Consider the following 72,089-nt stretch of genomic DNA (forward strand, 5'->3'; position numbering starts at 1 on the left):
CATAAGATGCCATGAATATAAACACATAAAGACATGAATAGTTGTTATCAGAGAGATCTGACTGCTTTAATAAATAGTATTATAACAAGGAAGTTAATATGACAAGACTACATTTCTGCAACAACTGGCTACAAAGACTGGGCAGCACTACACTCCAACATAGTAATTCAGACAGATTGGTCTACAGTTAATATAAGTAGCTAGTTATAGAAGCCCTTTCCATTTTGAACTGCACTATACTTGAAAATGAAAAACCTTATAGGACAAAAATGTATTTTTCACAAGATACATTAAACATGGAGCTTTTTTTCAAGCTTTCACTTTTGACAGATAAACTATTAAAACCGTCACTACACATCAAGATCTGCACAAATAAATGTCACACACACATCATACTTCCCAGCATATAACTTGCTTCTGCTAAAATCCTCTTCATAAAAAAAGTTTAAGAGACATTCATTTAGATTTTAATGCATGATATGTTAATGATTCAGTTACAGCACAAAAATCAATAATAAGATGACTTCTTTTATAAAAAAAAACCTTGTGTAATACTGTATGAGATAAATTTAGTAGTGTTATACTATTCCCTTGTGAAACAATTTATTCCATTTTTTATGTAGTGTGAAGTCAAGCAAAATTACACACCTTTTATTGGCCAACTAAAAAGATTAAAATATGCAAGCTTTCAAGGCAACTCAGGCCCCGAATATAACTTGCTTAATCCAAAACAGCATCCATCCTATGAGGTGGAGCTGATTTTGCGAGCATCAGGAATATGTAAAGACAGAGTCCAGGAAAGGTCACTAGGTCATTACATTACATTTGTGCACAAATTCATACTCACACTTGGACAATTTAGAATGGTCACTTAACCATGCAAGTACAACTTCTGGATATGAGAGGTAAATCAGATTACCCTGAGTAAATCCATACAAAGAATGTGTGAACTCAAGTAAAGTATGCCTGGTCTTATTCACTGTAAATAGTGTGAGTTCAGCAGCCCTGGAGAATCTTGGAGTACAGCTGCTATTTCTCCAGTTTGACAGGCAACAGTTTCAAATAACTTGGGCAAGTATTAGGTATGTACCCTGGGTACCTCCCATAAGAGATGTGCTAGCCCCAGGTCACTTTCGCAGATTATATCTCTTGTCTGATCTGTTAACATTTGGGAATTCTTCACACAGAGCTGGAGTGGCTTAGTCTGTCTGGTTCACCATCTTACCTTGGTCATCTCAGTTAAACACATATTTAAATGTATAAAAATAATGACTACAATGGATACTACCTGTTACTTTGAAATAAAATCCTCATCAAGTACAAAGGAGCACATTAGGAGTAAACATTGAGCTAATAAGAGAAATAGTTTCATACATGACCAACTTATTTCTATATAGGGAGCTTGGGCCTATTCTGATAGCCTAGAGCAGAAATTAGGAAAATAGTGGTTTAAAATTAATATTCATGAACGGAAACACTTATGCACATCACTCCTCTTATTCACTCACTTATAGGGTCAATTCAGAATCAAACATAACCTAAACTCCAAACTGTTTTGGCATGCAGGAGGAAACCAGAAAGCCAAAAGAAAAACTCCATGCTACCAATGGAGGAAATTACAGGCTCTGCACTGGCAATAATATGAACCCCTGACTCAGAAACTGTGAGGCAGTAGCACTAAACATGGCACCACCCAAGTTGTAAATACATAGAATGAGTTATCTAGCAGTGGAATTGAAAGCAAAGCCTTCAGATCTTCAAATATTGACACAACATTATTTCAGAAATATTTGGTGAACAGATGTGATGAGCAGGATTGGGAAATGAAATGTCTCCTTCCATGAAAGTATTTCCATAAAGGTCTTAGTAATTTGATTGTATTATCAATTGTATGAATTTTAATCATTTAAAAATTATTATTCTGTCCTTATCCAAAATTTTTGTGGAGGTATTGTGAAAGACAGCATGATTATTTAGAAATGGTAAAAACATGATCAATAACGTTCAAAGGATGTGTAATGATTACAAAGCTTACGAAATGCAGTAACAATTCAATACTATTTCAGACTGCTTTAGCAGAAAAGGTAGTTTTGGGAACTTCATGTTATATAAACACTACCATTCAACAGTTTGCGGTCACCCAGAAATGTTATTTTTGATAGAAATTGATCTTTTTTATGAAGATCCCATTAAATTGATTTCAAAATATAACGCATAACCAGTGTTTACAACGGCTTGAAATGCCTGATTTTTAATTTATTATTTACATATGGTCACAAAGCCCCATTTTCAGCAGCAATCCCTTAAGCATCCTGTTATTCTTTTAACTTGTGTTGCATGGTTCTGGGTTTACACATTGCCAAAATGAAATATGTCAGTCTGTTTTTTTTTCTGAATGAAGCCTTTTCCATGACACAAGTTTCCAAGAAACCGACGATTTCAGGGTGTCTATTACTGTCTTGTATGTATATATATATATATATATATATATATATATATATATATATATACACACACACATAACGGGTGGTCAAAAGTACGTCTACAATTGTTGTTCATATGGAAAAAGACAAGTTGGTTATGACTGCTACATTCAAGCACACTTTAATAAAAATAATAATTAGAAGACAATACAAATAAATAATACAATAGTTAATAATTAATACATAAATAATAATACAAGAATAAGCTCTGTGTTTCGCGTACTCATAACTGTAAACCTACTTTTTCCCATACATATACTACAAATCAAAATGATTTATAAATGCAAAGTTTAGATCTTTCAGCAGGTGCGTAATAGAAGACACAAACAGTCATTTGTTCTGCCCAATTATTTCTCAAGAAAAGGAATTAATGGAATAGCTTACGATGTCTTTGAAGACAAATAGCGCCATCATCTGGAGCCCAGAATGAAGTAGGTTTGTCTATTTTGGATAAACCGTTCTGTTGTTATTGTATTTCTCATTGTTCATACGTAAAAATAATATTCTTACTTAAAAGACATAAGGAGTTTGGCGAAAATAATCCCAAAGTAATCAAGAAATTGTTATTATTCCCTGACACTCCAGAGTTACTGAAGCGCACATCACCAACAGTGGAAAGGCGGGGCTCAAAGTGGCAAGAGAGGTGTGGTTACATGCTAAAATTAAACCAATTGGAATAATCAAGGCGGTACCTTAAAATGACAACAAGCTCTTATTTGGTTATATGAGTTTGAAGTAAGTCAAGTTGTCCAATCAAAAGAAAGGAGGTGGTTCTAAATAGGAACATCAAAATTGGACGCGTACAAATGAGGAAGAAGACACAAAGCAGCGTGAGAAGCAGTGTTATTGTAATGCATGCACTTTTTAAGGGGTGACATGCCAGCATGGTGATCACCGAGTCTTGCGGATGGTTCGCTCTTTGTGTTCACATATTACTGCGCTTTCATCATGTAGCTGGGGGAGCAGATCATGTAAATTTCAAGACAGGTAAATAAACGTTTCAGCCCCTGCTGAGTGGGCTTGTTGTTCTACGCGCTGTGACAATTTGTAGTGAAGTCCTATTGCTTAAATAAAGTTGTACAGCATGTTTAATTCGCAAAGATGAATGGGAAGAACGTGGTCATTGTAGTGAAATTCTGCAGATACTGTGAAGATGGAACTGACTTTTTAAAAATAATTTTACTGGCTTAAACAGTTAACTTCTGTCTAGAAGCAAAGGTGGGTCCTGTAATTGTGTGGCTTTTACAGCTTTTACCTTGGTGGTTGTAGTTGTTTGCATTATTTTAAGAAACAAAATAAGAAAAAGAATGTCGAATACGATCAACTTTTGAGGTTTTTGGTGCATTTCAGCATTTTCCCAAAACGTTTTTTTAAACGGCATATGCACTGTGTTTAATAATTGTTATCAATTGATTATTATAATTTTTTTTCCCTTCTTCAGACCGACTGAATGTGCTCCTTATCCTTGCCGATGATCTTCGACCTTCATTAGCGTGTTATGGAGACACTGTTGTAAAATCTCCCAACATTGATCAATTAGCTTCCAAGAGTATTATCTTTCAGAATGCTTTTGCACAAGTAAGCATTGTTAATTTGGTAATTTTAAACATAATTTTTGTTTGTTATTATTTTAGTAAAAATAAAACCAAAAACCAGCATAAATTTCATCCTGAAAGAGCAACATTCTGTCATATGCTAAAAGAATAAATAATGTACCTTTTGACAACTGATACACAATAAATGGTGTCTAGTAACACATTTTATTTTTTTTAGGCACTTGATAATTAGAATTTTGGTTTAATAAATTGTGGAAACATTCTTATCTCTATGGTTTACTTAAACAATTAGGTAAAGGCATGACCACACTAAAATTATTCTTACAAACAAGTTAGTGACAATCATTTTATTATCGCCCATATTTGATACCCTGAATGATGAATCATGTTAATGTTAACACAATGAAAGGCTTAATTTTACCTGTATTAAAATGTAATAATAGTTGTAGACACACTTGGAAAGATAGTGAAATAAATTGTTGTATTTTGTGCACAGCAAGCTAACACATTTCTCTCTGACACAAATTAGTTTAATGTTGTTAGGTTATTCAGTGGTGTCAATTTTCCTTATTTTACTATATGTTAATTTTGTATATGTTTTATATAAATATCAAATGTCTGATTTCCCATTTTTAAGCAAGCAGTGTGTGCTCCAAGCAGAACGTCATTTTTAACAAGCCGCAGGCCAGATACAACAAGACTGTATGATTTTAATTCTTACTGGAGAGTGCATGCTGGAAACTACACAACTCTTCCCCAGTACTTTAAATCAAATGGTTATATCACAATGTCTGTGGGAAAAGTGTTTCATCCAGGTGAGTTTGTAAGTTTTATAGTAGATCTGATCTATTATGATGGAATTTACTAAAGAAACTTTTTTTAAGCTAATATTTATTGTCAGACCGTCGTCTTTTATTGAGTAGTTGTAAAGAATAAAGATATGAAATGTAAAACAAGCAGGTAAAATACCTTTAACTTAAATGGCTGTTTAGGTGTAGCCAGTATTTTTGTGATATTTTGGTTGATTGCATCATGGATGAAAAGGATATCTTGTACATACATATAAGGTGATATACAAGCATTAATAAATTTATTGGCTTTTTAATTCTTTAATTTCATTTCACTGTGTGACACTACAAAATAAGATTTGAGAATGTTATATTACACTTCCATTTAAACTTGCATAACGTTTCTTAACTGTTGTTTGGATGTAAAAAAGTATGTACAGGGGGTCCTCGGGTTACGTTACAGTTCCGTTCCTACAACAGTGATGCAACCCGAATTTTGGTGCAAGTCGAAACACACCCTAGCCTAAGTCACTTACCTATCCTAACACATTTGCAAAATCATAATCTAGAACATAAAAACACAACTAAGCCACAGAAAAAGGAAAAGGACATATACTGTACTGTACACTGTAAAAAATGTTTGTAAAAACAAATGCTTACCTTTATTCCTTCTCACGTGTCAATTTTTAAAATTTTTATGGGAGTGAGCGTTGTAAACTCGAAACGTCGTATGTCGAGACATTGTAACCCGAGGATCCCCTGGAGTTTATCATTTTTCCTCTAATAAAATGACAAAGCCCTTTATTATGTACAGAATTGAAAGCTACATTTTTACTTGTTTGGCAGGAATTGCTTCAAATCGCTCAGATGATTATCCATATAGCTGGTCGGTTCATCCATATCATCCTTCATCCCTTGCATTTGAAAGGCAAAAGGTACTGCTAATGAATGTAGTATTTTCTTTGTATGTAGTAAAAGACAGTCGGTATTTTATTACTCCAAATGTAGGACTCCGTTTTTTTTTTTTTTTTTATCTTCTAACAAGCAGGTGCATTTTACACTAAATATTTTACCATATTATAAATTGTTTTTGGAGACTTTTGTCAATGTTAAACCAACTAAAATCTTGTTTTAGCTTTGAAAACTTTTACAATTCTTTCTTATTTTTTAACACATATAGTTTTGATAGGCATGCCTTTCTAAGTTAATTTTATTTGTTTGATTAGGTCTGTAGAGGTCCAGATGGACAGCTTCATGAAAATCTGTTGTGTCCAGTAAATGTTTCAGAAATGCCTGAGAAAACTTTGCCAGATATACAGAATACAGAGGAGGCTGTTCAACTTCTGAAATCTGTGCACAACAAAAAAGACCCCTTCTTCTTATCTGTGGGTTATTACAAACCACATATCCCATTCAGATATCCAGAGGTAATTGAATGACACTAAAGTTGTGAAATTCCGTCATAGTTAATAGATGCAGCCTTGGGTTCTGGTGTACAGTCCTGTCTATTTTTTCATCGGGATAGGGGTTGAAAGATTTAATTTTTTATTTGTTTTTGTTTCTTTCATAATGCACACTGCACCTGTTGTATTCATTGTTTATTGACATGCCTGTACTATCTATTGCAAGTGTTTTTCATGGGTCAGTTAGTAAGGTAGTTAGAGGAACAAGGCTACACATAGAACACTGTGATTCCTTGATAAATAAAAAGAATGTACGGTACTTTGGTTAGAGACAATACTTACACTGGGCGCTAGGAAGACAATTTATGGTATACAGTGTTTATTTATTTAATATAAAAGCTGTTTGTTAAAATACAGGTTTACAAAATACATAAGCAACTCCTTATTTTCTTTATCCACTTTAATTATATTTAGTATGGTGTTACCCAATTTTGAACAGAACTCCAGACTACCTTTACACTTGCCTAACATGAGGAAGTGTGGAAGTACATGTGAAGTCATTACTGTCGTGTGTTTAGGATGTACTGGAAGATGAATGCCTGAATATCATGAAAAAACCCAGCACAAACAAGGGCAGAACGGGCCAATCAAATTAAGCTAGAGTATATTAACCTGAAAAGTGGGTTTGTAATATTTGGAGAATGATGGCAAACTTTATCAGAACATCCTTCGTTTCTAGGGAAGGATGGCCTGTCTCCCATATTAATCTGGGATTCATCAGGGTCTTTATGTCTAAATGTCTTTTATTCCGAGAAACACAAATGGAAAATGGGAATTCTTATTATTTCTTAATTTGTCTTTTCTATTGACCTTTTATGATAAGGAAACTTTCAGTAAGCTTCAATATGAAAATGATAAATGTGGAAAAAAGCTTTGAGCAATGCCCAAATTGTTAAGATGGAGAGAGGAAGAGAAAGTAGTTTGTGTGGTTATTTTTGTAGGTATATTTATTTACTGTTCAGTTTACTCCTATAAAACATATGTTCTTTGAGAAGCCCATCTGTGCACTTAAACAATGACTATGCAGTTCAAGTGGAGATACACTATATGTATACAGTATATCTTCAAATTTTGTTTATCATTCAGGTTAATTACTACTAATATTGTTAGTTATCCGGCACTGATTTTCATAATAATCATTCATGATTAAATTTTTTATCTTAATGACAGGAATATTTAAAGCTGTATCCCATAGAAAACATGTCTCTGGCACCTGATCCAGCAATTCCAAGTGGGTTACCTTCTGTAGCATACAATCCCTGGACAGACATTCGTGAAAGGGAAGATGTTCAAGCTCTTAATATTAGCTTCCCTTATGGTCCAATCCCAAAACATTTTCAGGTAATTTTATGTATGCATGTATGTATTTGTTTCTCATTAAACATTATTTGATCAGTAATGTCAATGTAAGATATCTCTGCAGTAAGTTTAATTGCTAAATAATTTGTTGTTTAGTTAATTATTAAATGTCAAAGCATCCTTTTGATTTGTTCTCGGTAAGTTTCTTTTTCCATTTAGTGCTCATAATGTATACAGTACATCATCTCTTTAATTTGTATTTATTTGTTGCTGTCACAAGACTAATGTTTGTTACAGAAGTTACTGCATATGACAAATTAAATTCTACTGTCTCTGCTTTGGAACAGAGGCATGTTTTGGAGGTTCATGGTGTGATTAAGTGTTGCATTACTGTCTATCTTTAAAGTGAAAGTTAAAATGTAATTAATGCAGTTAAACTTTTTTTTTTTTTTCCTAAAAATATTTTACATAGATTGAGAATAGGTAGTGCCCAAGATCTGCAAAATCAGATTGGAAAACTAGAGTTTTTTTTTTTTATTATTATTGTCCACAGCTGAAGATCCGTCAAAATTATTTTGCTGCTGTTTCCTTCCTTGATGCTCAGGTTGGCCAGTTATTGGGCACTCTAGATGATTTAGGACTCTCGGACAGTACAATTGTGGTTTTTACCTCTGATCATGGTTAGTGAATTATTTACAGTTTCTTTGTCTTTCAGTTGTGTATTTACCTTGAAGCAATTTTTTTATCATTCCATTGCATGCTTGTCCTGTTATGCAGCTGCAATTTTTGGAGAGTGGGTAGCTAAGGAAATTCAGTAGTTCACGTTTTGGAGAACTGCTGAATAAAACAAATTTAACACAAAAGTGACAATATATCAAAATACTAGTAAACTAATTGTATACTATTGTATATAAAAGCTACAGTGCATCCAGAAAGCATTCAGAGCGCATCACTTTTCCACATTTTGTTATGTTACAGCCTTATTCCAAAGTGGATTAAATTCATTTTTTTCCTCAGAATTCTACACACAACACCCCATAATGACAACGTGAAAAAAGTTTACTTGAGGTTTTTGCAAATTTATTAAAAATAAAAAAATTGAGAAAGCACATGTACATAAGTATTCACAGCCTTTGCCGTGAAGCTCAAAATTGAGCTCAGGTGCATCCTGTTTCCCCTGATCATCCTTGAGATGTTTCTGCAGCTTAATTGGATTCCACCGGTGGTAAATTCAGTTGACTGGACATGATTTGGAAAGGCACACACCTGTCTATATAAGGTCCCACAGTTGACAGTTCATGTCCGAGCACAAACCAAGCATGAAGTCAAAGGAATTGTCTGTAGACCTCCGAGACAGGATTGTCTCGAGGCACATATCTGGGGAAGGTTACAGAAAAATTTCTGCTGCTTTGAAGGTCCCAATGAGCACAGTAGCCTCCATCATCCGTAAGTGGAAGAAGTTCGAAACCACCAGGACTCTTCCTAGAGCTGGCCGGCCATCTAAACTAAGCGATCTGGGGAGAAGGGCCTTAGTCAGGGAGGTGAAGAAGAACCTGATGGTCAATCTGTCAGAGCTCGTAAAATGGCTGTGCACCGACGCTTCCCATCCAACCTGATGGAGCTTGAGAGGTGCTGCAAAGAGGAATGGGTGAAACTGGCCAAGGATAGGTGTGCCAAGCTTGTGGCATCATATTCAACAAGACTTGAGGCTATAATTGCTGCCAAAGGTGCGTTGACAAACTATTGAGCAAAGGCTGTGAATACTTACAGTATGTACATGTGATTTCTCAGTGTTTTTATTTTTAATAAATTTGCAAAAACCTTAAGTAAACTTTTTTCACGTTGTCATTATGGGGTGTTGTGTGCAGAATTTTGAGGAAAAAAATTAATTTAATCCATTTTGGAATAAGGCTGCAACATAACAAAAGGTGGAAAAAGTGATGCGCTGTGAATACTTTCTGGATGCACTGTACGTCGCATTTATAATCTTTAAACTAACAGCTTTACACAAATATACATTAGGGCTGGGAATCGACAAAAAAAAATTAATTACATAAATGTATGTAATTAATTGCGTCTAAAATTAAAGCATGTAATTATAAAATTAATAAATCATGAAGTAAATGCATGCTGAATCAAATATTGAATGTAGAATCAACACAAAGGAATTGAATTGAAAAAATGATGACATAGTTTAAACTTAAACAATGATCTTAACCCTGAACTTTTAACAAAATACTACTTGAGCAAGTACAACCTGAATTTTAATGCCTTCCTAAAAGGCAAGTTGAAAAGAAGAAGACAAAAAGAAAACAAGGCTGTTAACTTTCAATGCACTGCTGAGGACTGATTTAATTGAAAGAATACGCATCTCTTACATGGGCATGTATTAAAATTTGTGTGTTAGCTCCATAAATACTGTCTTCAATTGTTCATCAACAAGTTGATAGTTCTACTATATACAAGTGGTACACTGTGGAAATAACATTGTAGTGCCCCTGGGTTGTGACTGGAGAGTGACATGCTCTACAGATGTACAAGACCTGTCTGTGGAGGGAGACACTTCCTGGAGAAGCTGACATAAAAGCAGCTCTGTGTTCGCTGTTTTGCAGACAGTTTTATTTAGCATGTGTATAGAAGTAATGCTTTTGTGGTTGGTAGAATCGTGTTGTGTCTTGAGATTTTTTGGGTTACAAAAAGTGTGCCACCAAAGAAAAACAGTTGGAAAACACTGCTTTACCTACACCTTTGTGCCTGGCATGCTAAAAAAGATCGCAGTACTGTAGTTTCTATCACACTTAAGAACTGACACCTTGCATTACTTGGATGGTTATGTTGTCTTCTTTGCATAAATTAGTGAAGATACTTCAAATCTGAACATTGGTAGGGATAATCATTACACTTCTGTTTTGTAGAATTTTGTGATTGTTAGGGCAGTAAGCACTGTAAGCTGACTGGCAGACTGGTGTGTTAAATACAGAGATACTAAAGACTTTTTTGGTTTTAGTGCCACTCAAAGATAACTTATTTTGTACTTATGTGATATGACTTTGATTCAATCTTCTTACAGAAACATGAAATAAAAAAAAAATAAGCATAGTTTTTACCTTAGCAACTTTTCTCCAGCATTGCACCAGGATGACCATAAACTCCTCCTCCCCACCCCATTTCTTCATGCTCCCTTTCCTCCCACTTACCTGCACCTATGTCAGTATGAATAAGCAAGAAAATAAACACCAGTGCGCTTCATATTGGCATGTGTATCATAGTGAGCTGTGTAATAAGAAATGTTAAACCTTAAAAATTAAAGATAGTATATAAATATGGTACTGGATGTGTATGTAATTCTTTAGGTACACATTTAACTTATTGGTATTATTGATTCGTAATGTTAAAAAAATATGCATGAAATTGCCAGCCTGACCAAAGCACAACCTGAGGCAATGTCATCTGCAAACATCATAGTCCTTGGGGATTCCTACTAATCTCATCTGTCAACCTGTCCATCACCATTGGAAATAAGAAAGCACTCAGCCGATCCCTGATGTAATCCCACCTCCATGTTGAATGCATCTGTCACTCCTACTGCAGATCTCACCACTGTCACACTTCCCTCGTACATATCCTGTACAACTCTTAAATACTTCTCTGCCACTCCCGATTTCCTAATACAATACCACAACTCCTTTCGAGGCACATTGTCATATGCTTTCTTCATGTCCACAAAGACGCAATGCAACTCCTTCTGGCCTTCTCTGTATTTCTCCATCAACACAAATAGAGCAAACATCACATATGTGGTGCTTTTTCCTGGCATGAAACCATAGTACTTCTCACTAATCATCACCTCCCTTCTTAACCTAGCTTCCATTACTCTTTCCCATAACTTCATGCTATGGCTCATCAGTTTTATTCCCCTGTAGTTACTACAGCTCTGCACATCCCCCTTATTCTTAAATATTGGCTCCAGTACACTTCTTCTCCACTCCTTGGCATCCTCTTACTTTCTAAGATTCCATTAAACAATCTGGTTAAAAACTCCACTGCCATCTCTCCTAAACACCTCCATGCTGTCAAAGGTATGTCTTCTGGACCAACAGCCTGTCCATTCTTCATACTCTTTATAGCCGTACTTACTTCCTTCTTGCTAATCTGTTGCACTTCCTGATTCACTATCGCCACATCATCCAACCTTCTCTGTCTCTCTCTCTCTCATTCTCTTCATTCATCAACCTCTCAAAGTGCTCTTTCGATCTCCTCAGCACACCTTCCTTGCTTGTGAGTATGTTTCCATCTTTATCCTTTATCACCCTAACCTGCTGCACATCTTTCCCAGTTCAGTCTCTATGTCTAGCCATATAGTACAGATCCTTTTCTCCCTCCTTAGTGTCCAACCTCATACAACTCATCATATTCTTCTTCTTTATCCTTCGCCACTACTCCCTTCACTTTAAGCCTTATCTCCTTGTACTCTTGTCTACTTTCTGAATCTCTCTGACCATCCTACTGCTTCACCAACCTCTTCCTATGTATACTGTCCTGTACTTCCCCATTCCACCACCAGGTTTCCTTTTCCTCCTTCCTCTTTCCAGATATCGTGCCAAGCACCCTTCTTGCTGTTCCCCTTACTACTTCTGCTGTAGTTGTCCAGCTGTCTGGTAATTCTTCACTTCCACTCAGTGCCTGTCTTACCTCCTCCCTGTACTCAACATTGCAGTCTTCCTTTTTCAACTTCCACAATTTGATCCTTGACTCTGCCCTTGATCTCCAATGTCATCCTACAGACCACCATCTGGTGCTGCCTAACTACATTTTCTCCTGCCAGCACTTTGCAATCTTCAGTCTCCTTCAGATTGACTACCTGTGTGCAACTTCTTCCACTCTTGTATGTTACCCTATGTTCCTTCCTTTTCTTAAAATACGTTTTCCCCACTGCCATGCCCATCCTGACCTTCTTCATTTCTCTCCTTGACATCATACTTATCCATCACCTCCTCATCTCCTCTGTTCCCTTCACCACTGTCTATCACTTCATTCAACTCGCTCCAGAAATCTTCTTTCTCATCCATCGCACACCCAACTTGTGGGTCATATACAGTCATCATCACACCTTCCATTTCCAGCTTCATAATCATCACTCTGTCTGACACTCCTTTCACCCCAAAACACCCTTGACATACTGTACCTTCAGAACAACCCCTACCCCTTTTCTTCTCCCATTCACACCATGATAGAACAATTTGAATCCACCACCGATCCACCTGGCCTTACACCCCTTCCATTTAGTCTCTTGCTCGCACAATATATGAAATGTAAAGCATGCAACTTAGCAAAAAATTGAAGTTCAAGTTCAAGCAGGATATTAGTAATGTCTGCACTAGGCAGGACGGTCCACATCAGTTAGTTAAAATTTGAGGTAAAGTGGATGGCAAAAGAAACAAGGATGTAAAGTTGTGTATATTGGAAAAGCAATGGGTTATAAGGGAAATCATACCTCAAGATGCTTGTTTTAATGAAACCTGAGGGGTTGGCATTTACTTAAGTATTGACAATTTAAGTTATGCAACAAGGATTATTTAACTACCTATTAAACATTTAACTATTATAGAATAAGTTTATTTTGGGAGCTAAAATTATTACAATATATTTGGATATACAATTTTTCAGTTTCAAAGTTACTGTTTAGTTTATGCTGTTGACAGTAACACATTACAAAAAAAAACATAAAAAATGTAGACGTGTAAGTATAACATTTAATGAACATGTTAAGCAGTAATACTTACTTTCATCAGGTTTGTTGAACATTTAGTCATAGGTCATGGTTAAGGTGCAGACTTACTTTTGTTGGTACAAGTTGGATAAGTTTCTTTAAAACACCCACTCAGGCCTCTTGAGTATAGCTTTGAAAATTTTGCGTGTAGTTCTTAAGCATCATTTTTATTGTACATAAAGTGTATTTTCTTTGTATATTTTAGATTTTTACAAGTTGTATTTTATTTTGTATGCATTGATGTACAGACCTCATTCAGACTTGTTTGTTAAGATTCAGGTTAGTATTTCTTTACCTCAAGATGGTGCTATATTACTACAAAATATTTTTGGTGAAAAATTTTCACAGGATTGTAAGGAAAATCTTTTTGTAAATTTACAGTACACACCATGAACTGATTTTTTTTTATGAGAATTCCAGTCTGGATTCTGTTCTCAAATACAGTGAAAAAAATAATGGATTTTTTTATAAAGCGTGAATGTTTATTGAATGAATAATTGACAAAATGGTATCATTATAGAACCAAATGAAACTCCGAATAATATAGCTTGGTAAAATATGATCTTCCTCCTTTTCAGGCTTTTATATTTAGCATAATTTGATACAAAATTTTGTCTGGTGCTCATGTATATCTTGATATACTGTATAAGACTTTGATTAAACAAATAACTAAAGACACATTTATTGCCTATGCAAAATCAGTTTCAGTTTAAGTTTATACAAGAAAAGAACAGTGAGGTTTTGATTTTGCAAAGTGCATTGGTGAAAACTTTTATTTTACCCTAAAAGACTATTTTTGCCTCTTGGCTGAAAATGAAATTTTTGGGAGAAGATGAAAATTATTAATTTTAATTATTGTCGCCAGCTAAAATACAAGTAAATTTAATAGAATATTATGAGTTAACCAGATTCCACTGTTAATATATAATTAAGCAGCCAAGACAACGAAATGATCTATCATATTTCTTCTACGTATTTCATTTTCCATTTTTATTTTTCAAAAATAACTATTGTACTGCTAAATGACAGTTGTCTACCAATGGTGATGCAAAGAATAAAATTGTACTGTTGTCCATCCATCCATCCATCCATCCATTCTCTTCCGCTTATCCGAGGTCGGGTCACGGGGGCAGCAGCTTGAGCAGAGATACCCAGACTTCCCTCTCCCCGGCCACTACTTCTAGCTCTTCCGGGGAAATCTCGAGGGGTTCCTAGGCCAGCCGAGAGACATAGTCCCTCCAGCGTGTCCTGGGTCTTCCCATGGACCTCCTCCCGGTTAGACGTGCCCGGAACACCTCACCAGGGAGGCGTCCAGGAGGCATCCTGATCAGATGCCCGAGCCACCTCATCTGACTCCTCTCGATGCGGAGGAGCAGCAGCTCTACTCTGAGCCCCTCCCGGATGACTGAGCTTCTCACCCTATCTTTAAGGGAAAGCCCAGACACCCTATGGAGGAAACTCATTTCAGCCGCTTGTATTCGCGATCTCGTTCTTTCGGTCACTACCCATAGCTCATGACCATAGGTGAGGGTAGGAACATAGATTGACTGGTAAATTGAGAGGTTTGCCTTGCGGCTCAGCTCCTTTTTCACCACGACAGACCGATGCAGAGCCCGCATTACTGCGGATGCCGCACCGATCCGCCTGTCGATCTCACGCTCCATTCTTCCCTCACTCGTGAACAAGATCCCGAGATACTTGAACTCCTCCACTTGGGGCAGGATCTCGCTACCAACCCTGAGAGGGCACTCCACTCTTTACCGGCTGAGGACCATGGTCTCGGATTTGGAGGTGCTGATTCCCATCCCAGCCGCTTCACACTCTGCTGCGAACCGATTCAGAGAGAGCTGAAGATCACGGCCTGATGAAGCAAACAGGACAACATCATCTGCAAAAAGCAGTGACCCAATCCTGAGTCCACCAAACCAGACCCCCTTAACACCCTGGCTGTGCCTAGAAATTCTGTCCATAAAAGTTATGAACAGAATTGGTGACAAAGGGCAGCCCTGGCGGAGTCCATCTCTCACTGGAAACGGGTTCGACTTACTGCTGGCAATGCAGACCAAGCTCTGGCACCGATCGTACAGAGACCGAACAGCCCTTATCAGGGGGTCCGGTACCCCATACTCTCAGAGTACCCCCCACAGGATTCCCCGAGGGATACAGTCGAATGCCTTTTCCAAGTCCACAAAACACATGTAGACTGTTTGGGCAAACTCCCATGCATCCTCCAGGACCCTGTTAAGGGTGTAGAGCTGGTCCACTGTTCTGCGACCAGGACGAAAACCACACTGTTCCTCCTGAATCCGAGGCTCGACTATCCGACGGACCCTCCTCTCCAGAACCCCCAAATAGACTTTTCCAGGGAGGCTGAGAAGTGTGATCCCTCTGTAGTTGGAACACACCCTCCGGTCCCCCTTTTTAAAGAGGGGGACCACCACCCCGGTCTGCCAATCCAGAGGCACTGTCCCTGATGTCCATGCGATGTTGCAGAGACGTGTCAACCAAGACAGCCCTACAACATCCAGAGCCTTGAGGAACTCCGGGCGTATCTCATCCACCCTCGGGACCCTGCCACCAAGGTGTTTTTTGACTACCTCGGTGACCTCAGTCCCAGAGATGGGGGAGCTCACCTCTGAGTCCCCAGGCTCTGCTTCCTCATTGGAAGGCATGTTAGTAGGATTGAGGAGGTCTTCGAAGTACTCCCCCCACCGACCCACAATGTCCCGAGTCGAGGTCAGCAGTGCACCATCCCCACCATATACAGTGTTGACACTGTACTGCTTCCCCCTCCTGAGATGCCGGACGGTGGACCAGAATCTCCTCGAAGCCGTCCGAAAGTCGTTCTCCATGGCCTCCCCAAACTCCTTCCATGCCCAAGTTTTTGCCTCAGCAACCACCAAAGCCGCATTCCGCTTGGCCTGCCGGTACCTATCAGCTGCCTCCAGAGTCCCACAGGGCAAAAGGGTCCTATAGGACTCTTTCTTCAGCTTGACAGCATCCCTCACCACCGGTGTCCACCAACGGGTTCGGGGATTGCCGCCACGACAGGCACCGACCACCTTACGGCCACAGCTCCGGGTCAGCCGCCTCAACAATAGAGGCACGGAACATGGCCCATTCAAACTCAATATCCCCCACCTCCCTCGGGATGTGGCCGAAGTTCTGCCGGAGGTGGGAGTTGAAGCAACTTCTGACAGGGGGCTCTGCCAGACGTTCCCAGCAGACCCTCACAACACGTTTGGGCCTACCAGGCCTGACTGGCATCCTCCCTCACCATCGAAGCCAACTCACCACCAGGTGGTGATCAGTTGACAGCTCCGCCCCCCTCTTCACCCGAGTGTCCAAGACATGTGGCCGCAAGTCCGATGACACGACCACAAAGTCGATCATCAAACTGAGGCCTAGGGTGTCCTGGTGCCAAGTGCACATATGAACACCCCTATGCTTGAACATGGCGTTTTGTTATGGACAATCCGTGACGAGCACAGAAGTCCAATAACAAAACACCACTCGGGTTCAGATCGGGGGGGCCATTCCTCCCAATCACGCCCTTCCAGGTCTCCCTGTCATTGCCCACGTTAGCATTGAAGTCTCCCAGTAGTACGAGGGAGTCCCCAGAAGGTATGACCTCTAGCACCCCCTCCAGGGACTCCAAAAAGGGTGGGTACTCTGAACTACTGTTCGTTGCATACGCATAAACAACAGTTAGGATCCGTCCCCCCACCCGAAGGCAGAGGGAGGCTACCCTCTCGTCCACCGGGGTAAACCCCAATGAACAGGCTCCAAGTCGGGGGGCAATAAGTATACCCACAACCGCTCGGCGCCTCTCAACGGGGGCAACTCCAGAGTGGTAGAGAGTCCAGCCCCTCTCAAGGAGATTGGTTCCAGAGTCCAAGCTGTGCATCGAGGTGAGTCCGACTATATCTAGCCGGAACCTCGCGCACTAGCTCAGGATCCTTCCCCTTCAGAGAGGTGACATTCCACGTCCCAAGAGCCAGCTTCTGTAGCCGAGGATTGGACCGCCAAGGTCCCCACCTTCAGCCACCACCCAACTCACACTGCACCCGACCTCCTTGGCCCCTCCTATAGGTGGTGAGCCCATGGGAAGGGGGACCCACGTTGCCTCTTCGGGCTGTGCCCGGCCACCAGGCGCTCGCCATCGAGCCCCACCTCCAGGCCTGGCTCCAGAGGGGGGCCCCGGTGACCCGCGTCCAGGCAAAGGAAAACACCGTCCAAAGTTTTGATTCATTGTAGAAGGTTTGTTTAACCGCTCTTTGTCTTATCCCTCACCTAGGACCAGTTTGTCTTGGGTGGCCCTACCAGGAGCATAAAGCCCCGGACAACAGAGCTCCTAGGATCATTGGGACACGCAAACCCCTCTACCACGATAAGGTGGCGGTTAAAGGAGGGGGTTGTACTGTTGTGTTACATTAAATATCAATCACTGTATGAATTATTATCAAAACATTTAACTGACAATATGTTGTACAGACATGAAACTCGGATTTGTACATCATTGTAGGTTGTTCCAGTGCCTACTAACTCCATACATCACCTACTTATATGAAGTTGAAGTGAACAAGCTGCAAGCTGAACTTTTTAGTTTGTTCTATTGTACTTTAAAGTAGACCAGCCAACCCGCGGCATAATTATGTATTGATGGGTGATCACTTCCTGAAAGACACAGTTGTCCAAATGGGGTGGGTTTGAGGATACGACTGTAATTGAATGAAAAGATGGAACTCTGGAGAGAGCAACATACATTTGTCCGTGACTGAAAACTGGTTTCGGCAGATACAGGCATATCGTTTTGAAAGTGTTTCCCTGTGCCTTATTAATTGTCATTGCAAAGGCCAATCTAACAGGAAATTGTCTGTGTGTAAAAGTAAAAGGCAAATTTGAAAGTGATGGGGTCAGGGAAATCCGGGGAATATGGACAGTTTGTGAGGTAGGAGCTGCGATTGTTTTACACTCCAGTACATTGCGCTGAATGCTGAGAACAGTCAGTCTAGTGCCTTTACAGAGACTTCTTGCTGGCATGAGGTTTCTGAGAAGCATGACGACTGTACCAATTTAAAGTTTGACTTTATGCGGAGGCATGCCAGTGGGAGTAATGGCTGCCCGGCGGGTCATGGGAATAACGCCGCCGGATCGCCAGTCGGCATCGTTTATGGTCGGAACTACGAAGGTATGTGATCTTCTTCAAACCTCTGACTTTCGTTCTTAATTAATGAAAACATTCTTGGAAAATGCTTTCACTCTCGCACGAATTGTTAGCTCTGTAGTGCGTGTGCCATGGTCGGCTGCTTAGTGAATTGTTGGTGGGCGGGGCTCGGTCTTGCATGCGTCTTGCTTACCATGGACTTAGTGAATTATATATATATAGATATTTTACTGAGATTCAAATAACTGAATTAAGCATTTCTGTAATGGTGACACCTTTCAGGCTACTACATTGTAGACATTAGAGAATGTATACTAGTACTAGAGCAGCATTGTTTTAAACTTTCATTCTTGAATGTGACTCACTGTAGAAACTGTATTTTATATTGTGACTAAATACATGAGAGAGACATTACAGACACGACCCTTTTGAGAAATATTATGTTAACCTCCTTAGCGTTGCACCAAAACGTCACTCTGCTGTAAAAACAGTGTTAAAAGCGTTAGTCCCAGGTTTCACTTTTGCAACTATATAGACGCATCTTGTGTAAGTGTTAGACCTGAGCATTACTTGGACTGTAAAAGTCTAACAGTGTTTAGTCCAGAGTATTATTCATGCAACGGCAGTGTTGTATAAAGTACTTGAAAACTAAACTTGAGTAAAAGTGCAAGTATCTTACCAGAAAATGACTTTGGTAAAAGTTAGTCTCCTGTTAATATATTACTTGAGTAAAAGTCTTAAAGTATTTTTCTGATAGTAAATGTACTTAAGTATTGAAAGTAAAAGTAAATGTTGTTAATAAAAAGGCAAGTGAATTTTGAAGAATTAAGTTTATTCTTTTAAGCATGTACAATATCTTAAAATGGAGCCTGTTTTACACTAGCGGGAAAACTAGGTCTTTACAACCTCTTTCCATTCATTAATCCAAACCTCCTTTCTTCCCTTCCTCCCTTAATCTATCCCTCCTTCCTTTCTTCTCTACATCCCTGAAACATTTGCTCTTCATTTTCAAAAATGGAGTCTCCCTATCCTGCCCTCCCTACAGTAACAACAATGGATCATAACTCGAAAGTGAAAAATTTGCTGTTCATTTTCAAAAGAAGTTGGCTTTCAAAACTTTGAGAACTCTGTCTCACTCTTCTAGAGCCGAAGACAAATCCTGCAATGCTAAATAACCTTTCACGGGCTGCTGAGGAAGGTAGAGGTGTATTCAGCTTCAGAGATGGCTTGCACACAGCTGGGAAGGATTTCAGCAAGTCTGTGTGATCTGCTGAACAGGCCAAGTATCTGTCCAGTTGTTTGTTGTTGTCTTGCACTTGAGGCAACCATGGGGCAGAGAAGAGGTCATCTTCGTCAGACGAACTGGACCTGGTGAGATCACCTAGATGGAGGCAGGCGTCTTCCATGTGCTGTTTGATGTAGTCAATTCCTGAAATACAATCAGGGTGAAAATTATAAACAACTAGGGGGCTCTGCCCCCTGCTTGCTTTGCTTGCCAACCCCCGGGCGGGCCCTACACACTAGTCATTTCCCAGATCTGCCACTTGTGATGAATCGTGCTGTGCTTTTCAACTCTGTCTTTGATATCTCTGTCTTTCGAAACTATTATCATTGACAATTCATCACATGTTGGTTTATTATATATGCGAGCGTGATCTTTTGGATTCATATAGAAATCCAAGAAAATTTCTTTGCCCGTGTTTTTCAGATACATTTTGTGTAACGTAAGATACTTTTGGACGTATTTGTATCTATTATAGGCTGTAGAATTTCTAATACGTCAGATTGTTTAACTTTTTCAATTCTATGTTGCATCACTTCTCTGTGATCATAATTATAAACCTGACCGAATTATAGTTTCTTTGAAATTAAATTTGTAGTAGCTTTAATTGTTGCAGGGCCGCAGATTCTCATAGTGTATGGTCCTGAATTGTGTAAAGCTGTGTCTCTCTCTCTCGCACGTGTGTCTCTCTTGCTCGCTGCACAAGGAATGCACAGGGAGAGACTGAACATGTGCGGAAATCATCGGCGCGCAGAAACTGAAAACTGGCTTGTTCGTATACCGAGTGTGTGGTCGTTAACAGATGCAAAAGTTTGGCAAACTTTTTTGGTCGTAACCCGATTTGTACGTGTTCAGAGACGTTCGTGAACCGAGGTTCCACTGTACTTGGCTTATTCATAATTAGTTGATTCCATATGGAAACAGAAAATGACAACGCTAAATGCATATCTGGTACTGTACTGAATCTGTTTCTATCTTTTGTTTTTAATTGAATTAATGTGGTCAGTCCTAGTTCAAACAAATAAGTAGTCATAAAATGTAATGGTCTCAAAATAATTTTTCAGTGTTACTGAACTACTAAGATGCAATCTATGAACAGAATGTTTCAAATATTATACAGTTTAATGAGCTGGTAACACTATAGCTTAGGTGCTGTAAAAAATGCATCTATTACTCATTTACTCTTATGTAACAAGACCTTAAAAAAGGCTTGTTATGGTTTAAATGACATAAAATATCAGTAAAGTAATAATTCATCTGTGCAGTGTGGCCTACTAAAAGAACTTCACTTTGGCATGGTCAGAAGTGTCTTAACTGAGACATATATTTTACTTGATATTGCATACTTTAGTATGGCCTGTAAATCCTTTGTATTTATAAGAAGTTTTACCAGCATATCAAATTTTTGTACAAATTCAATCCATCAATCAATCAACTTTATTAAAAGGTCAAAATAACTATGCAGCATGGTTGCAATACACTGTACAAATTAGAAGAACACATGAGACATCAAATAAAATAGAAATTAAAATAAAACAACATGAATGTTTAAAGGAATAATAACTAATAAAATTGGAATAAAATAACATTAAAAGTTAAGGTATGTCAACAAAGGAATAATATAAGGAACATTTCAAGGATAATAGAACTGACTGAATTCTAAGGCACATTGTAATGAAGGGAGCAAAGGTAGGTTTAAAGTTTTCATTTAAAAGTCCCAATTGAGTTTGCTTCTCTTACGACAAAGAGAACAATAGCCACATTTATTTATATAGCACATTTTCATACAAATAATGTAGCTCAAAGTGCTTTACATGATGAAGAAAGAGGGGAAAAAAAGACAAAATAAGAATTCAAATAAGAGAACACTAATTAACATAGTATAAAAGTAAGGTCCGATGGCCAGGGAGGACAGAAGAAAACAAAAAAAACCTCCAGACAGCTGGAGAAGAAATGAAATGTGCAGGGGTTCCAGGCCATGAGACCACCCAGCCCCCTCTAGGCATTCTACCTAACATAAATGACATCAATCAGTCCTCATTGTATTCATGGTTCTCATGACTTGATGATGACGGTCACGTGGACTTCTGGTCTTTAATCCATCAATGTAGGGACATCACGGTGCTTTGATTAGGTGGTGCAGATCGCTACCACAGAAAATCAGAAAAAGAACAGAAGAGAGAGTAGGGGTTAGTACAGATTTTGGAGCCACCATGAATAATAATGATAATTAATTGAATATACAGAGCATCAGGATTAAACTAAAATGAAGCTATGAGAAAGCCATGTTAAAGTAATGTGTTTTCAGCAGTGTTTTAAAGTGCTCCACTGTATTAGCCTGGCAAATTCCTATTGGCAAGCTATTCCAGATTTTAGGTGCATAGCAGCAGAAGGCTGCCTCACCACTTCTTTTAAGTTTAGCTCTTGGAAGTCTAAGCAGGCACTCATTTGAAGATCTAAGGCTACATTCCGAAATACAAGATGGAGTGAGATTATTTAAGGATTTATAAACCATAAGCAGTATTTTAAAGTCCATTCTGAATAACACAGGTAACCAATGTAGTGACATCAAAACTGGAGAAATGTGCTCGGATTTTCTTTTCCTAGTTAGGATTCTAGCAGCTGCGTTCTGCACTAGTTGCAATTGAAGGCAGGCCATTCCAAAGATAAGGTTTACGATAGGCAAATGTTCTTTGACCAACTGATTTTTTTTCTTAAATGAGGGAAAGACCAAAAGACCAGCATTAAGAGAGTAAAGAGGACATACTGGAGTGTATGGTATAATTAGCTCAGCTATATAAGGAGGTGCAACTCCATGCAAGGCTTTATGTTAAAAGAAGATCTTTAAAATCAGCTCTTGTTTGTACTGGTAACCACTGAAGGGAAGCTAGAACGAGTGCTGTGTGCTCAAATTTTCCCAAAAATCATTACTACTTTCCTATGTGGTATTTAAAGAAGCTAAATTCTTTAATACCATATGAATATATCCAAAAAATCACTGCCACTGCTTAAACATGTACAGGTAATGTGCAAAGTCATGGTACATGACAAAACTCAATTTATCGACAATAACTGCATGTTTGCTAAAAGGCTTCCTACAACATAAACCTGTGCTCCCGCAGCGCTGTCTGACCAACCCCTGACTGTAGGGCTGGCTTTTTATCTCCCATGTATACTGCCCAGTACAGGTGAATGAATTCTGAAAAGTTATGTTAACCCAAGGTCACTCCGAACGATCTACATAGCATATACAGTATAAATCATGTAGAAATTGTAAAAAGAAAGACGTGAAAGATAAAAATGCTGTACTGGTCAGTATCAAATTACAATGTGAGAAACAACTATATCACAATCCCTTTTATGATTGAGAATTTATCTCATAAAACTGAAAAAGTGACATTATTTTCTTTACAGCCAACCTTCCACATCATTATAAGTACTTTACATTTTCTGAAGTAATTTGTAACTGAAACACTGGTCTTTAGAGAATAAGTCCGAGAATGGTGTAAAGAAAAATGAACCACTTTCAGAAAAGTTGTATTTTATTAGCTGTATTCCAAACATTTTTATGCATTTTTTTCCCATAAACCAGTTTTATTTATTTTGTGACCCACTACAGGGTTGCAACCTGCAGTTTGAAAAAGCCTGCACGAGATGTTCAGACAATGTTTCATTAAATGACAATAACCAGTCAGCAACTAAATGAGTTTGGTAAAGCAGAAGAAGGCAAGGCATTTCATTGACACTCAAGTATTATGTCAGACTTCCATTAACAAGTGCAACCAAACAGGCTATTGTGCCCCAGAACTCTGAATTGGATTAAGTAAGTTTGTGAATGTTATGCTAATTTATTTAAATCTTCCCAAAAAAAATTTATAACACACACATACAGTATAGAATTTTTTTCTTTATAAAACCTGCATGCAACAAAACAAAATACCTTAACTTTGTTTTATTCTACCCCAGTCTTAATCTTCGCTGCTTTTGAAAAGGCATCATATTTGACAAAAGCTTTTTTTAAATATGTAAAGCTTTTATTGGTTTCTGATTGAATTATCCAACCTTAAACACCATTTGAAGTTGGTTAAATTTTTGAAAATTATTTAACTCGTAGTCTTGAGTCTTAAAGTATGTTTGACTGATTTAGCTTTTTGAAGATTGTTCCATTTGGTGAACCATCATCTTGCATTTCATCACTCAATTTTCAGTAATTTAAAATACAAATATTTTAGAAACTAGAAAATCAACATGTTCTTCATGATGGGAAGCAGATTTTCTTTGAAAGTTGAAAGGCATAATATCAGGATTCATTTTTGCAATATGCAGAGTGTACCTAGATTTAGATGACTGGCTTCAACCTTGAGTGTAGTCTTCTGCGATAAGCACCAGCTCTTCATGAATCTATGCTGAATCAAGAGCTTGTGCTAGATGAAGTGGTTCCTGAAAGTGATGCTTGATTGATTGGCTGTTGATCTAAATCAATCAAAATTCGCTCCAAATGACTCAATAGGTAAATTTTGACGACCTCAAAAAAATTATTTTTTTTACAGCATTTGCCTTTCTAAGCTTTATGGTAATGAAGTTGTGCTGCTTCTTTCTGCAAAGAATTATGATACTTCTGGTAGTGCACAAGTTGTGTTGTTGCCAGAATTCAACTAGGCAGACTTTAGGAGAGAAGATCAAAAAATTTCTCTTGCATTAAAAAAGTGTAGTAATAAACTGAGGAAAATAAACTTGAGGAGAGTCCTGTGCATGGATACAAATGACAAACGGTTTGTTGTCCACCTAAACTTAGAGTGAAAGAGAAGGGTCCCACCGACAGAGTCTTGTGTCTTTGGCAGAAATTAAAATACAAGCTGCTTTAATGAGTTCAGACTTACTCATTTTGGCCTTTTAATTAAAACAAGCACTTCTTGTGTGAGTGTGGACAGTGATAAACTTGTGTTTAGTAATTAACATTTCAAATTAGGACAATTAGAACAGACAAAGCAGTGAGGGCAAATTCTTTTATGTGAGCAATGTGCATATTCGCTTAAGAGACAAATATACAGTCATGGCCGAAATTATTGGCACCCCTGGAATTTTCCTTGAAAATGCACCGTTTCTCCCAGAAAATTGTTGCAATTACAAATGTTTTGGTATACACATGTTTATTTCCTTTTATGTGCATTGGCACAACACAAAAAAACAGAGAAAAAAAGCCAAATCCGACATTTCACACACAACTCAAAAACCAGGCTGGACAAAATTATTGGCACCCTCTACTTAATATTTGGTTGCATGCCCTTTGGAAAAAATAACTGAAATCAAGTGCTTCCTATAACCATTAACAAGCTTGTTACACCTCTAAACTGGAATTTCTGCCCACTCTTCTTTTGCAAACTGCTCAAGGTTTCTCAGATTTGAAGGGCGCCTTCTCCCAACAGCAGTTTTGAGATCTCTCCATAAGTGTTCAATCGGATTTAGATCCGGACTCATTAACTGTCCCATCATGGAGACATTGATTCTGAGTTTTTAATGTCATTTCATAGTCTTAACTGGTAGTGAGGCAGTTTTAATCTTAATTTCAAAATTCCCCATGAGTTATTGCATTTTAGCCTATTGTTGCATTGACATTTATAGTTATATGGATTAGAAGAATAGATTAGATATAGCCTGCTCTCCTTCTCTCCCCCCTTTATCCCCCCACCCCCCCCCATTTTGCCTCCCCACATGAGGCTTGATCCCACTTCTCGATGTCCCGGTCCTCTGACATACAAAGAGACAGAGCACGTCCAAAACAAAACAAACCCCATCCTGCAGCGGCGTTTGAGAATTAAAACAAAGAGATATCTATTGCAGCTGAATTCTAAATACTAATTGCCGAAAGTATAATCATTAACAGTCTTTAAGCTTGAAATAATCTTCAGCAATTTTAAGATATTAAGATAATAAAAGAATGAACCCTGGGAATGATTTTAAAAAGTAGTCTAGGATAAACATAGTAAATCCTAATGTAATAGTATAATGTAATAGTATAAATGTAATAGTAGAAATAGCAATAAACCAAGAGTATGATGTTAAGCAGTCTACTTAAAGGTAGTAAAAGAAAAAAAAAAAAAAACACACCAAACCCTACTTTAATTACTTCCACACTCACGTCTATAACTGTAATTAAGACATAAACATATAATGTACAAGTAAAGAAAAGGATGTATAATTATAATACCAGTCTCTTTAAAAATGGATCCGACAGTAGATGATAGGTCCTTCCCATGCCTTGTTAGAATACAGCTCCTTATTAACTTTCAAAAGAGTATCGGAAACAGCTTCTTTAGTTCCTTTTCAGCTTCCTCCTTGCTTGAAAATATATAATATTGGCCTTGAACTTCCACTTTCAGTTTGGCGGGATACAAGAAGCTGTATTTGATATTGGCTTTCTGTAGCAACTTTTTAATGTTAAAGTAGGCTGCGCGTTTTACAGCTGTTGATGGTGAGAAGTCGGGGAAAATACGAATAAGATTATTTTCAAATATCTCTTGCTTGTGTCTGAGAAGTGCCATCACATCAAGCTTACATTGTAATCGCTCGAAGCGGACAATTAAAGACCTAGGTTTAAAGGTGCTTGATCTGTATATGCGATAAGCAGCTGCTATCTCAATGTCGAGTTTAAAATCATCTCCAATTATTTTAGAGAGTAATTCTGCAAATTTCACTGGGTTTGAGCTTTCTCGTTTCTCAGGTATACCCTCAATTCTTATATTGTTTCTTCTGCACCCATCTTCCAGGGCCGCAAGTCTGTCTCAGAGTGTTTTGCATTGGGAATTCGCAGCTTTAGCTTTTTCATCAGCATTAGACGCCAATTGTTCCGCTGTTTCAACTCGAGCCGTGAATGCCTGCTTAACGTCATCCAGCTGATCTGTAACGTCATTAATCTGGTCGGCAAGCATTTTCAGTTTGGATCTATTTTCTTCGATGTGTTCCTCTAATTTCTCCAACATTCCTTTAAAGTTCACGTCAAAACGTTTAAATAGACGCGTTTCCCGGTCTTTGTTATCCTTCTTAAGCTCGTTCTTAAGCTCAATGTTCGCCTTCTTAAGCTCATTCTTGTTATCCTTCTTAAGCTCATTTATGGCCGTAGCCATGGCAGTGGCCAGTGTAGCGATCATCTCTTTCAGTTCAGTTTTCAGTTCGGACAGTTCGTTTCGTATTTCGTGCTCCACGAGTGGAATTGCAGCTCCTGTTACAGCAGGTGCTGCTGGCTCGCGATGAGTAGATGAGAGCACATCCTGCAGGGCCTTTTCTCGTCTAGAATGATCCTCAGAAATCGGCGATCCATCGCGACCTGTATCACTTGCACCTTCGCTCCCATTTTCACTCTCGACTGGAGATGATACAATGGAGCGGGGTCCCAGAAAATCTGCGCATTCGTCTGCCTGCTCCAGGTCAGTCTCCGAGAGGCCATACCTTGCACTTGGGCCTGATGTCTGTTCAGACTTTGATGCAGCTTTAAGTTTCTTTTCCGGTTCTTTCTGACTTTTCTTTTTGTTACTCATTCTTATATATTGTAGTGGAAGTTCCTTGGTCGGGTTAAATACAGGATACCTCTAAATAATATGAAATACGTGGGAAAATAAAGTCGCTGCTAGTGGAGCCCTGCTTCAGACGTCCATCTCCTATAACGGACGAGACCAAATCTCAGACCCAGCTTTCTGACACTGGGCCCTACATTGCACCCCAATATCTTTTGGTAGTCTTCAGATTTCATGATGCCTTGCACACAGTCAAGGCATCCAGTGCCAGAGGCAGCAAAACATCCCCAAAACCTCTTAGAACCTCCACCATGTTTGACTGTAGGTAGTGTTGTTTTCTTCGTAGGCCTCATTCCGTTTTCTGTGAACAGTAGAATGATGAGCTTTACCAAAAAGCTCTACCTTGGTCTCATCTGTCCACAAGGCGTTCGCCCAGAAGGATTTTGGCTTCCTCAAGTACATTTTGGCAAACTCCAGTCTGGCTTTTTTATGTTTCTGTGTCAGCAGTGGGGTCCTCCTGGCTCTTCTGCCATAGTGTTTCATTTTGTTCAGATGTCGACGGATAGTTCGAGCTGACACTGTTGCACCCTGAGTCTGCAGAACAGCTTGAATATGTTTTGAAGTTGATTGGGGTTGTTTATCCACCATTCGGACTATCCTTCGTTGCAGTCTTTTATCAGTTTTTCTCTTCCGTCCACGTCCAGGGAGATTAGCTACAGTGCCATGTGTTGTGAACGTCTTGATTATGTTGCGCACAGTGGACAAAGGAACATGAAGATCTCTGGAGATGGACTTGTAGCCTTGAGATTGTTGATATTTTTCCACAATTTTTGTTCTCAAGTCCTCAGACAATTCTCTGCTCTTCTTTCTGTTCTCCATGCTTAGTGTGGCACACTCAGACACACAACAGAAAGGTTGAGTCAACTTTTCTCCATTTTAACTGGCTTCAGGTGTGACTGCTATATTGCCAGCACCTGTTTCTTGCCACAGGTGAGTTCAAACGAGTATCATATGCTTGAAATAAAACGATTTACCCACAATTTTGAAAGGGTGCCAATAATTTTGTCCGGCCCATTTTTGGAGTTCTGTGTGACATGATGTCAGATTTGGCTTTTTTTCTGTTTTTTTGTGTTGTTCCAATGCACATAAAGGAACTAAACATGTATATACAAAAACATTTGTAATTACAGTAATTTTCTGGGAGAAATGGTGCATTTTCTGGGAAAATTCCAGGGGTGCCGATAATTTCGGCCATGACTGTATTTACTTTACTTGTAAACCCGTTAAATGTGTTAGCCTTGTATCTTTTTGATAAACCTCTTACGAACATGACATTGTATTGGAATTGTGCATTAATATTTTCTTTTTATGTCATATATATTTAGAATACATATATGTGCATGTTGTATCTGTTAGTTATGTATTTTGCAAAATTTCATTTTTAAAAAAAATGAAGAGGTAAGGTCTGTGTTTTGCAGTGTGCAGTTTAACCTCTAAGGTTTTTTTTATATTGGTGGACAACATCATATTGGAAATGTCCAAATTATTAGCCTTGATTTATGTGTACATCCTATGACATGCACTCCTCACTCATATCCCAAGCATCCCAATCAAATTGAGCAATATTGCCAAGGCTGACGACCTTAGCTTCAAAACGGACCAAGCAAAAATACCTTTACTGGAGCCAAGAGCCTATCGCTGCCCCTGGTACTTCCCCTGAAAAGACTACACTACCTTTGGCAAAGGCCAGGAGTCTCTTTAAGAGCTACATTCCTGCTGGGACTTACCAGTTTACCTTTGAAAGAACTGCACAAATCAAACGGCGCGACAGACATTGGTGACCTCCATTTCAAAATGTCTTAGCAGGGTCCAGAGAGATGCCAATATCCTTCGGTTTTCTCAGTCTTACCCATGATAGGACTGCACAATCCTAACAGAATGAACATGGTTCACACCTTAGCAAACATAAAAGACGTACTCCAAAGCAAGATTACTACCTTAGAACAAACCCACTCGAACAAGCACATTGGAGGCATATGATTTCAATAAACAAGGCAAATTTTAGTGATTGAATATTCAAAACTTTAATCAGTATTTTTCATTTCAAAAATGATTTGCAAAGAAACCATGCATTAAATACTAGAAGTCAAAAGTAAAAGGAAAGATACAACATAAACAATTCAATCTGGTTAATAAAACAGCAAGCTTTGCCTCATTATATTCAGTAAAAAGATGTCCATGTTATTTAAAGAGGCCATTCTTCTAAATCCAACTAAGGTGTTTCTTAAAAAGATGTGCCATAATGAAGCAGGCTTACTCTGCTTGGATTTTCACTTCGTAGCTGGTGCTGCACTTTTATCATTAGACAGCAAGTGGTTTTTCAGTGCATCTTCATAATTCTCATTCAATTTTATAATTTTCTTAAATTCATCCCAGAGAATGGCCCTATAAACATATAATCCATCCATCCATTCTCCAACCCGCTGAATCCGAACACAGGGTCACGGGGGTCTGCTGGAGCCAATCCCAGCCAACACAGGGCACAAGGCAGGGAACCAATCCTGGGCAGGGTGCCAACCCACCGCAGGACACACACAAACACACCCACACACCAAGCACACACTAGGGCCAATTCAGAATCGCCAATCCACCTAACCTGCATGTCTTTGGACTGTGGGAGGAAACCGGAGCGCCCGGAGGAAACCCACGCAGACACGGGGAGAACATGCAAACTCCATGCAGGACGGACCCGGGAAGCGAACCCAGGTCCCCAGGTCTCCCAACTGCGAGGCAGCAGCGCTACCCACTGCGCCACCGTGCCGCCCTAAACATATAATCTGTGTGTGAAATGAAATGAAGAAAAATAGGGGGAAACTTCCTCTCCTATCAGCTAGAAAGCATTAGGTACAAGTGTTTTCAGGCAGTCGCACATTAAAAGGCTTTTGATTTCATCCCTTTGGTTTTTTTTATTGTAGGTGGCAGGTCTTCTCTTTTACTATTTTCAGAACTCTACAGTTGAGACTGTATGTAGAAAAAAAAAAAAGAATATCCTCACTAAAGTACATGTAAAGAGCAATGATCCAGTAATGCTATACATTTATAAAAAGATATATAATAACAATATGCAAACACTACATTTTATTTATAATTGGAATATCTGCAGTAGAGCTAAACTTTGCATTATGCTATCCGTTAACATAAAAAGATGCACTGCAATGACAATGATTAAACAACATTGCACAAATAACACATTAGAGGTCCAGATTTATGCAGTCACAGATAAAGCTGAATTCTGAGTACAGTAAATGCCAGTGGTAACAGGATTTAAAACCTTGTGCGTATTCCAAAATAAAAAGAAAGCATAGTCCCCTCAGTTTTGATTTTTATGAATCCTTGGCAAGTAATCTCTTCCTCCCTCGTCTTCCCCCTTAGTGTTGATAAGTTGATACCACCAAAGGAGTAGAAATTATAGCTTCTAACTAATTTTGTTGTAATTACCATTGTTTCCTAGCACTGAAGGTCTTCGTCTCACAAAACAATGCTAAAGCAATACAAACCTATATTGCAAATGTGAAAGATCAGCCCAGCTACAGACAGACACAGACTCACAATGTCCCAAAACACACAAGTTTATTTTCTTTATGGCTTTACAGCACCACACAATGCACAAATCAGTCACCATAATTCAGCTCAGTCCTTTTCTTCTTTCTTTCCTTCCTCTTTGTTTACCAACTCCTCTCCTCTCCCACAAGCTCCGTCCTCTGCCTCTCAACTCTGGCTCCTCAAATGGAGTGAGGCGGCCCCTTTTATATTGTACCCGGATGTGCTCCAGGTGCTTGTTGATGGTCTTCCTGCAGCACTTCTTGGTGTGGCAGAAGTGCTGCCCACTTGTGTTCTGGGTGGAGATACTGCTCTTCTCCTGGTCCTTCCAGTCTTCAAGCGTGCCGGCTAGGCAAGGGTCCCAGCCAACCGTTACACAGTATATATTAGTACAGGCTTATAATTTACTGATTTATGTGTGGCATTAACTCAGTGATATGTCTTTCAGTACATAACTGGAAAATAACGAGTAATGGCAATCTCTGACATAGCTTTCCAATACTGCAGGTGTATTGTCCTTGAAGTGCTTGTATAGTGTGCATGAGACCTTTCTAACTTTGCTGAAGCCTTAAAATCTTTTTATTCATCTGCTCCTTCATAAGAGATGTTTACTATCTTTTGTGTTTATTTTAAAAATAAAAAGAGGCCAGATTATTTAATATCTTTCCCATAGAAATAAATTAGAAACCAAGAAAGTGTCAGAGCTAAGAAATGAAATTACTAGAATAGATGAAGAACAAGCCAGGCGTCCAAGTGAAGCTCTTCACAGGAAAAGGCAGGCCCTGCATACAGAACTTAACATCTTAACAACTAAAGAAACTGAACAACTTATTTATAAGTCTAGACAGTATTACTATGAACACGGAGAAAAAGCTAATAAGCTTTTAGCTCAACAAATTCATAAACAAGAAGTTCACAATGCAATACCAGTAATCACCAACAAGAATGGAGAAGAAATCATCGACCATAATAAAATAATGCACACATTTAGAGATTACTATAAGTCTTTATATTCCACTGAGCCCAAAGAAGACAACACGCAATCTAATGCATTTCTGGATAATTCACAAATACCACAAATAGATGCTTTAAGTGCTGAGGAACTAGATAAACCTCTAACGCTAACAGAATTACTAGACGCTATAAAGTCACTACAAAGCGGGAAATCATCAGGCCCTGATGGTTACCCCGTAGAGTTTTATAAGAAATTCTCCACTCAGCTAGCTCCACTCTTATTGGTAACATTTACAGAAGCTAAAGACCACCAAATACTACCTCAAACATTTCGACAAGCATTAATCACCGTCTTTCCTAAACAAAATAAGGACTTGTTACAATGTGCATCATATAGACCAATTTCACTCCTGAATAATGATGTTAAGATACTCTCAAAAATCCTAGCTAGAAGGATGGAGAAAGTGCTGCCCTCGGTAATATCACAAGATCAAACTGGATTTATTAAAGGCCGACATCTATCTTCAAATCTCCGACGCTTGTTTAATGTTATATATTCACCAGCAAAATCAAACACCCCAGAGATATTACTATCATTAGACGCAGAAAAGGCATTTGACATGATCGAATGGAATTACCTTTTCACTGCATTGGAGAAATTTGGGTTTGGCCCGAATATTTGTGCTTGGATTAAACTACTGTATACCAGTCCAGAAGCTTCAGTTTGTATTAATAAAATTTGCTCAGACTACTTTAAACTAGAACGTGGTACCAGACAAGGATGTCCCTTGTCGCCACTGTTGTTTGCAATCGCTATTGAACCACTGGCGGTTCACTGCCGAAATTCTTATCAGATAAAGGGGATTGTCAGAGAAGGACTGGAACAGAAAATTTCTCTATATGCAGATGATATGGTCTTATATATATCGGACCCAGAAAACACTGTCCCTGCTGTTTTAACAGCACTAACAGAATTTCAAAAGATATCTGGTCTTAGAATTAATCTGAATAAAAGTATACTCTTTCCAGTGAACTCACAAGCATATAATATTAAATTAGACACCCTACCTTTTACCATAGCAGATCAGTTTAAATACCTAGGGGTAAATATCACAAGTAAACATAAAGCTCTTTATCAACAAAATTTTGGCGTCTGTATGGAAAAAATTAAGCAAGACTTGCATAGATGGTCAACCCTTCATCTCACTCTAGCCGGAAGAATTAACATTGTTAAGATGAATATCCTTCCTAAACTTCTCTTTTTATTTCAAAACATTTCAATATATATCAATAAATCGTTTTTTAAACAGTTAGATTCAATAATAACCTCATTCATTTGGAACTCAAAACACCCACGTATCCGAAGAGCGACCCTACAAAGACCTCAGGCAGAAGGTGGCATGGCTTTACCTAATTTTCAGTTTTATTACTGGGCAGCAAACATACAAGCCATAAAAACCTGGACACAAATAAATGCACATACACAGGCTTGGTCTGCAATAGAAGTAAAATCCTGTAGTACTTCTTTATATTCCCTGCTCTGCTCTCCAATAAATGAAAGTTATCGCAAATATACTAATAACCCAATTGTGCTTTACTCACTCAGAATATGGAACCAAATTAGGAAGCATTTTAAGATGGAAAATCTTTTATCAGTGGCACCTCTGCAAGGGAACCACCTCTTTCAACCTTCGCAAGTATATCCAGTTTTTAATACCTGGGAAAGTTTTGGGATTAAAATGCTCAGAGATCTTTATATAGACAACATATTTACATCTTTTGAACAATTACGTTCAAAATTTAACCTCCCAGCTACACATTTCTTTTACTATCTTCAAATTAGAAATTTTGTTAAGCAGAAATTGCCCGATTTCCCCCACCTTGCACCCTCCACAATGCTGGAAAAAATACTGCTCAATTCCGAGGAATCAAACACTATTTCCGTAATATATAAAATCTTATTAGAGTCCCTACCTTTCAAAGATCCAAGAGGACATTGGGAAGAAGATCTCTTAATCAATATATCAGAAAAGGAGTGGAAGGTAGCAAAGCAGAGAATTCACTCGAGTTCTATATGCGCAAAGCATAGAATTATTCAACTAAAAATTATATATTGAGCTCATCTGTCTCGCTTAAAACTGTCCAAAATGTTTCCAGGCCAGGATCCGACCTGCGAGCGCTGCAACCAAGCTCCTGCCTCACTGGGTCACATGTTCTGGGCCTGCACCAAACTAACATCATTTTGGACAAAAATTTTTAAGTGCCTCTCTGACAGCCTCAGTATCACAATCCCTCCTAACCCACTAACAGCTGTGTTTGGTGTCCTTCCAGATGGACTTGAATTGGAGAAGGACAAGCAAATGGTGATTGCATTCACTACACTCTTGGCACGCAGACTTATTTTGTTAAATTGGAAGAATCCTAATTCTCCTCTTATAAGTCAGTGGGAAACCGATGTTTTATATTATTTGAAATTGGAAAAAATCAAATTTTCAGTTAGAGGATCTGTACAAAATTTTTTCAAAACTTGGCAGGATTTAATCAATATTATTTTAGAATAAGAGAATTAACTATTATTGCATTTAACTCCCTTCTCCATCTCTTATTATATAGATATTTACTTCTCCCCTTCTTTTGTCTAATGTTGCCTTATTAAAAAGCTTAAAGAAATTTTCCTTTAGCTAAGCTCTCCTTCTCAGGGGTGGGGTTTGATTTGTTTTCAAATTTGTTGGGTTATAAATTGATCTGTTTGTATGGAATGATTACAATGAAAATTAATAAAATAAAAATATTAAAAAAAAAAAAAAATAGGTATATAGAGTATAGGTCCTTGGAATAGTATTTAAAATGTTCATATGCTGTTCGTTCTTTGAGGAAACTTTTATGTTGGCTATTGTTATCCTTTGATCACTATTTTCGTAATAATTTTTAGGTTGGTCTTTGGGCGAACATGGAGAATGGGCCAAGTATAGCAACTTTGATGTAGCAACTCGTGTACCGTTGATTTTCTATGCACCTGGTTTAACATCACCTCATCCAAAATTTGGGCCAAGAACATTTCCTTTTATTGATGCATTCAGTTATACACCAAACAGAATCTCTAAAGGTAAGTATCCAAGTTTATAATGTATTTTGTTGTAAACTTTTTCATTTTGTAGTCCCTTTCAGTGTCTAGTTATTAGATATAAAAAGATGGGTGACATCTAAGCAATTGGCCTCATTGGTCTTAGAAATGAGAAACTGAACTTTGTCATCTAAGTTAAATATTTTTCTTATATTTAGAAGTTACAAGTCTGTTAATTAACAATTGCTAAAGCCTTTTTTTATCTACCACTGTTACAGGTAATTCAGTTGAAAGCATTGTGGAGCTAATTGACTTGTTCCCAACACTTGCTGACCTGGCTGCTCTAGAAGTTCCTCCATCTTGTCCTGATCAATCATTCCACATAGATCTTTGTACAGAAGGCTCTAGTCTGATGGATTTTTTAAATATTAATAATGTTCAGAATGACGATGAGGCCATTGCTTATAGCCAGTATCCACGGCCTTCGAACATTCCACAGAAGAACTCTGATCTTCCACACCTAGAAGATATTCGGATTATGGGTTACTCCATACGTTCTGCAGAATATCGCTATACATTGTGGGTGGGTTTTGATCCATCCACATTTCATGCTAATTTTCAGGACGTGCATGCAGGGGAGCTCTACTTTATTGAAAGTGATCCTGAGCAGGATTTCAATATGTATAATAGCTCTCTTCATGCAGATTTATTCCAAAAGTTTTGGAAGCATTTAATACCATGATTTACTTGATAAACATTTTTTTTCTGTTCATTTATTAAAATGTGCCTCTAAATTAATTGCACTCCACCCCATCTTATAATGAATGTCCCAGTCACTTATTTTGAGGGTACATCAGATTATGGTTTTATGAAGGCTAAGAAAAACTGACTTATTACATTAAATATTCACGTGTGCTTTATTCAAACCGTGGGTTGTTAACAGATATACATGTAAAGGCCAATTTAAAAGAACACTTAAAGTTGTCGGCGGGGGGAATATTTGATTTGAAGAAATAATAAAATCTGAACTGGTTTTATTTTGAACTGCAAGGTAAGTGCAATATAATTTTTGATCTGTATGCCTGTAATTGTGGTATAGTGCCGAATGATTTGAATAAGCAACCACATAACTACACAATAAAGTCCTACCTAAAACTGTGTTGCTGTGAGGATGTCTGTTAACTAGCCTGTGTTGAAACTGCTGATTGTATACAGTAGCTTGTGTAAAGTGCTTTTGAGAGATATTTTATTTGAGATAAACTATACTTTTCTCTTGTGTTATAAAATATTAATAATACTGTGTTAGTACTTTAAATTATATCATTTTTCATCCTTATCTGTATTGCAAAGAATGAATCCTAATGACAGTAGCAAACAATGAGTGTGGTGTATGCTTTAGTGGCACTAAATTCAAACAAATGCTACATAAATCCACATTTCTAAGTTTCCTGATTTGGACAGCACAAAATACAAAACTTTTTGTATTTTGGTTATGTTTCTTTTATAATATCATTGAGAGACTAACATGGGCATTCACTGTAAATCAGCTTTCACATGCAGTACACATTGCTGTTATGTAGATTTGATCAAGTAGAAGGGAAACAAAGATGCTAGTCCCTCAAGTGGTGATTAAACCTGTCTGACAGAATGGGAATTAAGAATAATCCATTTGGGAGAAACCCTTCTGCCTCTGGAGAATTATTGGAAAAGTATTTATACCAGGTTTCAGATATTATTACAGAATCTATTAATAGGAATAGCCAATCCTTTTTTTACATAAGTAGCGCTGCTGCCTCGCAGTTAGGAGACCTGGGTTCGCTTCCCGGGCCCCCCTTCCATGGAGTTGGCATGTTCTCCCTGTGTTTACAGTTTCCTCCCACAGTCCAAAGACATGCAGGCTAGGTGCATTGGCGATTCTAAATTGTCCTTAGTGTGTGCTTGGTGTGTGTGTGTGTGTGTGTGTGTGTGTGTGTGTGTGTGTGTGTGTGTGTGTGTGTGCGCCCTGCGGTGGGCTGGCGCCCTGCCCGGGGTTTGTTTCCTGCCTTGCGCCCTGTGTTGGCTGGGATTGGCTCCAGCAGACCCCTGTGACCCTATAGTTAGGATATAGAGGGTTGGATAATGGATGGATGGATCATACTCCAAATAATGCCAAAGGATATAACAAATGCACATAAATGTCAAAGTAACTACAGCATAACAAGTTGTAACAATTTGTACATCAGTACTATTTTTTGATATGTACTGTACAGTGATGTGCAAAAAGATTCAATCCTCTTGAAAGTCTTCATAGTTTTCTGCATGACAGAAGATTTGTACACATATTCCATCCACCCATTTTCCAACCCGCTGAATCCGAACACAGGGTCATGGGGGTCTGCTGGAGTCAATCCCAGCCAACACAAGGCACAAGGCAGGAACCAATCCCGGGCAGGGTGCCAACCCACCGCAGGACACACACAAACACACGCACACACTAGGGCCAATTTAGAATCACCAAGCCACCTAACCTGCATGTCTTTGGACTGTGGGAGGAAACCGGAGCGCCCGGAGGAAACCCACGCAGACACGGGGAGAACATGCAAACTCCACACAGGGAGGACCCGGGAAGCAAACCCAGGTCCCCAGGTCTCCCAACTGCGAGGCAGCAGTTCTACCCATTGCGCCACCGTGCTGCCCTACACATATTTATCCGTTCAGTATTTTTAATGTGAACTCTTATGCTGTATCAATACATTTCCAAAGTCAAAATAAACGATTTTCTGTAGATATTTAACCTAAAGAACAAAAACTCAATAGTGTTTGCCTAAGTTTTCAAAACCTACACATTAATACTTTGTCGAGAACCCTTTTGTAGCAATAACAGCCAGATTCATTTGGGGTATATATGTACCCGTTTTGCACATTGTTCAGGAGTGATTCTTCCCCATTTTTCTTGGCAGAATTTAGGTTGGTGGGATGGCACCTCTGGACATCAGTTTTCTAAAGGTACCAAAGATACTCAATGGGGTTAGGATCAGGGCTTTGATTTGGCTATTCCAAAACATTCAACTTTCTGTTTTTGAGACATTCCAGTGTCACTTTGGCCTTATGCTTAGGGTCACTGTCGTGTTGAAAGATGAATCTTCTCCTGAACTGTAGGTTCATAGCTGACTGGAACAAGTTCTCCTGCAATATTGTGTGATGTTTGTGTCCATCCATTGTTCCTTCAATTCTAACTAGACTGCCAGTCCCAGCACATGCAAAGCATCCCCATAGCATGATGCTGTCACCTCCATAATTTCACCATTGGTATGGTGTATCTTGAGGCATGGGCAGTGTTAGTTTTACACCAAACATACCTCTTTGAAGTCTGGCCAGAAAGTTCTGTTTTGGTCTGATCTGACCATAAAACCTTCTTCCACATCTTAACTGGGTCTTTCTCATGCTTTGTAGCAAATGCTATATCTACTTTTATGTGGGCCTTCTTAAGGAATGTTTTTTTTTTTTTTTTCATGCTAACCTCCCACAAGGCCTAGTTTATGAAGAGCTCATGAAATTGTAGACCCATGCACCTTCACTCCAGTTTCAGCCAAAGAGCATTGCTGACTTGTGTTTAGTTTAGTTTTGAGGGACGGCCTGTTTTAGTAAGAGTCTAGGTGCTGTGGTGAACCTTCCACTTTCTTGTGATGGATTCAACAGTACTTAATGGAACATTCAAACTCTTTGATATTTTTTTGTAGCATTTCAATGATTTTGTTTGTCACACAAGCTGTCATTTTTGCAGTGATTGTCCAGCAAATACCATTGCCCTTACGAAGGGGGCTTTTATATCCAGAGAGACAGAAAGGACTCACAGCACCTTATTATGTTTAATTATGGTAAAATGCTTGCCACCTTTGTGTCATTTCTGATTAATTTGTCATTTGTGTAAACATGGAGTTTCCAAAGCACATAGGTTTAAATACTTAAGCAAACACTAACTTTTGAGTGTTTTTTCTTCCGTTGAATATCTACAAAAATTGTTTTATTTTGATTTTAGAAATGTATTGTTACAGCATAATATTTCACATTAAAAATACTGAATTAATTCTTTCAGGGCTGATGTCGACTTTTGTCAAAAGGAGGAATTGACGATGGTAATCAACTGTAAACTGTGACAAAACCAACCGTTATGTTGGACTCTCGTTGCTAGAAGGAAAGTTAGATTCATTGGTTTGACCGAGATTCCCTGCACTCACGTGAGTAGCAAGGCGCATACAATGGCAAAAATAGCACTGAGATCTGGCAAGAGATCAAAGTAAATGCGAAAAGCAAAAAGCTGCATGGATGACGTCTTGCCTATTATTTCTGAACTGGACTATGACTTGTTGGACTCTTGATAGAAGTGATCGAAAATGAATGTTAGCTTCCAGCTTCAGCTGATCAGTTCCCAGCTAGTAGTGTTACTGACAATGTTCGCCAGGGAGGACTGCCACTTAAAAATGACAAAAGGGTAGAATCCAAATTGTAATGCACTGCGACCGTGACTGCCTCCGTTGCTGTCCCAGCCATGTGAAGACAGCAAGCCTGCCGCTCATTCTTGGCAAACTGGCAGTCACAGCATGCAGCAACAGACGTTATATGTTGATTTCTGTGTGAAAGCATCATTCTTTGGAAAAAATATTCAGCCCTCAAAGAGTTAATAAATATGTTTATAGATCTTTTGTCATGCAGAAAATTATGATGACTTTCAGGGGGATTGGGTACTTTTGCATGCCACTGTATATGTGGCAAAAAGTGCTGCATTTACAAACTATCACCCTTCAATTACATTGTACTACATTTATCAATTTTCAGAACTTGCTTATTCTTGTACAGTGGGGGTGTCAAACTCAAATCCTGGAAGGTGACAGTGGGTACTGGCTTTCATTCCAGCCACTTTTTAAATTTGTTACCTATTACTGCTGCTAATGGAACATACAAAGGGTGTTCAATAATTTATCTACCTCAGTAGGAAAGAAAAGAGTTTTCAAAAAATTTTGGTTTTATTTTTCAATATAGTCCCCTGATAGCTCCATACAGCTCATCCACATTTCCTAAAATGACTTTAACCCCTATGAAAAAAATCTTCTGTTTTGACCTTCAAACCAGGACGTCATAGTTACCTTGATATCTTCATCATTTGAAAACCGCTGTCCACGGAGAGATTTCTTCAAAACTCGGAACAGGAAATAATTTGAGGGAGCCAGGTCAGGACTGTAGGGTGGATGGTTCAGCGGCTGTAACCCACATTCTTGGAATGGCAGCCTGTGATTGATGTGACATGTGAACCGGCGCATTGTCATGAAGAAGCTTACTTGAGGACTCTCCTGACATCCTGTCTCATGGAATATTAGACTCGCACTGAGCCATAGCTGTGCATAAGTAACCTTGAGACATGCCACAACATGCTTGCTACTTTCTTTCATACATAAGCAGATAAATTATTGAACACCCATCATAAATCTTTGTCTTAGTTTTAACTGACTTGCTTTTTATGGTTCAGAACCTTTAATTTGTGTCTTTTCTTCATTGACCAGCAACCAAATAACAGTGGGTTGTTTGTGGGATGCAAAGCAAGCCAACAGATAACAAGCTAACAACCTAAACCTCATTTGCACCCTTGTGTCCATCACACAATATCCCTGTAAAAAAAACTATTGTACAAGAAAAGATGAATGTCTGAGAAATGCTGTTCTGTTCTAGTCTGCAACATTTTGATTGTGCTGTCCATAGAAAAAATGTCAGCAGTTTTGGAAGCATCTGGTGTGGTGCAATGAGAGCACATAGAAGTCAAGGAATTAAATAATATCTTTTAATAAGAGTATTGAATTGGCTTCTAATTAAGAAAGTGGTTGGAGCAAATATGTTTTTTCTCTAGAACCTGCTGTACAAGATTGTGGGGAGTTGAAGCCTTTAAAGAAAAGCAAATTTTAAAAAAATCATTTTGAAGATTGTTGTTTGTGGATAAAGTGTAATATTTTCAGACATTTTCAGGTACTAAATTAACAGAAAACTTACGCTTTTATCATTTGCCATTTTCTTATTCTCCACAGCCATAATGCATATGCACAATTTAAATCTTTTAGAGCAAAGTAAAATTAACAAAACATAAATAAAGAGATAATTTACAAATTTTAACTTGTAATATAGTAGAAACAGTGTAGAAAAAACTTTTGGAATGCAGTGTGTGTACTCTGTCAGATGCTTTTTTTTTTTATATATATATATATTCGATATGGCAATAAACCAATTTGTCTAGTATATTGTCAGAAACACTTCTTGTGGTATGGATTTGGAAAAACAACATAAATAAAAGTGAGTTAGGTAACTAATTGTTTGTTTACTCGTGGACTTTTTTTTTTTTTCGCTCTGCAGTTTTCTCATTCTGTATCTACACACACACAACATGCCAAGGAGCTCTTGAGTGTTAATTGGCATTGCAAGCTTAGTGTTAAAACTGTTGGCTTTTTCAAAAATGCAGGGCTATGTTTTGATAAAAAAAAAAATGTAATCCGTTCATTTCAGAATTATCATCACCTATACATAGTATAATGAAATGCTGGTTTGCACTTTTCATAAAACATGTCATGTTGCCACTGTCCTTGTCTGGTGGCCTGAATCTCGCTCCATAGGTTATGTAAAATATAACATCACAAAATGTAATAAGTATGAGTGAAATAGGCAAATCTCACTTTGCATACACTTTTTCAAAACTGATGCTAAATGTTGTTTTATGTTTGATTTTGTCTTTTTTTTTTTTTTTTATTTTAAATACATTTTTTAGTTTTGGGGGGGTGTGGAAAAAACATTGCTCCTTTTTGGATGCATAAATTTCTCACAATAGGTTCCAGATAAAAATAAACAGGCTAAAGGTGTGTTTTGGAAATGCAATTTAACTAAACACGACCTATGATGGAGACAAAAAAGATGTACTCTTAAATAAAAAATGTAATCTAGTGAGGTAATGAAAGTGTTATCCAAAGTGACTGAGGGGGAAAAAGATTACTGTACCCACAGTATTAGACCAGATCACTGTCTTTGCCACTGCTCATTTTTAAACTCTGTGTATGCTGATGAAACGTCCTTCTATTAGCCACAGCGTAATCCATCTGCCAGATTGGAATTGTGGTCCCCACATTGGCATTGCCTCAATGATTCAGATGAGGTGAAAGTAAAATAATAGCAGTGTGACATCACTAACCTGATAATTCACTGTTTTGGGTAGAAATTATATTTCTACATGGCAAATAATGTACTTGTAGGTGTAGTAGAGTAATAGAAAACCAAGTCGTGACATGCATGGTGCTGATTCTGTTGTAATTGAATCATTAATTGAAAGGGGCGTGTTCAAAATAATAGCAGTGTGGCGTTCAATTAGTGAGGTCATTCATTCTGTGAGAAAACAGGTGTCAATTACAGCCCTTGTTTAAGGAAGGAAGGCAGGCAGCAAATGTTGTACATGCTGGTTATAGTGCATTTCTCTCTGAAAACACTGCACAACAGTTTTTGCTTCTTGAACACTGTTGGGTGTTTCTTATAGATTTTTGGGTGCTGATCATGAATATTACATTAAAATTTACCTATCACGTACCGTTGAATTTAATAGCCTATGCGAAACAAAAACATGACTAAATACATTATTGTCAATAAATGCAGTAAAACCAAAACTATATTTGTGCATACCCACTAGGTTACCTGTCACAATCAGCAAAAACTTTTCAGGAAGCAAGACTTTTCAAAAAAATTGTTGCAGTGAAATCTGAGTAAAATTGGTCATTCCAGACATTGTTCAGAAGAACAGTGTACTTTGATTAAAAAGTTGATTGGAGAGAGGAAAACATATAAAGAAGTGCAGAAAATGATGGGCTGCTCAGCTAAAATGATTGCAGATGCTTTAAAATGGCAACCAAAACCTGAAAACGTGGAAGAAAACGGAAATCTACCTTTCGAATGGATTGAAGAATAGCCAAAATGGCAAAGACTCAGCCAGTGATCATCTCCAGGAAGATCAAAGAAGGTCTAAAGTTACCTGTGTTACAATTAGAAGATGCCTATGTGTAGCCAAGCTATCAGCAAGAGGCCCCCGCAATGTCCCAATGTTGGAAAAAAGACACGTGCTGAAGAGGTTACAATTTGCCAAAGATCACATTGACTGGCCTAAAGAGAAATGGCACAACATTTTGTGGATTGATGAAAGCAAGATTGTTCTTTTTGGGGCTGTTTGTCAGACGACCCCCAAACACTGATTTCAAGCCACAGTACACTGTGAAGACAGTGAAGCATGGTGGCGCAAACATCATGATATGGGGATGCTTCTCATACCATTGGTGTTCGGGAATGTTTATTGCAAACCAGGGATCATGGGTCAGTTTGAATACCTCAGAATAATTGAAGAGATCATGTTGTCTTATACTGAGGAGGAAATGCCCTTGAAATGGGTGTTTTAACAAGACAACGACCCCAAACACACCAGTAAACAAGCAACATCTTGGATCCAGACATTATGGAGTGGCCAGCCCAATCCCCGGACCTTGATCCAATAGAAAACTTCTGGGGTGACATCAAAAATTCTGTTTCTGAGGCAAAACCAAGAAATGCAGAAGAATTGTGGAATGTAGTCCAATCATCCTGGGCTGGAATACCTGTTCACAGGTGCCAGAAGTTGGTCAACTCCATGCCACACAGATGTGCAGCAGTTCTCAGAAACAGTGGTTATACGACTAAATATTAGTTCAGGGATTCAAAGGAAAGCAAGAAGAATGCAGATACTGCTATTTTTTTGAACTGCATAATATTCCCTTTTCTTCACTTTCTGTAAAGGAATAACACAAATTTGACAAATGTTTGTTCATGTTTTGATTTGGAATCAAATGTGCATGTATGAAAATAAATGCTATTATAAGGATGTTGAGCTTAATTCATTTTTAAACACACTGCTATTATTCTGAACACATATATTAAACATCTTTCTTCTTACATCAATAAAGCAAATTTCACTGGTCGGAAAACTCCAAAGTTTCCAGATTCTTTTTGCAAATTGTTTCATTGTGAATTCAACTGGACTTGCTGGCTCATCAGAAATAATAGGCTAAGAGTAGCCCATGTCTGGGTTGACACTGTAGTTCTGCAGCATTTGCTTTATTCTATTTAATAGCTTCATTGTAGTTTAACTGTTACATGTTTGTTAAAACTAGTTAATCACTGAAGTAAATCTGTGCACTGTATTTGTTTGTCCATTTACCTAACCAGTTTATTCCATTTTTGGGGACATAGTGAGGCCTAACCAATGCCGTCTCAAAAAACAAGGTCCACTCATGCGTTACTTATTGGTCCGGTGACGTCACAATCGAGGTGCTATGTTTACAAACAGTGCCAGCTGAACTTTCCGTCTAAGATCGTCATTGAAGTTGTAAAGAAAGTTAATGGCGTTTTAGTTTTTGATATAAAGTTATTGCAGTCGTAAAGGTTATAAGTTCAGATGTCTGTGGTGCAGTGCAAGGTAATATTTTGATGTATTTTGTTTATTTTAATTGTTAACAACTGCACAGCGTGCCGGGTAACATCGATAATGCTGCAAGTGGAGGTTAGGGCATGTAATGCAGTATAATGGTGTGACTCTGTGACCTGTGTTAGGTGTCGCCTAGTGAAATGATGGGAGGTTTCGCCATGACAAATTTTTTTAAACATTCAATAATACAGAGTATTAGCTGATTAGTTTATTGCATGTTGTGTCTGTTTCTAAAGGTCAAGTGTCATTATTAGACTTCATTTCCCAATGTACTGAAACAACTGATAGTTCAAATGATGACAATGTTGAGATTCTTAATTCGGATTTGGTTACTGTTATCTCTAAATGTGATGATTTAATGTTAACTGAGGCACAGTCAAAATCACTTATATTTGTTGCTGGTTATGTAGGGTTTAAAATGGTTACAGGTGCAGTTCAGTGTGACGTGCAGAAATGAGCTAGTCAGGGATAAGTCATTGCATTTAGAATTTTCACAGGAATATAATTACCTGCTTGACTCAGACAGGGGTGGCCTGAAATGGCCCTCAGATTTGTTGGTTGAATGTGTTACACAAATGTTTTTGATTTTCCAGTCAATTGTTACTAATGCTGAATATAAGTCAATTTTTTTTATTGTTAAAAAATCAAAAATCTGCATTAATCTCACTGTTTAATGAACGCCTGAACAGATGTGGACTGCAAGTTGGTAATTGTGTTTGTGGGAAGAGTATCTGTGACTTACTGAAGTTGTCCATGTCTACAGTGGCCAACATCTGTTTAAATAATTATTGCAAGCGCACTGCAGATAAACGTGGTACTTTTAAGGAAAAAGCTAACCCCAAACGTAAACTGGCTACATTGACAAAAAAGAGGTAACTAATAAGCCAGTTCTTTTGATATAACGTTCTGCTTTCATACAGATTAATATCAGCACATTTGTTAATTTTGCTTATTTTATGATGGTATGAAAAAAATCATCGTTTATCATTAGTCATTCCAAAATAATGGCTGTTTGTATTTTATTTGGTGTTGCTTGTTATTTTTTAGATTTAACTGCATTAACAAAGTGTTAAATGTAGCTTTTCTTGTGATTATTAACAGGTAAATCTGCATTATTTTTCACGTTACTTTTGTTTAATCTAGGAATATATGATTTCCTGAGATGCATGTAAATATTCATTTTTCATATGGTGCCAACCACTCGTCGCTGTGATTTTCTAGTTTTTTTTTCTTACTTTATCATAGTCATTTTCATATATGAACATTCAGTATTGCATTGTTTTATTCAATACAGTATTCAGTGTTACTCTTAGGTTAATCTCATGTTTAAGGCATGAATTGCATTAATGTTGAGTTGCTGATATCTATATAATAGTCGCTGTTAAGTATGTCAAATATGTGATTTAAACGTTATGTGTGACGTTTTATATAAAAATAAATAAAATGCATAACGCAACTGACTTGCCTTTGTTATTTCACGCATTGCATTAATTAATTTTACACGGGAATAATTTATTTACACGCGTACAACGCGACAGGTTCTCTATATGCGTCTGTTGCTGCTTTAGCACCTCGATTGTGATGTCACCACAGGCATGAGCGGGCCTTGTTTTTTGAGACGGCATTGGCCTAACCCATTAGCTTGTTAGGGGAAAAATATCTTGATGGTAGATTCTTCTTTTTGATCCCCAGTTCACATTGGTAATAGTGTATGTACATTGGCTGTTAGGGCTCCAGTGAGTATATACAATATTTATAACATTTAGCAAAGACATCTAAGGAGCACATCATGCAAGAGATTAATCCTGCACTGCAGTCACAGATATGCTGACAATGAGTTGTTCAGGTAAAACTTTCACAAATATGAATATTGAAGAGCATCTTTAACATATAGCTGATAGTATGCAAATCTCTACATGACAACATTTATTCAAAAGGTAAAGTAGGAAGATCTTAAAATTAGTAATGGGATATATTCATGGTGTTGAGATTTAAGGTCAGGAGCTGCTTCCTACAAAACTTCAAACCAGATAGAGAAAAGTCATTATAAAATACAACTTCTTATGGCATTCTTTCAAGGTTAAGTTGAGCATCTCTTAGAACAATATTTGTTTATTTAATACTGTTGGAAGAACTGTGAGCTTAAAAGTCCAAAATGTTAAAGGGTTATAGAAATGATTTTCCCCAACAAGCTTCAGCATGTAACACCCTCCTGACTAGTTTAACATTACTAGTCTACCAAACACATACATTTTTAGAATAAAGGCATGCAACATTTCTGAATCTGCACACTTTAAACAAGATAAAAGCATGTGAAGTTTCCTTTATAATTTCAATTTTAATGCAGCCTTTATTTCAAAGTATTGGAAGGAAAAAGCCTGTCCGAGGAAAAATGATATGACTGGCGCCATGTCTGATAGACCAAACCTGGCATGGCTTGAGTGCTACAAAACACCTTTAGTGGCCTACCCACAAAAAACAGAAATCCAGAAGCCTTCAGTGCATGTGTGGGTGTATGCTGATTAATACTCAAGTCAGTAAATTCATCTACTAATATCATCTTTGGTGGAAACATTGAGACTGGGTGCGATATGTTTAATGGAAACATTTAACTGACAAAGAATTTTTTTATATTCATATTTTAAGCAGCTTTTTTCCAAGAGTCATCTGTTTTCATCTTCTGTCAAGTTCTTTGTTATAATTATTATTTTCATTTTTTCTTAACTTGTGACTCAAGCAAGTTATGAGACATCCTTGGGGACCATCGCTGATTTCAGCTATAACTGAAGTTGGGGGGAGACTTGAATGCCAGCTGTGCTGGAAAATTCCACTGCCTTGTTTTTCACTGTCTGAACACAAGGTCAGGCCAGCTCAAGATAAATTTGTTGCTTGATTGAGGCTGATATTCTAATTACCGTTGCTAAAGATGTGATTTGTTGGTGCTCTCATTGCTTCTAATTTTACACTGTCATCCTTTTCTTTTATAAATGACTTTTAAGTTTAGTGTAATTTATTACCTTTACATTTTGTTAAGATTTTGTTCAAACATAATGTTATCACAGGGTTTTTAATGTTTTAGCTTTTTAAAATTCTGAATTGTAATATTTTGAAGTTCTTATAAAATGTTGACCTTTTGTTACACAAATTATGGTAAGCGGCTACATTTTTTTTTTTTTTTTTTTTTGATCATTTGAATTCAAACCTTTTAAGAAAGCACCTCCCCTGGGATGCAGAAATGTTCAAGCCTAACCTTTGCAATTCATTAAAAAAAATTAAACTGCAAAGATCAAACCAAAGTTTATCTGAAATGATACGGTACATCTCCGATGGTTGTTACATTTTTTTGTAAATTTGATTTTTTTTTTTTTATCTTGCATGAAATTTAATGTTGGCAACATCAGCTGGGAAAAAATTATATTTGTTAGATATTTTTAATTGTAAAATAAACTACTAATGACTTTCAAAAATGGTATATTCCTTTAAAGTAAATGCTACAAATGTAGAAGGTCCAAGCAGGAAAAGGGCATGAACATACAAGGTTATAATATTTACTAGATGTGATGTAGTGCTCCTTTCCAACTCCTGGGTTTGAATGTCAATTCATTTGCTGCCTGGCTAGAGTTTTGCATTCCCCGTGCACAGTTAGATAGAGGGCGGCATGGTGACGCAGTGGGTAGCGCTGCTGCCTCACAGTTAGGAGACCTGGGTTCACTTCCCGGATCCTCCCTGCATGGAGTTTGCATGTTCTCCCCGTGTCTCCCATAGTCCAAAGACATGCAGGTTAGGTGCATTGGCGATCCTCAATTGTGCTTGGTGTGTGGGTGTGTGTGCCCTGCAGTGGGCTGGCATCCTGCCCGGGGTTTGTTTCCTGCCTTGCACCGTGTGTTGGCTGGGATTGGCTCCTGCAGACCCCCATGACCCTGTAGTTAGGATATAGCGGGTTGGATAATGGATGGATGGACGGATAGTTAGATAAATAGATACTTTATTTGTCTCCATGTGGAAATTGCAATCCACCTGAGTTTCATTTGTGTCCTCTGGTTTTCTCTTCTTTTTAAAGAACAGCCAGTTGGTCTAATTTTAAACTTAATCCATCCATCCATTTTCCAACCCGCTGAATCCGAACACAGGGTCACAGGGGTCTGCTGGAGCCAATCCCAGCCAACACAGGGCACAAGGCAGGAACCAATCCCGGGAAGGGTGCCAACCCACCGCAGTTTAAACTTCATTTTATTATTATTATTATTTATTGCTGTTATCACCACTCAGTTCAGTAAGAATCGCTGCTGCCGTTGCTAGAGGTCAATCAGACCCCTCAGGCTATAAACTCGGCTTGTTGTTCAGCTGAGGACTCAGCTAAGAATGAGGGTTTTGGCGAGGTGTACGATCTTCTAGATTTCTTTTGTGCTGACTCTACAGGGGAGTTTGCCCAGCTGCTCTTGGAACCTGGTCTTGATGGTTTTCAATGCACCTCTGACTACAAGTCCTCATGTTCCACATGCATCTAACTTCAATCTTGAGGTCTTTAATCTTCTCAGTCTCCTTGCTCAAGACATTGTTGTCCTCTGAGATTGTTACATCGATAAAGATGCATGACTTGCTCTTCTTGTCGTGGGCCACAATATCTAGCCTGTCGGTGTGAATAGTCTTGTCCCACAAATGGTCACACAGTCTCCGGTGTCAATGACCGCGTATGGTGTATGCCCATACCACTTGTACGCTGTCAGAACACTCAGCTGATGGCATAGAGCCCAGTGCACGTGTACCAACCTGTGTAACATCCAAGATATTCCTTCGGGGCCTCTACATGGGATCAGGACACTATGTGGTTGATGGTCTCCTCTACTTTATCACATAGACGCCATTTGCTGCTTACTGTTGTGCCCATTACATACTTCTAGTGACTTTTGGTTATTATCATTATTATAGTGTTATTATTACTTGAGCCTGATTATTATAAATATCATTACAGTTTTATTGTTATTTGAGCCTGACAGAATGGGTGGTGACTCCCTATGACCTACTATTATAGTAAGTATAAACTTCATTAAGCCAAATGATAAATGCTCAGAAAAGGAATTGCTGGACTGAATATTTTAACTACTTGTTAATTAATTTTGTTTACCAGCTTATTTATCTTAGCTGCATTCAAACCAATTTAGAGTCATCACTTAATGGCAAAATTCTACTAAAACATCTTCAGATCTCAATTGAAATCAAACTTGTATTCCATGCTGCCCCATAATGTTAATTTGAGATGATAAACATTTCAGCATATTTTTTCACTCAGACACTATTAACAATAAGCATATGCAACACTCCTATCTTGGCAGCAGTTAATTTGCCAGGTAGCCCCAGCCGTGGAATACAGTAATCACCATGACTTTCATATTTACTAGACTTACGTAACCAACCCGACTTTATATAACTACTGCCCTTTAACAAATTACAGCTGATGTTACTGCAACTGGCCCTTTTGATAAAACATGGCGGTCTCATTATCATTCCCCCTTGTTCCTCATTCCCTCTGAAAGTTGAAGACTGATCTTTACTTACGTGTGGGCAGGCTGTTAATGAAATTAATGTCCTCTGATAAAGAAAACAATATTTCTAGAGAGATGCAACGTGACAGACAGTCACAATTTCTTTGCAAATCTTCCATCTGTCATGGAAATAACTTATGCCTACAGGGTGAGCTTCTGTGACCGCAAGTCCGTTTATGCCATTATCTGAATTTCTAAAAGCTCCCCATTAATTTGACTTGGCATTTATTTGTACTCTCGGCATTTAAGAGACAGCTTTTAAAGGGCCTTGCTGTATATAGAAAGAATCTTTTTTTAGATGAGAACAGCAAGGTGCCTAAGTATTATGTACAGCAGGAAGCTTGAACTGCCTGCATGAATTGTATGTGGACATTTATGAAGAAGCTATACTTTATTTTAAAGAGCAGCCTCCTAGTCAACTCTATCCCAAAGCACACAACAAGTACTATTTGTTGTTTTGTTTTTTTGTTTATTTTTCAAATGAAATGTGACTCGCACAGCCTCATGCAGCAAGTCTGTAGTGGTCTTCAACCAGTGCCTAGCAGCTCACAATTTAGCTACATTTCCTTTTAGAGTGGCAGCTCCAAATATTTTGACATGATGTTTGTTAGAATGTCCCAAAGGGGAAGGCCAGTATTATAGAAAAGCCCTCACCAAAACCACATATTATAATTAAATTACTTTGAGTAATCTCATTTTGTTTAATACATTATTGTATTAGAAAAATTAAAGTATACCAACAACCAGTACAGGTAACTTGCTTAACCCCAAAGGAGAAAAAAGAGCAAAAATATTTTTTAAAGAGAAACTACCTAAACAGAGATAAAGGAAGTAAAAGAAGACCAAACAATATCCCAAACAGAACATCTCAAAACAGAAAGATGATCAAAGGCAGAGAGCTTTAAATGAACTTAACTGATTCATTCAAAACTACAGTGCATCCGGAAAGTATTCACAGCGCATCACTTTTTCCACATTTTGTTATGTTACAGCCTTATTCCACAATGGATTAAATTCATTTCTTCCTCAGAATTCTACACACAACACCCCATAATGACAACGTGAAAAAAGTTTACTTGAGGTTTTTGCAAATTTATTAAAAATAAAAAAAACTGAGAAATCACATGTACATAAGTACTCACAGCCTTTGCTCAATACTTTGTCGATGCACCTTTGGCAGCAATTACAGCCTCAAGTCTTTTTGAATATGATGCCACAAGCTTGGCACACCTATCCTTGGCCAGTTTCGCCCATTCCTCTTTGCAGCACCTCTCAAGCTCCATCAGGTTGGATGGGAAGCGTCGGTGCACAGCCATTTTAAGATCTCTCCAGAGATGTTCAATCGGATTCAAGTCTGGGCTCTGGCTGGGCCACTTAAGGACATTCACAGAGTTGTCCTGAAGCCACTCCTTTGATATCTTGGCTGTGTGCTTAGGGTCGTTGTCCTGCTGAAAGATGAACCGTCGCCCCAGTCTGAGGTCAAGAGCACTCTGGAGCAGGTTTTCATCCAGGATGTCTCTGTACATTGCTGCAGTCATCTTTCCCTTTATCCTGACTAGTCTCCCAGTCCCTGCCGCTGAAAAACATCCCCACAGCATGATGCTGCCACCACCATGCTTCACTGTAGGGATGGTATTGGCCTGGTGATGAGCGGTGCCTAGTTTCCTCCAAATGTGATGCCTGGCATTCACACCAAAGAGTTCAATCTTTGTCTCATCAGACCAGAGAATTTTCTTTCTCATGCTCTGAGAGTCCTTCAGGTGCCTTTTGGCAACCTCCAGGCGGGCTGCCATGTGCCTTTTACTAAGGAGTGACTTCCGTCTGGCCACTCTACCATACAGGCCTGATTGGTGGGTTGCTGCAGAGATGGTTGTCCTTCTGGAAGGTTCTCCTCTCCCCACAGAGGACCTCTAGAGCTCTGACAGAGTGACCATCGGGTTCTTGGTCACCTCCCTGACTAAGGCCCTTCTCCCCCGATCGTTCAGTTTAGATGGCCGGCCAGCTCTAGGAAGAGTCCTGGTGGTTTCAACCTTCTTCCACTTACAGATGATGGAGGCCACTGTGCTCATTGGGGCCTTCAAAGCAGCAGAAATTTTTCTGTAACCTTCCCCAGATATGTGCCTCGAGACAATCCTGTCTCAGAGGTCTACAGACAATTCCTTTGACTTCATGCTTGGTTTGTGCTCTGACATGAACTGTCAACTGTGGGACCTTATATAGACAGGTGTGTGCCTTTCCAAATCATGTCCAGTCAACTGAATTTACCACAGGTGGACTCCAATGAAGCTGCAGAAACATCTCAAGGATGATCAGGGGAAACAGGATGCACCTGAGCTCAATTTTGAGCTTCATGGCAAAGCCTGTGAATACTTCTGTACATGTGCTTTCTCAATTTTTTTTATTTTTAATAAATTTGCAAAAATCTCAAGTAAACTTTTTTCACATTGTCATTATGGGGTGTTGTGTGTAGAATTCTGAGGAAAAAAATGAATTTAATCCATTTTGGAATAAGGCTGTAACATAACAAAATGTGGAAAAAGTGATGCGCTGTGAATACTTTCCGGATGCACTGTATAAATACGTCAAAGCAGAAATGCAAAGCCAAACTACAACTTTATCCATGACGCAAGTATAAGTCAAAAAATCCAAGCAGAACAAAAGTAAATGCTCTTAAATTCTTTAAAGACGTAACTCTTGAATTTAGTCCTGTGGCTACAGGTTTTGGTTTCACACAACTTCTGATTTTAATTTGACTCCTGCCTTAGCTAACCAAGCTGTTATTTCCCAGTTTCTGTGTTTTACAGTCAATGCACAAATTGCAAAAGTGCGTTGGCTCATTTTTATTGGAATGTAGCAAGCATTTATATTTTTTTATACAGTGATCATTTTTTTTTAATTTAAATTACATTTGCAGTTCCCTGAATTCACTTCCCGGGTCCTCCCTGCATGGAGTTTGCATGTTCTCCCTGTGTCTGCGTGGGTTTCCTCCCACAGTCCAAAGACATGCAGGATAGGTGCATTGGCGATCCTAAATTGTCCCTAGTGTGTGTTTGGTGTGTGTGTGTAGCTGTGTGTGTCCTGCAGTAGGCTGGCACCCTACTTGGGATTTGTTCCTGCCTCGTGCCCTGTGCTGGATTGGCTTCAGCAGACCCCCATGACCCTGTGTTAGGATATACAGTACAATACAATACAGTTTATTTTTGTATAGCCCATAATCACACAGGAAGTGCCACAATGGGCTTTAACAGGCCCTGCCTCTTGACAGCCCCCCAGCCTTGACTCTCTAAGAAGACAAGGAAAAACTCCCCAAAAAAAAACCTAGTAGGGAAAAATGGAAGAAACCTTGGGAAAGGCAGTTCAAAGAGAGACCCCTTTCCAGGTAGGTTGGGCGTGCAGTGGGTGTCAAAAGAAGGGGGTCAATACAATACACAGAACAGAACAAATCCTCAATAAAAAATAAAAAATAAAAATTTTTTAGAAGTACGGAGCAGAATTTAACAGTAGATGATATCACATAATAAGATTTGGATTTGTGTAGAGTCCTGGAGACCTCATCCATCAAGCTGCCTCCCACATTTGGCCATTCCACGGCTGAAACAGTGTTGGGCCAGCCAATCCAATGAAAGGATCCCTCTTTCTCACGATTCCTGCGATCCTCCATCAGGGATGACTTTACCTTAGGCAGGCAAAACAACTTGGCAGGTGGGCCGTGGCACCAAGTGCCACATTTGAGTACCGAGAAGAGAACTCAATATAGCGGGTTGGAGAATGACTGACTGACATTTGCAGTTGGCATATTGATGTGTTTTTATTAATATTTTAGCAGCTAAAAATCTGACAGACATCACAGTTCGAGTTGTAGTCCTACTTATTAAAGCAGTTGAGACTCCAGTGCTGAAGTCAAAGGACGATAACAATTTTCTTATTCCAATTCCCTGATTATAACACAGCAAAAAGTTAAACTTCTTCTCTGTGGGCTTTCTTATCATAGCTCTTTAATCAAACCCATACTGTTATGTTGGTGGAGAACTTCATAATAAAGTTTATATCATGCTCACTTGGGAAAAAAGCAAAGTAAGAATGTTAAATATCCATTTCACAGGAAGAACAGACTGAAGTCTACCAGTGAGCAAGTCCTAGGCATTCTAGTCTTACTGCTGCAGATTCAGGGCCGGCACATGGGGTGAGCCAACCAGGTGAACACCTCATGCATCACTTTGGTAATGCAACAATACATATTTATATATTTAACATAATGAAATTAGAGTTAACTATGAACCTTTAGAATTACATTTACAAGGGTAAGTCATTAATTATTCACACTTTTTTGATAATTTGGCTGTACAGCTTTGCCTCCACACATATGAAAATATGGTGTCTATTGCAGGGGTAAAGATTCAGCCTTGACCAGTCAGTTTTCCTTCTTGTTTTCTAGGATTAAACATGGCGGCCCCACTCTCTGCTTGCACCAAAGAAGAACAGCAAGCCATGATCCACTCTATGATGGGCTGATAGTGTACCAGTCACCAAAATTCTTGTCAGTTTATTAGAATCACAGTATGGACTTGCTTAATGTTGTCATCTTTAGTGGATTTGGAAAGGCATCCTGCTCCTTCTTCATGTTTAACACTTGTCCGACCATTTTTGAACTTCTCAGTGTATTCGGAAACACTCTGCTCTGGGAAAACACTGTCTCCATATTGTACAGAAAGTCCTCTATAGATTTTGGCCCTTGGTACACCTTCAGCCCATAAAAAGAAGATCACAACTCAATGATCTTCTTTGGTGCAGATGTTTACACCAAGAAGACAGCAACAAGAGAAACTGACCAATCAAGATTGAAACTTTACCAGTGTGAGCACAGACACATTTTATTTCCACATGTATGTGGGAAAATTTGTAAAGCCAACCCAAGCAACATTATAACAAAGGTGTGGAAAATGTTCGACTTAAACCTCGTATATACAGTGCCTTATTAGTATACTACCTTTAAAAATGGTGAGAATTACTTTCATTATAAAAGGTTAAAATTTTATGTATCACAATTTGCACAACTTTGCTGCACCATGAGCTTCTGAGAATCAAAACAGTGCAGTCATTTTCTGCAATTTTGTTAATTTCTGTTAGTTATGTGTCAGTCACATGTACAATGTCTGTTAGGTGTCCCTTAAGTTTGCACTGCGTATGTTTAGTTAAACAAGCAGACACTTTAGTTTGCAGAACAGTTTGAGACTGACAATATGTTTAGAGAAGTATTTGGGATAAGTGAAGCGGCCGAGGTTCATTTCACATTCAATTCTGCAGTCGCAAAACTCAATAAAAATATATATTTGGGCCAAACAGAAATTGTGAATAATCATTCATTTTTATTGTTTTTAATGCCTGTTTTATGTGTTTCTTTGTTTTAAAGCAAATTATTTCACTTTTTTAATATATATTGTGTGTGGATTAAATGTGTCTCCTCAACCCTGTGTGACCACAAGAGAGTGCCAGAGAGCCCTAAACCACAGTCCCAGCAATACACCACATGTTTCATAGAATAAAATAAAAGTCTTTTATTCTTTTCTCAGTCTCCTTCTCACAATCCTATTGTCCAATCACAATAATAATAATAAGCCACCAGCTATCGAGTCAATGATCTAATGGGTGCTCTTATTCTTCCTCCTTCACCTTCACTGAGTGTTGCCTACTGCCTCCTGTCTCCGACTCGTCTATCTGTAGCAGCGGCCCTTCTTTTATGTCGGACCCAGGAATGCTTCCTGTATCAATCCATCCCCTCTAGGAAGCACTTCCATGTCATAGACAAAGTAGAGTGGACCTCCCCCAACAGCGCCCTCTACTGATCCCAAGGAACCCCTACAGGGCTGCGCTTCCAGACTCAATTTCCCTATCACCCCTTCAGGTGTCCCAACTGGGCTCTTACATGAGAGGCACTGCCACCTAGTGTATGGGGAATGGATTCACTCCCAAGCTCTGGCTTCCTCTGATCCCTCCATTATTTTATACCGGCTTGGCATGATGTGATCTTTCTGCCAAGCCAGCCAATGATGTTTCTGTCGGGCCTCCCATCCAGGTAATAATCCATGCTCTTCCCTGACTGGGATGCCTGTTTATATGCCACACCTGGTAATATGTGGGTTGTGGCAAAATGTGCCTTGCTACCGGCAGACATTTATTAATTCACCAGCCCTGTCCAGTTTGTCCTTTTAATTAATTCCCTATCAGCCTCCTGGTTCTCCAGTGTTCTTCCAAATCTATGATCAGCTGGATTGAATTGGCTTGTTTGAAATACTTCTTATAAATAACAAAATGTAAGTTAGCTTTTGTCGATTTTTCTCCGCTTTTACTTTTACTTTGCATGACCTGACAGCTTCTCAACTTTGTTTTTTTACACGTCTCTTGAAGAGCTTTTATCTCACCATTTGCACCAATCTTTGTCTCTTTGTAAGAATATTTAATTCTGTTTCAGTGTCATGAGATGACTTGATAATTTCCAAGCTACATCACATTGACCTTTTTCATGACGGTTTCTCTCTAAATGGCCAGTCTCGTATTCCAAACATAATCTGGCATATTTTTGCTAATTCATTTGTTACCTTCTCTCCTCAAATTCTAAGGAATTTGGGTGGTATGTTGTCACTCCTTCTTCTTTGTTATTCTTTGCTTCTTCAATTGGTGCTATGATTTCCTCTTTCTTTCAGTTAATCAGCCCCTTCCTCTTTCTTTCTATCACGATTTCACGTGTTGATTTTACTGTTGTCTTTGTTTCCCTTTTGGGCAGACAGGAGAAGCATATCCTGCTCAGACTATGTTGGCCCAATGGGACACATAGAGTTTGTTATTTCTTTTTCACTTGAGCATTTCTTAATTACATATTTTCTCCTGTGTGTATGAAAGAGTCTGCTTGAATATGCTTGAATGAGTTTTTATTTATTATGTGGTCAATATGTATGTCATAATATTTAAATCTGTGCTGTTGCTATGTAAAGCAATTTGGCACTGTAGTATGTCCATTTGCAAAAGCCATGATTTGAGTGTATTTATGTTTTCATGCATTTTAAAATTACTATGTCACATTTCCTTTTTATAAAAAAGGGTAGAAAAGACTCAGTTTATATTCAGTTGGTAAATGACAGTACCCATTATAAATCAAGAGCAAGTTAAAAAAAGCGGGTAAGTACAGTTCACTTAGAAAAGAAAGTAGTCTTTAGAAATTTAGATTAATCATAGTGATATTTAACAAAATAGTCTGTCTTTTTATTTGTGTAGAATGTTATCCTAATGGAAGGGAGAAAGTCATTATGCATTTGCCTAATTAGCACAACATGCCCCAAAGGAGCTTTGGCACTATGCAAATGTGCTTGGTAACATTTAAAGGCATTTAAAATGTATCCAATATATTATTTATAGACAAGTTTATTATACACAGTATGAGTGTGTGTGTCACTTTTAGGGCACCACATCTCTGCTAGTGTGACTGTATTTTTCCTTGAGCATTTTTTTTTTTTTGAAGGAGTTTTCCTTTCTCTGACCATCTATATAAAATATATGAAGTGTAACTATTAAACAATGAGATCTATAGTATAATAATTCAATCTCAACTAAATCTGAATGATACCTCTACAGTTACCGTATGTTCATAATCTACACACTGCATTACTCTTTTATTTTCATATGCATATTTTAATAGGCTCATATTGAGTTCCTGTAGGATTTGTTGGCAGATTTGCTTATTTATATCAAGAAAGACTGTATAAAAAAAATAAAAACTAATAATAATAATAAACATTGTAATGAGGAGTGTAAATGTTTTGACAGGCAATTGAGGGGATTTTTATTTATAACTAAGAGCCAAAAGAGTCAAAAACTTTTTGTATTAAATAACTAATGCATACTACAAGGTGCAAAGGAAATGATAACAGAATATTACAAACTAAACAGAAAGTAACAATACCTGCTGCCACTCTACTTCGAGAAGCAGACACCCCCACTTCCACAGCCACATTTCGCCATTTTATCTCCCTTCACTCTTTCTCCTTCTTCAGAACCTTGTCTCTCTTCCACCAAACTGCTCAACTTGCTCTTCTCCCAGCTATAAACTCAATTAACTCTTGTCCATGAAGTAGCTTTGCACCCCATCCAAGCCAAGAACTGAAAATCCCTTCTTCTGGTGTCCCTACACCCTTGAGTCTTAAATTACTTTCCAAAAGTTTCCAAAGCAGCACAATCACCCTGTCCATGCTCTTTCAAGTTGAATTTAACTTTGTAGGTAGAGGTCAGGCATCCCTGCATAATGATGAGTTGCCTGCCAACTAACATCTGGGAAGACTTTTGCTTGTTCTTGAAGCACCCACCACTGTCACACTTCTATGTAGGTTTCACTGTTTCCCTTTTTCTCCAAACACGGCTATGTGACACACACCCCTATGTCTGTTCACTTCTTTCCAGCATGTAATAATGTTCTTACTAGTATGAATTTTTTCCTGCTTTCTAGGATGCTCCTGAGTCTGGTCCACATTTACATGCTGTTTATCTAGCACAGAAAAATGCCCGTTTATTAACACGGGCACAGTGGTACAACAGTAAGTCTGTCTGTTTGAATCACATTGTGCATTTAGGAGCTTCTGTTCACCTGATATGATGGACCTTACATGCTTCTTTCTTTTTAAATTTTGTTGCTTTTGTTCAGTGGATGCTGCAACCCTCTTGTGGATGCCAGGCGACATTAGTCTCAGATATACAGTACTGTATATATATATAAATCCTGGGATGAGACGAGACTTTTTCAGAGAGATAATTTCAAGTCCTGCAAGATGAGACTTTGTGTCAAGAGATTTAACCACACCTGCTGTCCACTTACCTCTCATTCATGTGAATGCTAATGTCAGACACAGTTGCTGTGCTCTCAGCTCTTATAAATTCTTACATTTTCCTCATTTTAATACAAGACATACAATCTACTCATTTCCTTCGATGTAGTCCTTTTCTGGACAAGAATTTTATATGTTCTAGTTGAATAGTCAACGACTAAGCAAAGAAGAAAGGGCAGCACGTCGAAAAGAGGCCCAAAAGCATTGGAGAGAAAACAATTCAAATTAAAAACCTAACAGGTCCAAGCGGGAATGGAAATAAAAGGCAAAGAGTAGAAGACAAAGTAGAACGTCTTAAAGAGGTTCAAAAACATTGGCGCGAGTACACATGCAGAGCAGGTTAGAGATTATGAAAGTACTAATATTCATAAGTCTCAAAAAACTGATTGTAATGATTGCATTAGCGCTAACGAACGGAAATGATTACTCTGTGAAATAACGGAACAGCGAAAAGAGATCGAATATATGGATATAGGTGATATGACAAGTATGTAAATATTGTTTGGCTTTAAAGTTTACGTCGGATACTTGTAGATCGTCTAATTCGTGTTGCCATCAGGGAAAAGTTGTGTTACTTCCCGATGAAGAGGTTATCCGCGAGAAGCAAATTTGTTATTTGGTGAAAGTGAAATCCACAAACACTACAGGCAAAATATCCAAATCTACAATAATCTTTTCGTGTTCGCATCATTCAATGCTCAAAACGTAGATTTACACGATTCAGCACCATACACTATGAGAATTTGTGGTCCCACAACGATTAAAGCTACTACAAGTTTATTTTCAAAGAAACTACAATTCGGTCAGGTATATATTTAGGTGGCCAGACAATTCCCCACATCAGTCAATTCCCCACATTCCCAACTCCCCACAATTACAATTCCCCACATCACAATTCCCCACATTGCAATTCCCCACATTGCAATTCCCCACTTCCACAACTCCCCACATTGGGATAATATGGAGTGCACTGAATTAATAATATAATGAAGGAATTCTAAAATGCAAATAGTAGTAATTAATCTCCAAAAGTTTTATTTCATGACAATTTATTGAAATGCATTACTGATTACAAAATACAAGTAACTGATATACACAAATGAACAAATGAGTTTAATACAAAATATGCTTGGTACAAAATAATGAATTAGATAAGGTCCTATTCCATTTGCTAATAATTCCACTGTACAGGTTTATCTTTACTCCCGACTAGGGTAAGTTCGCTACAGACTATCAAACGTGCAAACTTGGTGCGCGCGACGCGGAGCACGTAGATACGTTGTAAGGCGCGAGAAGAATTTTATTACGGTCCGTATTAAAAATTCTATAGCCAATAATGGATACAAATACATACGTCCAAAAGTATCGCACTTTACACTAAATTTATCTGAAAAACACGGACAAAGAAGTTTTCTTGGATTTCTATATGAACCCAAAAGATCACGCTCGCATATATAATAAACCAACATGTGATGAATTGTCAACAATAATAGTTTCGAAAGACGGAGATATCAAAGACAGAGTTGATATTCTCGTTTATCCAAAAGCACAGCACGATTCGTGGCAAGCGGCAGATCCGGAAAAATAATAGCGCGTAGGGCCCACACGGGGGTTGGCGAGCAAATTGAGCGAGCGTGGAAGTGTGTTTGACTGTCCAGCCTGGAAGTGAGAGGTGCAGTCGGGGTAAGGGCTCCTCCTCTGAGGAAACAGAAAATTCGCTTAGCCGCTAATAACACAAGCAAGGCCATCATGTCAGCAAAACAAAACCTCAGAAGAAAGACAAAGTCGCTTAGCCGCTAACATCGGCAAAATGGTATCCCTTTTACTTTTCTTCCCACCGCTAATGCACAAGCGATGCGAGCACGTCGGCAAAATGAATCCTCCTAGGAGAGAGATGCCCACAGTAGTTCCTTTCAATTACCTGACATCTCTACATTTCAGTTTTTGTTTCTGGCAAATTCAGTACAGTAGTTTCTAAGACCCTGGGCTATTAAGAGCATGGGCTTACACAACTAGTATATATATAGGTATATTAGTAAGAGACAGCCAGCAGCTCAACCCAGCTGGGACACCCTGGATATGGAAGGATGGAGGAAGGCAGCTTTTTTAGGGCACTGCCACCCCAAGACACTAGAGGGCAGCTCCCCTGGTTTATAGCGGTGCCCCGGATTCCCACAGGGTGCCATAGGGCATGGAGTTCTGTATCTCAGCCCTGTTGGATGCCGTGGGTGCCACCAGAGGGTGCTGTGAATGAATGAAATTTTAAATTATTTGCTATCTCTTGCCCTAGGCGTACCTTCAGTGCCTTTCCTCGGTATTCGTGTTGTTTTCACTGGTGCTCCCTCTCTCAAGTGCACCTCCACAAAAAGCATTCTTCTCAGACTCTGTGATTATTTTTGTGGCACCTTTGCTGCTTCTTGTCCAGTTTTACACTTTTCGCCTTTGAAGGTTACCCGCTCAGCATGTCTCCTATGGCGTTTCTTCTCTTCACGTGTCTAACACTCGCACTTCCTTATTCAATCACATCACCAAACCCAAGCTGACCACTTGATTACTCTGAGGGACTGGACATACAGCCCTCAGTGTTTTATTATATAAGTAGATACATTGATTTGTAGGTTGCCTTTTGTGTTTGGGTTTTGCTTGTGCTTCTCCTGCTTTTGACCTTCAATTTATTTTTGATTACTACCTTAAAATTTACCCTTTCGAATTTGTTCACTGTTACCTATTCTAGTTTTTGTGTTCCCTCTCCTGCTCATATAATGTGTTAAGACTTGTTTTAGATTTTTTTTCTTTAAAATCCTCATCATGCTTCTTGTTTAGCTCATCCCAATCTGCAATTTAACATTGTTGTGCATGTTTGCTATATAATTAGCATCATTGATTTTGACATTCAAAATTAAAATAATCTCTTCTTAATGAAAACGTTTCACATGATTATTTGATTACTTTTTATCTGTTTCTGCCTGTGTCAACAAATGCTCACTTAACAAGTATAACTTTGCAGGCATCTAAATACAGTAATAGAATAACTTTAAGATTCATTGACATTTTGAGGCTTTCATTTTTGTGTAATGCTTTTAAATGAGTACAGGCTCATTGCACTTGTACATATAATTTATTAGCACTAAATTACTAAACATTTCCAAACATAAACACACAATTTAGGTTAAACAATCAGTAAAACAATAGAAATCTCAATAATTAACAACAACAAATCATGATAATTTGAAGTCCATTAACATTATAATTTAGATAAGGCCATCCCACATTGGAGAAGTGAAAACAAATACTACAGTTCGATGCATTCCTTCACACAAATTGCAGTCAGCAGATTTTCTGATGAAAATAAGCCTGATCAGTGGTTGGTTAAAACAGATAAAGATGCAGATTTGATGACCTAGGCCAAATGGTGTCTGTTCTCCTAATTGTGATTCACTATGTCAGATGTTTGTTCTGGACAGTCTAATACGAAACAGATTTAATCCTTTTATCATTTTATCTCAAGGCTCTTAATATGTCTGGTCCCAGGATAAACAGGCAGGAGTTGCAGCCTGGAAATGTAGAAGTAGCACCAAGTGTCACAGCAGGGAGCCAAGAAGAGAAACATTTATGGTACTGTATGTTTGCACTGATAATTCTGTTTAATAAACTGAATCCAAACCATTTAAAGCTTTATGTGTAAAAAGGAAAATTTTGAAATCAGAGATACATTTAACTGGAAACCAAAATAAAGAAACAGAGTAATATAGTCATACTTCTCATTTCTAATAATCATCCTTAAAGCATCATTTTAAATTGACTAAAATCTACTGTATATGGCATCTGTAAATAGCACATTAGAATAGTCATTTTAACTTGAAATGAATGAATGGATGAATGAACATACTTCTCTGTATTTGTTTCAGAATTTTTTAATGGGAATAAGTGGATTTTGGGTATTATTGTATTGTGCATGGTAAAATATTAGTACAAAAGACAAATACATAAATGGTGCGTTGTAGTGTTTATGTCTTCTACTGAAAGTTAAAGAATAACAATACTTTTTTCCTGTCTGTAACAATCCAATTAATTAATAGCATTTCTGTTTTTTCTATATTTAAACATAAGCAGTTTGCTCATTTAACTCCACACAATTAATTAGCATAGAACAGGAGAAATGTCAGGGGATTTGATGAAAAGAAAAACCAGGTATCATCTGCATAAGAGTGAAAGTGAATAATATGCTTTCCAACATTCTGTATCTCCCAATGGTAGCATGTCAGAAACACTGACAGTCCCAGTACTTAGCCCTGAGGGACACCTTATCTAACTTTATAACATAGTGATGCAGTATTTTGATCACATTTCTGTGCATTCTGATTGATAAATATTAACTAAACCACACAAGAACAATACCTGAGAACACAAAAGAATCCGCAGCATCAAACTTTCTGATTAAATCCAACGTCATGGTAGCTGTACACTTTGAAAAGATATTAAAGCTTAATTGGCAGCAGAAGTCAATGCTTTTGCTCTTCGGTGACCAGCATGAAAGTTACAGTGAATCTGTGAGGCTGCTACTTTAAAAAAAAAAATAGTCTATAATTATTAAGTATATTTGGATTTAGATGTGACTTTTTATGATTTGGCAACCATCATTTTTATTGCCTATCAATACAAATCTATTGATGTTGAGAATGCATGCTTTAAGAATGGCGATTGAGCTTTTCATTAGGTTTGTTGGGAACAGTTTTAAGGCACTGGTAGTAAGTTTCATTATAGAAATCTATGTTGTGATTTTGGGTATCTTTATTAAGCTGAAATGACTTGGTACTGTATATAAAGAAAGGTAGGAGTTGCCCAGCAGATGTAATACTATAGTGAGATCAGTGTGTGTGTAAAGCATTTGCTAAAGGTGTCCGTTTCCACATCTAAAACGATATTAAATTCACCCTACATCAGTGTATGATCACAGTTATTGGCTAGGTCACATAAATGGTAGCTGAATATTTGTACAGTCATGAATAATGAATCTGGCTCAGGAGGAATGTAAATTAATATTACAATTGTGCTTGATTCTATTTAATCTACATTTTTGGTTCCAATATACAGCTCCTTACATAAAATTATTCCAAGACAACCTCTTTGACCAATATATCTTGAATTATGACGGAAGGTGAACCATCTGGCACAACCTCAGCGAAAAGAATAGAGTCGGTGTTACTAAGCCAAGTTTCAATAAGTGCATTGAGATTTGATTATGTCCTTAATATAATATTCTTAATCTAAACAGCTTTATTTATTTGCAAATAAATTTTTAGTAAACAGCATATCAAACTGCAATGATCTTTTGCAACTAGGTTTATATATTTTGTCTTAACATGAATCCAGTGACTGATACAGTCGCAGTGTTGGAGGATCTGAATCAATTAATTAATTAATTTTTTTTAGTAATTAGTTGATTTGGGCCCATCTAAATAAATTAATTTGTGAGATGTCCCAAATGTTAGTTGCTATGTAATGGTTTGAATTTATGTATATTTCATGGTTTGTTGCTTTGTGTCCTCCCCCACCATAACCTATTGTCTATGGGGGAGGAGTGAAAGCTTTAGATTCATCAAAAATTTCAATCTCCGGTTTTCAACGGATCTCGATGTTTTAGGGTGTCTGTCTGTGTGTGAGTGTCTGTGTGTCACAGTTCCTTGAGGATAGTCTAAAACTAAAACAGCTGGACAGAAAAATACCGAAACTTAAGTCTGTTATGAGATGACGATGTACTGATTAGTTTTTGAGCCAAATCGTGCAAGAGAAAGAGGAATTATAGATGAACCCTCAAATACCACTGTCATAATGACCTATTTTATGATCAGCATCAGAGCAGTAAATAATTACTGAAATGTTATAGAATAGTTCAGGTAACTTGGTTTCCAGGGCACAAAGCCTACTGACGCTCATGTCCGATGTATTATTTTACATGTTTTTATATATTTTCTGATGTTTCTGCGCTGGATATTCTTTCTAAATGTATATATGTACCATCATTCTAAATGTGTCTCTATATTTCATGCATTTCATAGGTGTAGACCCAGGAAGAAGAACTATCCTTAAAGGACAAAGATGGTATGTTCTGTTTTGCTAGGAATGGCACACAAGGCCTGTTAATACAGCAGATTTATCAGGAATGCAGAAATCTAGCTTAGATAGATAGAAGCAGAAGATATGAAGATGTACTGTAGATAGATGTGAAGCTTCACACCTCACCTGCATTCCTGAGTAAATGGCTGAACTGCAGCTTGAACCAACCCTTTGGTCAGCTCTGTACTTCATCAGAAAAAAAAATGCATAAATCAGAGTTAAGCTGACACCAATGCAGACACCGCTTCAGACAAAAGGTGCACAAATGGAAGTTTATTTTAGACTTGTGACCACAAACTACACCTGCTTGTATGTGATGAACAAAATAACGTGCATATAACCAGGCACTGATTCTGTAACTGGAATGGACTTTCATCCAATCACCAGAAGTTACACCATCCCATAAAACTAGCAGCATTTATCTCTTCTTTTTCTCTGAAACCAAAAAGCTACTCATCTGTTCTGTTTGGGGAGCCAAAAGGAGACAGTACACTCTTTCTGAGGAGCTGAAAGCTGACAATCTGCTCTCTTTGACGATCTTTTCATAAAGTCTTGGAGCTAGACGCAAGGGATTAACTCTAAGATCCACTCTGCCAGGCCAAGATCTGTGCCAATGACTGAGCCCAGTCTGAGAAGACTGAGAAGCAGCCATTACTTTACGAAGGGAACTTCAGGTCCTTCCCTGTTGTATCAGAAAGGGTAATAATTTTTCCTGTGAAGCTGCAGAGGACACTGCAAAGAGCCTAATAGCAAGCTGAGAAAGGCAGCATCACATCACACCACAAAGAAAGGACCACACAGTAAAGAAAAACCTGCACTACAATGCAAGAAGAGTTCCCCAGATTAACTCGGCGCAACAACCAATTAGATTAATTAGATTAATTAGAACTCTAAATAGCCAGTAAACAGCTAGCCTCTTCTGTGTTACATTTGTCTCATCTGTCTTGTGCCATATCTTCTATGTTAATATATGTTCTGTTATCATTTCTCTGTAATCCTCGTGTTTATTAAAAAATTGCATTATTTTGTTTCTTAAAACGAGTTTGCTTCAGTTACGTTGATTTAAGTCTAATGGCCGGAAACTGCCTCTTATAGAAGAAGGGCAAGAAAAAGTGTGAGCCCTACCAAATTATTTGATTAGTCACTAGCATTGCCGAAGGCAAAACTGATAATTAATTAACTGAGTGGTCAGTTCATTCTTTCTCTGCACTCTAATGTCACAGTCACTGGGAACTCCTTCTGGCTTTATACTCTCAGCCAGAGTCCAGCACCAGCAGTTAATCATTCAGTTTGCGAATGAGTTTGTTTTTTTCTGTGAGTATTGGTATTTATCAGAAAAGCTGGTTTCTTTGACTTATTTGTTACAACCGGTACAAAGACTGCTGTCTATACTAAATTATCTCAAAGCAGCCATAAAAGGAATTGAGGATAAAGCAAAGACACCTCTTGAAGCCGTCTAAAGGTTTTTCCAACGTCTGGAAACCAGGTTACTACCAGGATTTGATTCAGCTATACAGGTAAGCAGACCCTGTATAGGACATAATAAAGGAACACAGAGTGAAATGATCCCCTGACAAAGTAGAGAAGAACAAAAACACACTTGTTCCGACACCAATGCTGAGTAAGTTACAAAAGTTCTCCACTGCTGAGCCTCACATCAAAGAAGCAGCTGTTCAGATGGCTGAAACCAGGGTGGATAATGAAATGTGGATGTGTTGAGAGGGGTCCTGGATTTATCTGAAGGGAACCAAGTAGTGCTTGCTTCAACAAATGAAACGAGGTTTCAATTAAAACCTTAATATACTTTAGCAAGGGCCACATCGATTGGAAAGTGCCCTTTTTGTACTCATTGAAGCTTCCAAACGGTCTTCAGGTCACAAAAGAAAAGGGGGGAGTCTATCTAAAGATACAGGCTTACCCAACAAGGGAATGGCATCCAATCCTGATACCCCATCAAGCCCATGTGGTCAATGTACATTACCTTCTGTAATGACCTTGACGCAGGGGCAACCAGGGCAAGAAGAATACCCAAAAAGGAAAATCTTAAGAAGACTGGAGAAGGGTGACAATCCATGTTTTCCCCTCTGCTTTAAAAGAAAAACATAGTCCCACAGAAATAAGGAATGGTATTGCTGTGAGAGCCAAGGGCAGGACACTATTGGAGGCAACGTCCATTGAGACATACTGTCAGAACTTACGGTCAAGGAATGGAGCTGAAAGTGCCACAATCACACTAACTGTTGTTTTTTGTTTTCTGACAGTATTGTACACATAGGCGAATCTGCACACCTGATAATGCTGGCTGGACTTGCCCTATTGTGAGATTGGCCACTCATCCCTATATGGCTCAGCTTTGGGTTATGTGATTGCCATAGTGAACAGATAGGCATGACATTTTTTTGATAAAATGAAAGTTGCCCGGGGATGGACAAGCAGAATCTGGAGGCCAGAAGCAGCTCCATTCCCCATACATTAGGTGGCGGTGGTCCACTGGATGCATCCCAGTTTGGACATCCGCAAGGCTTGGGGTCCAGAGTCAGGGTCCCTGGGTGCCGTAAGGAGGCACTGTTAGAGAAGGACTACCCTGTTTCTCAAACAACCCGGAAGTACTCCCAACAAGTCACTCCGGGTCACCAGGAGCTCTTCCGGGTTCAGTTTAAAGGGAGCCCACTGCCTTATCTTGGGGAATCAGAGTTGTGAGGCAGCGGCAACACTCAGCTGGAGGCTGTTGGGCTGTGTTTCATTGTTTTGCTACTTGTTGGACTGAAAAGTACATTATTTGAACCCATGACTGGGTTGGGCATTTTTAAGTCTGGGGTTTGGGGCTCAATGGTGTCTCCTAGTGGTTACAGTTATTTTCTTTGTATTACCCTTTTGTCAACAAGGCAGGGGTTTGCGGCAATCCTCTGTCTTGAAGGGTATTTTGTATATTTTGTGACTTTTATAGTCTTTTTTGAATTTTCAAGCCCAGCTTCCGTTTCTGGGACCAGTTGGGCCAGAAGGTAGCAAGTAGTGGTTCTGAGAAAAGATGGACAGGGTGAACCACTTCTAGGCTGGCCTGTGAAGTTCCTGGCCTGCTTTGTGGCTGTGGTTTGGTGGCATCACACCCATCTGTCATGTTTGAACTCCAAATTATAACAATAGCTTTTTTGTTTTGTTTTTGTGTTTGTTTCACACCCACTTTGTGCAGTTTTTAGGTTTTCAATTCTCTGGTTATGATTTTTTTTCTGTCATGATTATAATTTATGTATATCAAATAAAAAAAATGTTTCTATCCCATCTTCTTCTTTAATTAGAGCTCTCTGTCATCAATATGTTAAATTGCTCACGGTGTTAGTTTTAGTACTCTGTTTTCTTCAGAAAGGTGGTTATTGTTAGAATAGCTTTTAGTGGACAAAACTGAGTTGAGTTCCTTTGTTCTGTTTTTGCTTAATTTGTGATCACTTGCTTTATAAGGTTCTATGTTCTTAATTGTTAATTTTTCCTAATCAACAGGTCAGGTCAGGTCAGGTCAGGTCAGGTCGGGTTGGGAAGCATGCAATGTTATTTTGTACCCATCATATGATGAAACGGCGTGGGATCCTGGTTGGCAACTCCCCAGGCAGACATGTGGTCCAGTCAACCCCCAGGAAATGATTATCTGTCTGCCACACCCAGGTGTTACATGGGTGTCCCCTCTGCCTGGTCCAGCTGCTCAGGTCTTCAACAATGATAATCATGTCAACCGGATGAACCTTGGGGAATCGCACCACTTGCCCGTAGTGCCTTAACTGACGCTCCCTCACAATGTAGGTAATGTGCCTCATTTGGGACTCCATGAACAACCGCTCGTTCAACACAAAGTCAAACCAACGGTATCCAAGGATTCTCTGAAGAGACACAGTACTGAAGGAGTCCAGTCTTCATCTCAGGTCACTGGATAGCATCAAATGGCTCACAACCATATAGCAAGACAGGAAGTACCAGGACCCTAAAGTCTTCGACTTTTGTCCTTTGATATCAGAGGCGCCATACACCCCCATTCCAGCAACCACATGACCCCCCCCCCCGCTCTCCCAATCTGTCTCCTGACTTTATAGGAAGGGACACCAGAGACATGAATGTTGCTGACGAGACAAGGTTGACATTCTCTCCGCAGACAGACAAAATGCTGATGGCTGTGCCCAAGAGGTCATTCAAGGCCTAGATCTTGATTTTTATCCATGACACTCGCAAGACAAGACCCACAGATTTCTCACTCAATCTTTTGAGAGCCCCGATCAGAGCCTCCATTGTCACTGTGAAGATCAGTGAATCTTTCTTCACCAACAGATGCCCCACCACCGCTGGTCCCCATGACCATGCCCAACATCTAGTCCATGCAAGCATTGAACAGAGTAGGAACAAGAACACACAACAGGCAATTAATGTGTTCAGAGTGAAAATGTGTTGCTTTCACCATTTGTCTTTTGATGCAAATGCAGTTATTTTAATAACTAAAAAATGTAGTTTGAGGGATGCTAATGTATTCTCTTTTAGTTGGTATTTTTTAAAAATTAAAAAAGAATTCATTCAGTTAGTAAGAGTAGTAATATTACTTTCTTTCTATGACTTCATTAACTGTGCTAACTGTTGTCATTGCCCATTACAAAGTCTTTTACATTTTATTTTTCTTCTTAGTGTGTGTAATCCTATTTATTCTGCTTTGAAGTAGATTAGTTATTAGAAGTCTATATTATATCCATTATTCATCTATTTTCAAAAAAAGATCAATTTTGATTAAACTGTCGTCAGCAGAGTGATTGTTTTTATAATGCCACTGGATTTTAAAACCACTATATATGAGGAGAGAATTTACAGCCATTCCATAGTCTAGGATAAAGCAAGATATTATTATTAAAATTAACACAAGTCTATTTGAGCCTCTCTGAGCTTCAGTAATCCTCTCTAAGAAGGAAATCAAGTTTTTAACTGTTTTGAATACCTTGCACACAGGAAGGTGTCCAGAGGGAAAAATCAGAGAAAGAAAATGATTAGGGAATGAAAGTAGCAAAGAGAGTAGGGTGAAATCCAATTAAATAGCAGACTGGGGCCAGACTCAAAAGACAGTCAGGCTGAAACAACTGTTAAAGATCACCAGAAACATCAAATCAGAACTGAAAGCCAGAAAAATACGTACCATTTTAAATAGGTGGGTAATGTGACTGGGGGCAAACATAGCAAACATAAACAATATGGCCATGGCTATGCAAAAACTGTCACAAAAGTGCTTCATCAAAAAAGATAAAACATAAGCAACAACAAAACAAATATAAACAGACCAAAAATGAAGCAAACTGCCCTCAGGATCCCCAAGCCCAGAATTATAACATCAACAGTCTCTTTAAGTGATATACAAATCTACTGCCCGATTCAGACGTACATTACGTGGAGTTCCTTCTTCTTCCTGTACCGAAATGAACAACTACTTCTTTTTTCAGGTTCCCATTTTATCTTTGGTCCTTGTGTCACATGTCTAGAAAGACATAGGCCAGCCGAGTCAGTTCTTGACATCATTGAGCATTTCTTGAGTCTCTGCATTCAGTTGTCTTTTCTGGATATCTGATTTCTTTCTGGTTTCTTATCCATACCTGACAAAAAACAAGAACACATTTTAAGGTATCAAGAGCTCTCCTGAGATTTCTCTCATGACAAGGCTGTTGGACAAGCTGTCACAGTGTGTATATTTATTTATATATGAATGATTCAATTTTATGCTTGTAATACTTACATGCAATGAAAGTGAGCTTGATAAGAATGAATTGAATTGAATTCAATTATATTATTCATTTTCTGAGCCTGTCCTTTTCATGATAACTTAAAGGAGTAAAGAACAGTATCATAATTGCAGAATAATAACAAGAGCATACTATCTAATTCAATTACAATTCTTTATTAACAGCAAGAATATGGCTGCTAATTAAGCAGAAATACCATGTTGTACTTACTTTAATAGTGCCATGCTTTTTAATACATAATCAGAAACACATTTCTTCTCTAATGTAGTAACAAGTTGCCAGGGCCAGAGTAGTCCCTAGTTTGGCACATGGTAGCCATAAGTCTACCTGAAAGCCTACAGTCCAGAGAAAGAATACAAAGATACAGAAGCTGCAATGTAGTATGTTTTGAAAGAGAAATAGGCAAGAGCTTTAGAGCAAGTCACAGGGATATGACCTGGACTAAACCAGGCTATGCTCTTCCAAAATGCCAGAAGGTAGGTGGTCAAGAAAATTATCCTCTTTTACCAGTGAAAAGAGGGCTGCCAAGAGTTAGCAGTTGGTTGGAACAGCTCCTGTCCAAATAAATATAGCACATGGTCCCAATTAATGAGAAGTGGAATCTGGATGCTTTATATAAGTGGGGACTAGCAGGATGCTGCTGGTGAACCTCCAGTTAAAGAGGTGGCAGCACAAAATGCAGGACTGGAAAAAAAACATAAAAAAAAACTGTGTTGAGTTAGAGGCTTAAAAATATAATAAAAGCTTGAATGCTACATGAAAGGCCTGAGCCAAATATAGTTCCGAGGCCTATGAAAATGGGAAAGGGGGAGAAGAACCACCAAAACCCCTCTATGTTGAAACAAGGGTCTATTGCTGTGCAAGTTTTTTTAAGAAACAGTGTCACTCAGGCTCTGTGGGTGCATGCATGACTGAGGAGCTGGGCAGACCGGGGTGTTGGTGCGGAGGTGAGCCGATTGCTTAATTAGTCAACTGTCCCACATCGACATTGGTAATTATGGTGCCACATGCACAGGTGGATAAGGTGGAGCCTGAGCAAGACTGGGGTCGCATTGGAAAAGGAAAAGAAAGACAGAATCAGGATTATCCCAGTGAAGTGGTGTGGAGCAGTCAGTAGCCTGTAAAGGAACCAGTGCCCCGGGGGTGGACCGTTTCCTCACTGAACAGCCGTGAGGAATAGCGGTCAATTAGCCTCCTAGGGATCCCAGATACGCTGATGAAAAGTATGAGAGGAAGATGGAAGTCTTGCAAATGTTGAGGGAGGCAGCAGGACTAAGGTAGTTGGGCTCTAGGTGTGCCGGCAGACACCAACGGGAGCCAGAGAGTGTGACCACAGCTGTCGGTAAGTCCCAATAGCA

The 72,089-nt window shown here is 38.5% G+C and overlaps 1 protein-coding gene across 2 annotated transcripts; it reads left to right on the top strand.

Annotated features, from left to right (window-relative positions):
- The first annotated feature begins 3,292 nt into the window (after nt 1–3,292).
- On the top strand, nt 3,293–36,096 carry ids (iduronate 2-sulfatase). 2 transcript variants are annotated; one of them, XM_028815710.2, is made up of 9 exons: nt 3,294–3,470; nt 3,925–4,061; nt 4,677–4,854; nt 5,674–5,762; nt 6,054–6,254; nt 7,461–7,631; nt 8,143–8,269; nt 34,806–34,979; nt 35,216–36,096. In XM_028815710.2, the coding sequence occupies exons 1-9, from the start codon at nt 3,368–3,370 to the stop codon at nt 35,677–35,679; spliced, it is 1,644 nt and encodes a 547-aa protein (XP_028671543.1). In that variant the 5' UTR covers nt 3,294–3,367; the 3' UTR covers nt 35,680–36,096. The 2 variants fall into 2 exon arrangements, with proteins under 2 accessions (XP_051791149.1, XP_028671543.1); XM_051935189.1 differs by lacking the exon at nt 6,054–6,254 and having other exon boundaries at nt 3,293–3,470.
- Nucleotides 36,097–72,089: the final 35,993 nt, after the last annotated feature.

Source organism: Erpetoichthys calabaricus, chromosome 12, assembly GCF_900747795.2.
Source record: "Erpetoichthys calabaricus chromosome 12, fErpCal1.3, whole genome shotgun sequence".
NCBI classification, from domain to species: Eukaryota; Metazoa; Chordata; class Cladistia; order Polypteriformes; family Polypteridae; genus Erpetoichthys; species Erpetoichthys calabaricus.

Coding starts and splice junctions, on each gene's coding strand:
- ids (XM_028815710.2), top strand. CDS start 3,368: ATGGTGATCACCGAGTCTTGCGGATGGTTCGCTCTTTGTGTTCACATA. Junction 5,763..6,053: donor TTGCATTTGAAAGGCAAAAG/GTACTGCTAATG, acceptor TTGTTTGATTAG/GTCTGTAGAGGTCCAGATGG. Junction 8,270..34,805: donor GGTTTTTACCTCTGATCATG/GTTAGTGAATTA, acceptor AATAATTTTTAG/GTTGGTCTTTGGGCGAACAT.